Source organism: Bidens hawaiensis, unplaced genomic scaffold (assembly GCF_021521415.1).
Source record: "Bidens hawaiensis isolate Kalapana, Puna unplaced genomic scaffold, B.hawaiensis_p1.1 tig00002438_1, whole genome shotgun sequence".
Lineage (NCBI taxonomy): Eukaryota > Viridiplantae > Streptophyta > Magnoliopsida > Asterales > Asteraceae > Bidens > Bidens hawaiensis.
Genome location: NW_027491134.1, coordinates 1328661 through 1400749, shown reverse-complemented (window position 1 = coordinate 1400749; position 72089 = coordinate 1328661). Strand labels below are relative to the sequence as shown.

The window sequence follows — 72089 nt, the reverse complement described above, 5'->3', positions numbered from 1 at the left end:
AAAGACAACCGAGTTTTCTATCCTCAAACCAGAGACTAAGTCAAACACTTGTATAGATCACAAAATTTTCAAACCGAAATACAAGTGGTTGCCCAAGTCTCCGGTAGCAAAGTCTTCAACGTCTTCAGACTCGATTTTTAATAATGATAAGGATATGTCAAGGCAACCCGTAACACGGGTAACCAAGTCAAGATTACCCAGAACTATTATGGACTGGGTACCCAAAACTAACTAATCTCGCATACTGTGCAAAAACAGTTATGGAGGAATATTATCAGACCATGGTTTGTTGATAGTGGCTGTTCTAGGCACATGACGGGGGACATATCTCAGCTGAGTGACATTCAAATATTTAACGGCGGATATGTTTCCTTTGCGGGAGGAGAAAAAGGGAAGATTACTCAGAAGGGTACCATGAGTAATGGAGTTTTAAAGTTTGATAATGTTAACTATGTTCCTGAAATGAAGCAATGTCTACTTAGCGTGTCACAAATTTGTGATAAGGGTTTCTCTACACACTTTACCAACAAAGAATGCTTGATTCTGAAACCTGGTATTGTCATACCAGAGGAGTGGGTCCTGGTCAGATATCAGAGTAAAGATAATGCCTACCTGATTGACATGAACAAGAACGTTCCAGATGAAATTACATGCTTGTTCTCTAAAGTATCAGAAAATAATGCCTGCTGTGGCATCGTCGTCTTGGCCATGCAAATGTCAAAACCCTGAATCGTCTTGCAAAGAAAAGTATTGTACGCGGCTTGCCAGTTAAAGACTCCGTGACCATCGAGTAGTGTGTGGCTTGTGCGTTGGGGAAGCATCATCGGAAATCACACAAGCTAAAACTGATAAATACCATCTCTAGTATCTTTTAGTTGTTTCACATGGACTTGTTTGGTCCTGTTCATGTCTTGAGTCTATCTCAGAGTAATCACTATCTGGTCATCACCGACGACTACTCCCATTTCACTTGGGTGTTTTTCTTATCGAATAAAGGTGAAACAACTGACTTGATCAAGAAGTTCGTGGTGCTCATGGAAAATCAGTTGAACTTGAAGCTCAAGGGAATTCATTGTGACAATGGCACGGAGTTCAAGAACTCTACACTGAATCATTTTTGTGCCGAAAAAGGAATTTCTCGTCAGTACAGCTCAGCTCGTACCCCATAGCAGAATGGTGTTGCTAAAAGAAGAAACCACACTTTGATTGAAGCTGCAAGAATGATGTTATGTGATTCAAAGTTACCACTATTCTTCTGGGCTGAAGCGATCAACACCGCCTGTTATGTTCAAAATCGGGTGTTGATCAACAAATCTCAAATGAAAACTCCGTACGAGGTCGTTTATGGTCACAAGCCCACAGTCGCACAATTTCGAGCCTTCGGGTGTCCGTTCCCTTTGTTGAATCTTGATTCGACTCCCAAATTCGAAGCCAAGGCAGATGATTGTTACTTCGTTGGTTATGCTGGTCGAACTGCCTATAGAGTCTACAAGAAGGCATCGAAACAGATTGTAGAGTCATATGATGTTCGCTGGTTGGAAGAAAATGAGACAGATACTCGTGTGGGGCCTAACTGGCTGTTTGACTACGACACTCTATTCAAGCCATTTAATCTGGTTCCTGTGATTGATTCTAATAATTCAGGGGGAGGAACTACTGTTGTTGTCGACGATGAAGAAGATTTTTCTTCTAATACTCAAGAGTTTCCTATGTTGAGTGTGGACCCGTCCGAACCGTCAGACACCACTCAGCCGTCATCTGAAGATCTGGAAGAGACTATCACTGACACTGCATCGACACAAGAACTTTCTCAAGCAGAGTTGTCACCGGTTGAGAGGGAGAGGGTTGTTCATCAGATATTCGGTAGTACTCTATTCCCTAATGCCATTCCAAACGAATATGTTGCCAGTACCTCGTACTCGCACAGTACTGCAGCATCGGGATGGAGGAACCCTCTCACTGAAGCTCTCGAAGATTCTGTTAATTTACCAGCAAACTGTTCTATTCCTGATCACTCCATTCCATCAAGAATTCAACGGGATCATCCCATTGACAATATTATTGGTCCCTTTGAGGCTGGCGTCTCAACCAAAAGTCAGACTGGAACAATACACAACTGCTTGTATTCTTGCTTCATTTCACAAATTAAGCCTAAGACGATTGACATGGTTGTGCAAGAACCGAGCTGGGTTGACGCCATGCATGAGGAACTCAATCAGTTTGAGAAACTCAAGGTCTGGAGGTTAGTTGAACTACCGGCGGGAAAGAAGTCACTGGACACGAGATGGGTTTTTCGTAATAAGCAGGATGACTCGGGTGTTATTGTTAGAAACAAGGCAAGGCTTGTGGTTCATGGTTTTTGTTAGGTTGAAGGTTTGGAATATAGTGAGGTGTACGCTCCAGTGACTCGTCTTTAGGCCATTCAAATTTTCTTGGCATATGCATCGTACATGGGTTTCACAGTCTATCAGATGGATGTCAAGACAGCGTTTTTATATGGTGAGATAAAGGAAGAAATTTATGTGGATCAGCCATCGGGTTTTGTGGACTCCAAGCATCCGTCGTATGTCTATAAGTTGGATAAGGCTCTCTACAGACTTCATCAGGCTCCTCGAGCATGGTATGCGACGTTGACTGCTCATCTGTTGGAGCACGGGTATAAGCGTTGAACCATTGATCAGACACTGTTTATAAAGACTGTCGGAAAGGATCTGATCCTGGTTCAGATTTATGTGGATAACAACATCTTCGGTTCTACTACTACTTCACTCTGTTCTGAGTTTGAAGAAGTGATAAAGAAAAGGTTTGAGATGAGCTCGTTGGGGGAGATGACAATGTTTCTGGGTTTGCAAGTTCGTCAAAGCTCCACAGGCATACTGTTGCATCAAGGGAAATACGTCGAGGATATGTTGGCAAAGTTCGAATTTCAAGACTCTAAAATTGCGGCGACTCCTATGGCTGAAAGACCTCTTCTTTCTTCAGATCCTGATGGGAAACCCGTAGATCAAACGTACAATCGATCCATGATCAGGTCTCTGATGTATCTTACTGCCAGTCGTCCTGACATCATGTCCGCAGTCTGTCAGTGTGCTCGTTTCCAGGCTAATCCTAAACTCTCTCATTTAATTGCTGTTAAACGAATTTTTAGATATCTGAAAGGGCAACCGAAACTTGGTCTTTGGTACCCCAAGAATTCAGAATTTGATTTATATGCTTTTGCTGACAACAATTATGGAGGTGATGATATTAACAGGAAATCGACGTCTACCGGATGTCAATTTTTGGGTATTCGGCTCATTTCGTGGCAATGCAAGAAACAACAAATGGTGTCTACAAGCACTGCTGAGGCTGAATATGTTGCTGCTTCTGCTTGCTGTTCTCAGGTCATATGGACGCAACATCAATTGCTGGACTATGGTTTGGAATTTCTTGACACTCTTATTTTTTGTGATAATGATGCTGGGATTGCCATTGTGAAAAACCCGGTCCAACATTCTAAAACCAAGCACATCGATATCAAAATTCATTTTATCCGTGACTGTTACGACCGAAAGCTAATCCATCTTGAACAGGTCCACACTGATAATAATGTGGCGGACCTATTTACGAAACTGGTTGGAACAGCCAGATTCAATGTGATTGTAGGGTTTCTTAAGATGTTACGTTTTGAAGACTGAGTATTTTTGAGGTTTAAATTGTGTACATAAATTTTTTTTTGTCATAATATCTGTACAAATTTAGGGGGAGAAAAAGAAAAATACAAAAAGAGTGTGTGTGTGTGCTTAACCAAAAAAAAATCGTTTTGTTCTGTTGCTTAAAATCATGCCGGTTACTTAAGTTCAACGGACATATTTCATATGTTTGGTTCCGTCATCAATTTTTGACTCACGGGATAGCCATTAACAAGTGACTGGGCAACTGAACATATATATATATATATATATATATATATATATATATATATAAATTTGTTTAACTATCGGTTTAAATTCTCTCACTGAAAATTATGTCGGCCGCCTAAGTTTGAGGGACACATTTTATTATGTTTTTAGTCCTATCATCTACCTGTAGACACATAGGATAGCCATTCACCTGAAAACTGAAGATAACTGGGGTGATTGAATTTAAGATTGTCTTCAGGGTTATCTCTTGGGAAGTGATAATACTATTCAGCTAAAGCTTATTAGAAGCTTAAAATATTGTCAAACGAAAATTGACCCAACCTTTGAGAGATGATAGATAAATTGATTTTGTGTGCCTAACGTGTGAAGTTATTAAGCTAAAAAGGTTTTTGATAAGTCATTGATGTGTATGGTAGCTTTCTATGATAAGTAAAAGTTTAAAGTGATATAAACTAAATATTCTAAACTTTTGTGGAGAGTCATTTTGAATATGTGTGCATGTCTCTAGATACATCTCTCCGAATGATAGGCAGAAAAGTAATTACCCAGTCATACACGAACCCGTTTGTGTCTTGATCGCCAAAAAAAAATTAATTTATATATATATATATGGAGAGGATCAAGAGAAAACTCACCTTTAGAAAGAAAACTAAAAAACTCCTAAAGAATTATTTTTAATTAAAAATAAAAAAATATTTTCAAAATTCTGTTTTAGCCATTATTCTTATATATTCTTATATTTCACTCAAAAAATATAAAAAAAAACAAAAAAAAACCCGTTGTAATGTGCATACGTATTACTGTGCAATACCGTTGTATTACACATGTGTATTACTATGTATTTTTGAGTTTAATAGTGTTTTATTGCATATATTCAATATTTGTGTATTGTATATGTGTAGTAGTGTTGTATTAAATGGAAAAATAATAATAATAAAATAAAAGTCGATGTGGTGCACATGTGCGTTATGTTGTATTACACATACGTACTAATGTGTATTCGATGTGTATATTAGTCTTATATTGCATATATACAATAGTGTGTATCAAATATGTGCAATAGTGTTGTATTTTATGCAATACAAACACTTTTGCATATATGCAATGCACACTATTACACATGCGCACTATACCGAAGAGGTTACCGACAAGTTTTTATTTTTTATTTTATTTTATTTTTTTTATTTTTCTTTGAATCAATAACAACATATAAGGATAATGGAAAAAAAAAGAAACTTCAAAAAAATATTTTAAAAAAAATTAAAAATAGTTTTTTAGAAGTTTTTAAGTTTTCTCTTTAAAAAGAGTTTTCACTAGAACCCACCCCTATATATATATGTGTATCATTCATTTTTGTAGAAAGGCTTAAAAGGGCTCCAGGGAACTACAGGGGTGGGGCATACAAGTAAGTCCTAAACATCCTGAATGTATGGCTTGTAAGTCCAACGTTCAACCTTAAAGCCAAAAAGAAAAATTTATTTTGTATATAGAAAATTCTTTGATCAAGTAATAAGGGGTTGGAGTCAAATTGGGGTGATCTCGGGAAATCCAAATACGCTTTGAGAAGAGATAGGTGGCATCATAGGTCCATGAGTGATGTCCATATTAGCTTCATGCCTAATTGAATCTAATCATATCACTGGCGCAATGAAAATCATACTAAGTTTCTAAATACCTGCTATCAACCTTTTCACTATGCCAAAATAATGCTGAAAATGAATCATTGTGAAAGTAACTTAATCAATATGATTTCACGTTCGGGTCTTTTCAAAAAAGGGTGCTTGTTTTCAAACAGCTGAAATTTGATCCCAATATATGTTAATTTTTCTAGAGACCTGATAGGTAAATTATTTTTGTTTTAGTTTAGTTTTTTATTCTATTTTATTTTATTTTTAATTTTGTTTTATTACCTCATATTTACTCGTGTCGAAACTAATGTCTTTAAGAAATCAGTTTTTCAATCCGGATTATTTCTCAAGATGAGTGGACCAGTCTTTTAGCCCAACTGATGTCTTGGTTCTCGGCCTGGTTAGATTAGCCCAGAGTGTTCCCTCTTGGCCCATCTAGACACCCGGCCCAGACAATTATGTATCAGAAGATTAAGAGGCGGATTTTGGTTAGTATTAAGATATTTTTAAATCTGCAAATCTCTTAATTCTCTTGCTTTCAAATATCGGAATTCAACTTGCTTAATCATCTTTCATATATTGTTTCCGTCAAACATCAAAGGTAACTAACCCTAACTGAATCGATTTTCTTAATTAAGGTTGCGGAGACTTTGGGGTAATCTCGACTCGGTTGAAGTGGGTGATAATGCTCGTCTAGACGTTCGCATTGAACGATTAGGAATGATTAATGGTGTTTTGAGTTTTCTTTTAGGTTGCAAGTTGTTCTTCAACAGTGATTGACATGTCTGTGAAGATGAAGATGGTGAATTTAAGGGTTTTCGGTTATGGTTGACCGAATTCCCTTGGTCAAACTAGAAATCCTTTTGCTCATTTGTGTTCTCGGGCAAACCCTAACAGAGAACTTGTTTAGTCGCCCGAGAAGTTGTTGTTCTCGGTGGTTCTAAAATTGGTGGACCGAAAACATAACCCAACACCGAAAACTCATATCCTGGACCGAAAACACCTACTAATGTGTTCTACCCACAAGCTGCACTTATTTTACTCTATGAATCACTAATTTGACTCGTTTGGTGTAGTTATGGATGATCAAGCACCTTTGAAGTGGTCTAACTCTCATAATGTCGTTGGATGTTTGACTGATCCTCCATTGAATCACAAGGAATTCAAGTCCATGATTGTTGAATTGAACACATGCAGAATCTCTCATGCTTTGCAGGAAAATCCTGTCATTTGTAAAAAGATTGCGAGTGACTTTTGGAAGACTGCTTCCATCAATCCAAGGGATGCCGGAGGCTTAGCTGCAATTAAAGCTACCATTCAGAAACGGCCTGTTGTTATTTCTAAGTCCATTATCCATGAGGTACTGCTATTCGGAGATCAACCTCACCATCCCACAGAGTTTCCAGTTGATGATGTGGCAGTGATTGTCAGAAGAATGAACTATGAAGGAAATTATTCACCTGCCATCAAGAAGCTCTTTCATCCGTATTAGAGATTTCTGATTCACACCTTCTTTTCATGTGTCTCGGGACGTAAAGGAGGTGCCGATGAGATAAGCCTTACTCAGATGTCAGCCGTCACTGCTCTGATCATGGATTGGGATTACAATTATTCCAAGTTTGTTTTTGATGAAATGATGAGCAATCTGCAAGGAAAAAAGAAAGAGATGTTCCTGATGTACCCGAGGTTTCTGCAAATGATATTTGACTCCCACTACCCTGATCTGATTAAATCAGTTGAATCAATTGATATGAAGGCATTGGGACCAACAACCTTCGGGTTAATAAAATAGTCAAGGAAAGGAATAAAGGTAGTTTATCAAGGAATTCATCCGTTGGTAAAATTTGGAAAATTTGCTGAGATTGAGGAGAATCCGGGAAACGTGGGTGTTGCTGTTGCTGAGGAACATTTGGTTCCTGCTCGAAGGCATGTCACGGCCTTTGAGGTGTTATCCGAAGATGACGATCTTGATATCTCTCTGTCACAACAATCTATGCCTACTGCTGAACAACTCGAAGAGTTTGAAGCATTCAAGAAACAACTTTAGTCGACTGCATTGAAACCTCCTCAGTTAGTCACTGTAACACAAGAAGAAGATGAGGATGAAGAAGAACCGGCTGCCGATCTCATTCCACGAAAAAGGAGAAAGAAAGATCCGAGACCCGGTGTGTTGGTTGCTGAAGTAACTTCAACTGTACCTCCAACTATCACTGAGCCTGAAAGAGTTAAAGCTCAAGTTGCTCAAGATCTAACTGCTTAAGAACCAATCATGGAAGACATTACTGGTGTTTTTGATTTTGAAACTGCTGTCTATCCCCACACTGAACCATCGAGATCATCTAATCTGATTGGTGAAGGAAGCTCAAGTGCAGCTGATAAAGTGACACATATTTTGGCCTTGCAAGACAAATTTCTTCAAGACATGGGCAAGGGTATTGCTCTATAAGCTGATCCAGTTGACATGCATTCCCTATAGCACAGAGTATTCGAACTTGAATAAGACTCGGCTGTAAAAGATGTTCGCATTAAAGAACTAGAAGAGAGTCACATTGATAAAGATTCAAAGATTCTAGAACTTCAAGCTAACATAGGTGGTCTTACTGCGATGTATCTGGATCTCCAACAGAAGCTGATTCAGAAATTTGGAGATGAATTTAGAAGCTCGGCAGATATTGAACATGATAAGCACCCAGCTTCAAACATTAACTCTTCTGCTGGTATGGAGAAATACTTGTCTGATCCAGCAAAGACAGATGAACAAAAGGAAAGACTGATGAAGAAGATGCTTATTAGGAAGAATTCAAATCAGCATGTGGTGTCATCTGATCATCCTGAAAAAATTTGTTGTGAATCTGCAGAAGGGCTTCTCAGATAAATACGGTGACCGGTCTGGAGTTCTTTCATGGGGTTATGATGTGGATAAAAGAATGTGGTGGGTTAAACGGAAGTCCAGCAACACCAAGTACTATGATAAAATGAAAAGGTTTGGATGTAGACGAAGGTAGATTTGATTGATTTATCTCATGCTGCGTTTCATAATCCAAACAATGATTCAAAGGTAAAAAACTTTCATACCTTCTTGATTCTCAAGTGGAACTTGGTTTTCCGGATATGACTATAGCCGAATCTTTCCTTAAGAAGGCTAAGGGTGTTCATGACCCTCATACTAATAAGACCATGGTAAATGTTATGTGGCCACCGACGAACAAAGTAAAATCGATTCCGATTACCAAGAGGTTTCCTGAGAGAGCTCTTGATGACATGAAGTTTTGGACATATGATGGTGTGACGGCTACGATCATTATCAAATTGAACAAGAGTCAATATCGTCTTGTTGATCCTAAAGATTTATTGAAGTTTGGAGAGAAGGATCTCAAGACTCTTAGCAAATTTCAGATAACTGCTGAGCCACTATACGAACCAGCAGCTAAGGAATACACTGGCATGATAGGAGCAATTATTCGTGAAGGTCTATGGGCAAGTGCTCTTGACGCGGCAGATGCAGATATCCTTGAGCATGAATAAAGCAATAAACCAAGGGGGAGATTGTTGGGTGATAGTTTATGGTTTATGCTTTGTTGGTTTGGGCTTTTGTATGTAAGCCGAGATCTGTTGATCTCGGTGGGCTTTAGTTATGTTTGGGCCTAGTTGGTAGGATATATATAGAACATATGTTAACAATATTAGGTTGTTCGTTCATTGTCATTCAACCGTGTAAGTTGAGGGCTTAAGCACCCGACATATAATATACGTGTGTTTTGAAGCTTCTTTGTTTGTTTTTGCTTGTGTTCTTGATTGTTTACGGAATCGACTTGGTGATTAGTTTCCGTCTAGTCATCGAGTATATTGGTATCACATTGAAAGATCCGTCACGGGACTTACACAATGTAATTTATACACTAACTTATACCGTGTAATACACGGGTTTCTAAAGCTAGTTATTATAATAATGTCCGATCATCAACTTCTGTAGTCACTATAACAAGTACCAAACCAATTGACGATTACATAAAAATTGGTTTTGTTCTTGAAGGTGCATAGTTTTACTTTCATGACACACAACAATGAGGCTAGGATTTTTTTTCCCAATGAATTCACTCTATTTGGTACTCAGTTATCTAACTACCAGACATTAATATTTCCGGGTCTGGTTGAATTTTTACTAAGTTTTTTACAAGTCTTTAACCATTTGGGTTTGAACTGGATTCTAGACAAGTAGGCCTGTAAGTTTTGGTAATTAGGGCTATAAGCGAACCGAACGAACACGAACAAGGCCTTGTTCATGTTCGTTCGTTAAGAAAATAATGTGTTCATGAACAGTTCACGAACACTTACCAAACGAGATTTTATGTTCGTGTTGGTTCATCAAGGAAATGAATGTGTTCACGAACGGTTCACAAACACAAGCGAAAACAAATAAAATCAACAGAGCCTAGAGATTGAGACCGGCGTATTTATCAATGTGAATAGTGAAAGTCTGTAAAACGAATCGAACAAACACAAACAAGGGCATATTCGTGTTCGCTCATTTAACTTTAAACGAATACGGATACTTAATCGAACAAAAATTTAAGTTCATTTTCTTTTATTTAAAAAAATGAACATTTGGGTTCGTTTATGCTCGCTTGTTCATAATCTAAATGAACATAATTGTTCAAAGATAAGCGAACATAAATGAAGATAGATGAACAAATGTAAATGAACACAAACAAACATAAACGAAAACACTTAAATCACCACAAATTAGAAAAATGTAAAACCTTTAGTTACATGACTCATCCAAATAATAATTAATTTTTTCTGTTAATACATAAACGAACATAAATAACATAAATGAACGGCGGAACATATGTTCATGTTAGTTCGTTTAATTCAACGAACACAAATTTTTTGTTCGTGTTTGTTCGTTTATTACATAAACAAACATAAATGAACTTCCCGCCGAACGGTTCACGAACAATTCACCGAACGTTCGGTTCGTTTACATGCCTATTGGTAATTGGTCGTTTAATCTTTGACTCATAGCAATAAAAAGAATTTTAGGATTTAGGATCACTTACGTTCGCTTTCTCAAGATAAAGTTTTGTTTGTATCCGAAATGACATGCTACCAAACTTTGGGCTCTTTTGAAAAACATGAAGAGCATCCCTTTCATTTTTAACAAGTTGATTAGTGATGGCGTGGGTATTCCTACCTACTCACAAGCTAAAAAAGTCCGACATCTACGAAGCCACAAGCTCTAGCTTCTAAGCTAGGAAGCTTGAGGTTTCATCACCGTAGCTTATGGGCTAACAAGGGAAGCTACTCGCTACAATAAATCTCAGGAAGTCAAATCTAATGTGACATAAACTTAAGTCTGAGAAAAAGCAACCATGTCGGCTTGCAGGCTAAAAGTACATTACATGTTACATAGAGAATGGATGCCTTGTCTGAGTAAGCCAAGATGAGGAGTTGACCTTTAATTTCCTCTTATAGAAGCTTAAGCTTCCTCATAGAAGCTATCAAGTTGCCTGTAAAAGGAGTCTCTTACAATTGGTATTGTTGAACGTAGCAAAGAGTTGATGGCCAGAAAACCATACAACTGATGGTTCAAATATTTGTTGTTCTCCATTAAGGTTTTTGTTAAACTACCGCTCCCAAAATTCTGACCAAGTAAACTACTAATATAAAAGAACTAAAGACAAGACAACTGCTCTGCAAACTATTGAAGATTCAAAAAACTGAAAATAAACAACGAATGGTTCAGACATTAGTTGTTTCAACAAATATCAATAGTTTTCATAGGATTTTTAATAGACAGTTGTTTGTATTAGTTCATCAGTGCGTGTAACAGAATTGGGTAGATGTCGCTTTTATCTCTCCTCTCCCTATCTCTCCTTGACCAGCCCTAGCACAAACACTTATCACTTGGTTAGTAAAAATCGGATTAAGTGCTAGAAGGTCTTTGTGATAATTTGAGACAGTGGTGACGGCAACATCCGTTAGGTGGCGACATCCTTCTTAGTTGGTGGCGTGATGGTGTGGGTTGGTGGTTGGTCGTGGCGATGGAGGTAGAAGAAGGTGGTGGCGATTGAGGGTTAAGACGGTGTTGGTGATGAAAAGGGTGAAGACGGTAGGTTGAAGATGATGACATTGGGATTGGATTTTAATTTGAAGATAATAATTGTAATGTATTTATAAATATTTTAATGAAATTTGTTTTTAAAAATTAAAGGTATTTTGTTTTTCATCTTTTAGATATATTTAGTTTAGTTATTAAAATATATTTTTAAATAAATGAGTAAAATGACTAATTTTTCATCATATGCAAGGCATATGAGCAAACTTAATGAAAAAAACTAACAGAATTAGGGATAAAGGACAAACATTGTTGAATTTATAAACGTAAAAGATAAAACATATCAAATTTAAAGAAAAAGGACAATAAGTGAAGTATGGTATAAACATAAAGGACGTTCTCTATAATTTTGTCTTAAATTTATAAAACCATATCTGAATTAGTTTTTTTTATCTTAATGATCTCTGATACAAACCCAGGTTAAATGTTCGTTCATTTAAAATTTAAATGAAAATAAACGAATGCAAGCGAACATAATTAAACAAAGGTAAACGAACATAAATGAACACGCGTAAACAAACATAAATGAATATAAATAAACACACTTAAATAAACAAAGATAAACATTACGTAGATCACTAATTCATTGTTTTATATAGAAATTGCATAAACAAATGTAATCAAACATAAATAAATCAAAATATGTCCAAGTATATTTCAAGCTTTTTTAAAATAAAATAAATTAAAATCTAAAAAAATATATATTCACGATATTATAAACGACAAATGTGAAAAACATGGCAATTATAAGAAGTTAAAACTAGTTACTTTATAATTAGTTTTCAAGTAAATCTTTTTTTTTCTTTTTGAATTTTGCTATGAATTTAATTAATAGATTTTAAATTAATTTATTAAACTTTTACTTTTTCAGATTAGCTATGAATTTTGCTTTCTATGATGTTGGAAAGAATTAAACTACAAATAGAGAAAAATGAGAAGTGAGATGGATTTGTGATCTAAAAAAGCTCTTAAAAATTTCAAAAAAAATAATAAACAAAAACTTATAACTCAAAATATATATATAAAAAACTAAAAAAAGTAAAAAAAAAAAAAGAAAAAACCTAAAATGTTTTCCATATCATTCTCGTAAAAAAATGAAAAACATATAATGACGAGAAAAAAGACACAACGGCAAAAATAAACAAAAAACACAATGATTAATACAAAATGACATAATATATCGTAAAATATAACACAATGCCGAGGAAAATATAACACAATGTTCAGTAATATAACACAATTCAAAAAAAAAAAGAGCAAATGTCAATTAAAAAAAGACACAATCAGTGATGGAAATAAAATAAAAACACAATCAATAACTAAAATAAAATAAAGAAGCACAATATCAATATTGCTTTTTTTTAGAATGAGAAAGACGGGGGGAACATTTTTGTTTTTTCTACTTTTATCGTTTTTATTTAAATTTGAGTTATGATTTTTTAATAAATTTTTATTATTTTTTGTGAGACTTTTTTTATGATCATAAATTCTTGTTATAACTTTTATTTTTGTCACAATTTATAAAATAACTTGATTCTTATGATATATCTGTAGCGAATCCATAACTAATTAGTACCAAACGCATGACGTATATTTTTCTGTAGCAGAACTTAACGGTTAATGTGTGTATTTGTGTCCACATAATAATGACTTAATTTAATTATAAAGAAAATCCAAAAACATGCAACCTGACCATATTTGTGACTCATAATTTTGGGCCAGACTCAAGATTTGCGTCAAAGAACAAGTTGGAAAACAAGCTCGAAAAATGTGATGTCGCCAACAGACACTACCAAAAAACAGAATCATTAACCTACAACGGATTCCACAAGAAATTTGTTAGAAAAAGATTTTCTAACGATTTTCCTAAGAATTATTTCCGACTACTTCCGACGATGATGATGATAGTATGTCAAATTGCTACAAAATAGTATGTCAAAGCTTTTGCTTTTGACAATTTTACAACACCCCAATGCATTATTGGTGGTGGTGGTATCGGGTATTCGGGCATCAAGATTCAATCCAGACCCACAATTTATTGATGGTGTCTAGACTACCACGAAATATGGTTTATTAGACTATATGTTATGGGGCTTGGTTGGAGGGCTTTAGTGAGAAAAAAGTGCTGCTACTTAGACGACATGTAAGCACACTTTTTTGACACCAATATTACACAAAAGAGATGTAATAGAAGGAGCTTGATTGGGGCTTCGTTGTTGATTATATAATCATTATTTAATTATTGTTTTCTATTATTTATATATTAACAAATGTAATTAAAATCATTAAATACTTTTTTTTTTGTTAAAACAATCATATTCATTGGATTACATCGAAACAGAAGGCAAGCGGGCAACAAGCTACGACGCTACCCCTTTTTAAATCGCAAAACCCAAAACCTAAATGAATACTTTTAAAATTAAAAATGTTAAAGTTTCATTAAATTTTAATTAAAAGATAAAACAAAGATAGAAAACAATCAAATGAAAAAAAAAATCACAAATATAAATAAGATAAACATAACTAAGTCGAATCCTCCTCTAAATCCGAGCTCACTTCATGAGAATACTTGTCCATAGTAAAGTTATAAACATCAAAGTCACTTTCTCCGCTCTTCTGGTTCGGCCAATTTTTATTATAAAGATTACCAAACAAACCGACTTTTCGCCGGATTTTGTCCCAATGACTCGAAATCATGTCGGCGGTACGATCTTCATTCCCCACACTTTTTCAAAACAACTCCCGAATCCGACTCCAAATTATTGTTTTAGTTTGGTTGTTTCCTACATGCACACAAAAAAAAATGAATTATTTTATTTAAAAAAAAATAAATGACTAGTCTAAATACGAAAAACTTACCGACACGTTGATCTTCCGATACGTCCACCCAAGCTCGCTCTAACGCACATTCTTCATGGACCGTCCAACGCTTAGCCCTTCGTTGTTGGGATCCAGATGACTCACCGACTTGTTTTTTCTTGTGCGAGCGTTTTTTTGGTTGTGGTTCGGGTTCACTTAGGGGTTCGTGTTCGGGTTCGAACATAGGTCGGTAATCACCATACTGATCCATAATTTTTATAAAGAAGATGCGGAATAGAAAAAAAAATATCTTGAAATTATGAGGTTTAATTTATAAAATATGAAGGTTTAAATAGTGTTTAAAATATATTGTTCTTATTTTTATTTTCCTATTTTATTATATCTTGAACGGTAAGACTGAGGGGTGTGGGGCTTCAACGGGGGCGCTAGAGCCCCTCCGCTCGCACCCCCGGGCGCTAACACCATACCACCAGGGCGCTAGCGGGGGCGCTAACGGGGTGCTAACGCGAAAAACAATTCAGGCGTGAGCCGGTTAGCGGGAGAAGAGAGAGGGCTGCACAACTTTTGATGGTTTTTTGACCGTTGGGAGCAGAACAAACCAAAAAAAAATATTTTTCCTATATAATTATACCCCATTTCACCCATTTTTATACCAAAACTTCAAACCTTCACCCAAAATCAATTCATCTTCTTAACTTTTTTTTAAAAAAAATGGCTGGAAATTGGTTCCCAAACCTTGATTCAGATTATCTTGACGATGATTTACGGTCGTCACCGCACCAACCGATGTTTTATTCGGAGCCGCAAGAATCATCCGGCTTTCAACTATCCAACACACAACCGTCTCCTAACTTTGTTGTTCCGGAGACACAAGAATCACACGGTGAAGCTACGGGACCAAAATGACGCGTCCACCGGAAAAAACAAGTTGCAACGGACGGGTCGGGACCGGCTTCGACTCCGAGGACAAAACGGAAAGCCACTCCGTGGTCATCGGATGAGAAGGAAGCCTTGTGTCGGGCTTGGATAGTCATTTCTGAGGATCGGCGTTGCGGTAATTGTTTTAACGTTTTTAAAAATGATTTTTAATAAAAAAGTTAAATGGAAATCTAATTTATTTAGTCATTTTGCAGCCGATTACCAAAAGAGCAAGATTTTTTGGACAAAGGGTAGGGAGACGTTCTACATACTCGTTGGGAGTACAGAGCGGAACGCCGATATGATTTCAGGTCGGTGGTCCGAAATCAGAAAATTTGTCGGCTTGTTTACTAATCTTTTCAACAGGAACAGCGGTCGTATGAGACCAAGTGGCAGTGATGATTTGGCGATTTACAATTTCACGGTCGAAGAGTGGAAGCAGGAGTGTTTGCGGAGGTATGGGATGGTGAAGACGTGGGACGATTTAAAGTTGTGGGAGAGGTTGAAAAGGTGTTCCAAGTGGGTTGAGCTGGTGGCGCCGGACTTTGATGCGGAAGTAAGGCCGAAACGGACTAAAACTAGTTCGTCTGGAGCGTATAGCACTTCAACCGGGTCGGATTGCCGCGTTGGATTCGACCTAAACATTGCGGAGGAGGAAACGTCTTCACCGCCGAGGAGGTGGCCATTGGGAAGGGACGCCAAGGGGAAAAAACCGGCTGAGGGGGAAGCCGTAAACATCGTCAATCTTGTTGAATCCCTCAATAAATTCAACAAAACCATGGAGGTGGTCTCTTATGACAAAAAGGAAAAAAGTCGAATGAGAGATTTGGACTTTCTTACTAGAGACTTCAGTAACCTAAATCCGGTCGATCAAATGCTAATGGAAAAGCAAAAGGAACGTATCCGAAAGAGGTTGATCGAAGAAGACCAAGCCGAAGAATAAGAAGAATGTTTTTTTTAGTACTTTAATTTTTATTTTATTTTTAGATATTAATGTGTTTTTTTTATTAATGTGTGTTTTTTTTAATAATTTATGAGTTTTTTTAATAATACGTTGTTTGAATATATTTATAAAAATAAAAAAAAATCGCTGGAGCCCCTGCTGGAGCCCCTCCACACTAGGGCCAGAGACTCCAACGGGGGCTCCAACACCCCCTTATCCAGTTTCTATCTCTGCCACACGTCATAATATTATTGGTTGGAGCCCTCCATTAAAGCCCCCCACACCCCTCAGCCTAAGTTTTTGTGTGGTTCCATAAAAAATGGATGGATTAATTAATTTGTTTCTCTTTTCCAATATCATCGTACGGTTACAATTTAAAGAGATACATCCAAGGGATAAGATTAGGTCAAACATTCCCCAACCACCTTCCCATTAATTCTTTCTTCTTTCTCATTAATTCTTTCTTCTTCCATCAAATTCTTAATTTCTTCTTCCATGTTCCTTCCCTCGCGCCGTAGCCAAACATTCGGGCACCGCCCCGCCGTCGACCGCGCCCGCCTGTTATGGTTGTTCATGGCGCCCATTGCTGATTTGGCAACCAATTCACGCCACAGGCTTGATGATAACACATAGCCTTAAAGCTTATCCCAAACATCCGGATACCATGATTGTCGGACTGCAAATCAGGGTAAAAACAAGCCAAGCCATTCGTGAGTTTCTTGAGAACGGCTCGTAAAAAAACTCGATCAAGCCAAGCCTAAACGAGCCTCAGCTTCACTTGTGGAGCTTGACCCGACTCGCTAGACTAAAAGAGCCTATAATTTTTATATTTTTTATTATATATATATATATATATATATATATATATAAACTAGTTAATGTATATAATATTATAAAAAAAGAACTAAATATTATATATATTATATTATATATAAAACATAAATGAAAAAAAATACAAAAATAACTATAGATGTATATAAATTAATTAAATAGTAAACGAGCCAAGCCCGATCTTGAAAAATTACTCATGAGTCGAGCTTGAGCTTTATAAACAAATGTCGAAACGTGCCGAGCTCGAGCTCTGTGTAAGTCAAATGAGTCGAGCTCGAACCTAGTCGAGCTTATGCTCGGCTCATTTCACCTGTAGCTGTGTTGGACATTAAAATGACTGATGAGCCAAAGTCCAAACAACTGATCATTAAAATAAGTTGTTCACCACTTTAAACAATAATGAATAAAGAATTACTAAGCTGCGGACATGGAAACAAAGGCTTAACAAACAACTAAAGTGAACAATGAAGCTGCTGAAGACCAAAGTACAAAAGATCAAATTGGTAGTTTAGCTGTATTTTGTTTTTTGTAGCTTTCCTTTTTTATGTGGGTGCAAAATTAATGAAAACTTAACCATCCTTTAGTTTTTGTGATGTGGCGGCTGAGTTGTATCGTAACCGGCTGACTAGGATGCTGACGGGTGCTGAGCAGTCTATTAAGAAGCCGACTACCGCTGAGTTTTCTCTTAGTGAGTCCCACCTCTATATCTTCATCTCCTTCTCCCCACCTCCACCATCCATTGCACATCCGTCGCCGGAAAACAACCGTCACTCAACGCCACCTCCTTCTCAACCACCATTGGCCGCCACCACTCTTACAACTGACGTCCACCACTTTTGCCGCTAAATCCGGCCACTTGCCGAAATATAAAGCCCTATTTACCATCAAATCCAAAATCTCCGACAAACTCCTATTATGATTCACTGGCGACCCTGCTCGCCATCGATTTAACCACGTCGGAAGACTCACCCTTCGACTTAGACGACAACTCGCCGGCGCACCGAGCGTCGGAGAGAGGAGTTGGAGGAGAAGCTGGTGACGGAGGTTGTGTAAGTCGGGAGGCAGGCAAGGAGGACCGAAGGTGTTGATTAGTGTGCATCCGGCGTACGCGAGGATGGAAGTCATTTTGTATATTGTAGTTAGGCTTTGTGATGGAAGTGGAGGTGATACTGATACAGAGTCGGTTATGGTGGGTTTGGGGAGATTGGAGGGGTGGGAGAAGTTGAAGTCGGCGTCCACGTCGTCGTCAGGAAACCGGAAGAAGTTTTCGATTGAGCTCAGTGGTGGTGGGACCTGCGATTGGGGGTGTCGGGTAGGTGCTCGATGTCCATGCGAGTGCTGCCGTGGTATGTGGCGGAGACGATGGGTTTTCACGCGAAATTTGGGTCCATCGGCAGGGAAGGAGATAAAGATATAGAGGTGGGTCCCGCTAAGAGACAACTCGGCAGCCACGTCAGCTGGTTAATGAAAACTCATCGTCCCGTCAGCTGGTTAATGACAAATCAGCGGCCACGTCACCAAAAACTAACAGATGGTTAGGTTTCCGTTAATTTTGCACCCACATGCGTGGTTGGGTTATATTTTGCCATTTCGACAGTTGGGACTTATATTTGCCAATCAGACATAATTTGGATTATATGAGGTCAATTTACCTTCTTGTAAATATGTTGTATGTCGCTTTTACCCTTTGACTCATCAGAACATTCACATTGTACAAAATGAACAAATTTATTAACACTTTTCACGCATAATTCGCTCTGATAAAAATACAAGGTACAAATATAAGGAGAATGATAAGCTAAGGGTGAAGAGGAGCGATGTATAATGTAATCTTTTGATTCAATCAAAGAATATTTTCTCTTATAAATTCTTAGCTTGCTTTAGTTCAATTCCGTTACATAACAACTATTTGATTAATTCAAAGCGGAATGAATTCAATTAACATGTATCTAATCATTAAAGGTCAGAACAGTTTGTTAATCACAAGTTGTTAAGTGTTCAAATATGATCCAAGAAGCTGCAAACTCCTAGAAACCTAGATCATCCTGCGGATAATGACCGTGTCCGACCCATACAACCTCTCCAGTTCGTTCTTGTACACTACCTACATTTTATCAAAACTAAACTTACGTTGCTATTTTAAAAGTTTACGTGACAGTTATGTATAAATGCTAAAGATAAATATGATTGTCTTAATCAAAACTTCAACTCCTTCACATCATTAATAGCTATCACTTGGGTGGACAATCTTTCTTAATTTGCATTCCTTGGTGACGTGATGCAATGACTAAACGAGATCGAGTCAACTAATTTTCCATGGTATCCTTTTTCGTACAAAAAAGAGTAATGCAATAACTAGGGATGAGCAAAACCAAACCATAATCGAAAACCGAACCCTTATCCAAAAAACTTAATCGAAATTAACTACCAAAAATATGACAGCTATGGTTAAGTGTATATGATTAACCTACCATTCACTTATGGTTACAGTTAACGTGTCTTTACTAACGTGCTTCAACCGAATCAAACCTTGTATGTTTATATTTTTTCAAATTTTATGGCTGCATTCAATCTTTATCTAACTTCAAACATTTAAAAATATATTGCAACTATCTATAACCAAGCTATCTTTTGATGGATATTATATGTCTGGTCATTGATTATTGAACGTTCATGTCAAGGTACGATCCAAAGAGTTACACTTTGGACAATTTAACGTTCGTGATTAATATTTTGGAGAAATAATCAGAGGATAATTATTTGGAGAAATAATTAATGGGATTAAGGGTTTAAACTTTAGTGTTTTAATGTTTATGAAATAATAGTGTTCGTTGGTAATTAATTGTTAATTAGTATGTCTAATCATGATTAGTCAAAGGACGTGGTTTTAAAAAATAGGTCGGGTAAATTGAAAATTGAATATTGAAAAATTGACCAAAGAATTAGTTGATCAAACAATTTAATAAACAGAAATCACAAGCATAAATTAGGTCGGGTAAATTGAAAAATGGGTAAATGACCTGCTAGGATAACTCATCTTTCTTAGATCACATGCATGTCAAGTTGTATGTTGTGCCATCTTCTTTGAATAGATAACAACGTTTGTAGTCTTTGTCAGGCCGACATTGCAATCCATCACCAAGTCATATGTTGTGCCTGTTGGTTTTCGTAGGCCTTTTGATGAAGGCCCGATTTATTATTTGAAGTCCAAAGGGCAGACGGGTGTAGGGTGGCAGACCGAAGTCCGGCCCGGTTTAGATTTCTTGCTTAATAATTTTCTAACCCTAGTTTAATCTCTATATATACCGCTATGTACTTGTAATTATTTGTCACTCAATAAAGAATATTTAGTTGCCACCCGTGGACGTAGGTCAGTTTAGACCGAATCACATTAAATCCTCGTGTTCGTTATTGATTTCGTGTGCGTGTTCGGTTTCGTGTGTGTGTTTAATCCTAACAAGTGGTATTAAGAGCTTAGGTTCGGATCGCACGAAGAACACGAGAACCAGCCGAGTCACCATTAAACCATCCAGCCGCCGCCACTCTACTGCGCTAGGGTTCCTCCGTTGCTACGGGTTTCCGATCGTCGTTAGGGTTTACGCCGCTACTAAACCCAGCGGGACGATCACGACTTATGTTCTGTTTTATTTTCGAAAGCAACTTCACCGCCGTGTGCCGTTTGACCGCCACCAGAACAGTCGTTGATCTGCACGTCAACGTTCAGTCTCAGCCGTGCATTGTTTTGGGCATATTTTAGTCGACAAAACTAAAGAGGAAGACCAGCCGCTAGATCTCATCGCCGTTAATAGAAGGTTGTCGTGATTTTTTAGCCAGCAGTAGGGTTGTGTGATTTGCAAGAACCAACGTCATTTTTAACAAAAAGGTTCTGGACTTAAAAGTATAGTCTTGGTTTTTTTACCTAATCCACCTCTTTGACCAGATTCTTTTTTACCTTGGGGTATTAATTTTGAATTTGGGTTTTGGACTTTGGCCATACCCCATATTGCGAAGATCATTTTTTTTGTGGACCGAGGACAGTAGTGTTGAGGATTTGGTTTGTAGTGTTGAGAGTAACGTTGATGCTTGGGTGATGGATTCTGGTGCATCGTTTCATGCGTGATGGATTCTGGTGCATCGTTTCATGCGTGATGGATTCTGGTGCATCGTTTCATGCCACTCACTGTAGTGAAATGATGAAGAATCTTAAATTTGGGGATTTTGGAAAGGTTCGACTAGCTAACTGTTAGAGCATAATGTCTATTGGTAGGGTATTAGATGAATTAGATATGATTGTATAGGGTTAAAAGTGTCAAATGTATAAAGTGTATGTTGATAGCGCATAAGTCACTAACACCACATAAGTTATGTGGCGTATATCTTATACGTCGTATAACATATGCGGGGTTTGTGGTCTTTCATGTTGAGTCCTATAAATAGTAGACTTATGCGTTATTGTGTAGACTTTTGGCATATGTTAGTGTGAAAGAGTAGAGAGAGAAATTAGTCAAAGTGTCATATCTTGTATCTTTGAAGTTATCAATGAAATAAATGCTTAACGTTTACTTGTTTTGTTCATTCTCGATGGTTTCTGCACATTAAGTTTCAAGCTGTAACATCTAGAGATCCTGTGTGTTATATGCATCGTCATTCCAGGTCATTTCAAGTGGTATCAAAGCAATATGGTTCGTTACTAGCTTGAACATTACAAGTTTTCTAAGGTTTTATCTCTATATACCAATTCAACTGTCAAAAGTTCACCAAACTTTCACAAGTTATTCATTACCTATCCGTGACAAACCCTACCAAAATTCTTTCAATTTCATCATCATTTGAAACTTCAAATTCCCAAAATACCAAAATGATGATTTCCCCCGTATACGTCATGGCACCGTATAAGTTGATCACGTATAACATATACGCCGTATACGCCGTATATGTTATAAGGTGAACACATATACCTTGACCAGTAGATTTATACATTGACTTTCCTTGACCACATGTATATACGTTGACCTTGTTTTTCATACATATCCGTTGACTAGAAGAGATATACGTTGACTGTGTTTGACTAAAATGGAAAACCTAAGTGCGTTGTGTCACAGCCGTCTATCCTACTTCAAAACATTAACTTGGAAAATGAAATGGGGATAGCCAACAAGCCTCCTAAGCTACTCAGAATGGAAGATTATCCATTGTGGGCTGACAAGTTTGTGACGTATGTTCAAGCCTCGAATTACGAAACATGGACCGTTGTGGAGGAAGAGTACATTATCCCTAAGAATGAAAATGAGGAAAATTACCGATTGTCTCAAATTGCTGATGCGGAGAAATCTTTGTTCTTAAAAGAGAAGAAAATGTTAAATCTCTTTCAACAAGCCATCAAAACCGAGATCTTTCAACTATTGCAGCATAATGGTTCTTGTTATTCAATATGGCATGCATTGTTGAACAAAGATCGTGGAAACCCTGATATGAGGAAGAGTAAAATAGCACTGCTCAAGAAATAATTCGATATATTTACTCAAGTTAAGGGTGAATCTTTCGCACAGTTGTTTGAGAGATACTGCTACCTAGTGAATGAAATGAAGAGGCTGAAGATTGACAAGCCTAAGTATGAATACATTGATAAGCTTGCTGACGCATTACCAGAAGAATGGGGTACTTTTATCATGATTCAGCAACCAAACCCCATTGCTTATGCCCTTCTAAATGTTGCAAGTTTTATCTAGAAACTTGAAGCTCATGACCTGGAGCTCAGATAGAAGCAAAAGATGAATCAACCGCAATATCACAAGATGTGGGATTATACTACAAGGATTCACAATCAAGTTCTTCAAATCCCAAGATTCCCACTTCATTTTGTGCTTAACAAACTGGTCAAGCCTTTGCAATTAGTGTACTTGTTACTTCTGCTACTCCACAATATAGTAGTAGTTACTCAGGGAACATTCCGGTATCTCAAACTTGTAACACACAAGATCCTGATGTGTTACAGTGCAACATAGCTGTAAATTTGAAAAAAACTGGGTGCCTAACCACTGAAACTGTCAAGAAACATATGGCATTTCTAGGTTCAGTTCTGGAATCTTATGAATGTTTGGTTGCTGGACAAATTGGAAACTTCAATATGACAAAAGAAGATTATGATCAGATCAACCCAGAAGAGATGGAGATGATTGATATGCGTTGGTGCATGGCGAGTGTGATAAGAAGAGCACAAAGATTCAAAGAAATCACTGGAAGGAATATGCTTGATGGTACAACATCAAAGTTAGGCTTTGATAAGTCTAAAGTGAGATATTTTCGTTGCAAAGAGAAAGGACATTTCAAGAGGGAATGCACTAGAAAAAGTGTGGACGATAATGCTGCAAATCCTTTTGGACGGGATTACTACAAGCAAGCGATATATCACTGTCCAGAGGGAGAATCATCAAAGGGAAAGAAGCCTTCTGAAGCGTCAACTTCACAGAAAAAGGCAGCTACTGCTTAAGTCGATGAAGGTTTCAATTGGAACTCGGTGTTCCAAGCTAATGTGGCTCAAGTGGTTGATGAAGATAAACAAAAGGATATAGATGAGAATGTGGTAGAGGATAAGGTTGAGAATATGATTGAGACCGTGAAGAAGGTAGATGGTCTGGTTGAAGATGAAGTGGTTAATGATGAGGGCTTGGACAAGGTGTTAAGGATGTGAATGTAGAAAGTAATAAGGTGGTGCAAGAAGATGATAATGATACTTCTGATGATGAACTTCCTCGAACATATGATAAGATTCATGAGGTTTCTTCTGACTATCTTATTTCATTATTTCCACCTGATATTATAGAGAGTTTTGCAGTATGGTTTTATGAAGAAGATGTACCTCAACGTAAGATTGACTTTGGAGTGGAAGAGAATGAGGAAATTCCAGAAGTCAACAAAGCAGATGATATGGAGGAATCAGCTACTGTTGAGGAAAAGTTCGTTGAAAGTGTGGTGGAAGACATCACTGATAAAGATTCAAAAATTTCAAGTAATGAACCAAAGATCAAGCATTCATGACAAATGAGGTAACTCTAAATTCAAATTTATGTGAAAAATATGAATTGGCTTGTGATGAATGTGACTTTAAGACTCTTGAAATTAAAGAGTTAAAAAGACACCATGACAAGTCATTGTTTGATCTGAATGTTGTTAATGAGGCATATTTGGAACTTCAGTCGTGTGAAAAGAATTTATGGGAAAGGATATTACAAGATCAGAAAACCATTTCAATGTTAAAACACACGGTTGAAGACAAACAAATTGCCATCAACAGACACAAAGACGAAAATGCAGCACTCAAACTTGAGCTTCAAACACTCAAGATTGAGACTGAAAGGGTTAATTTGAAATTAGTAAGCTATGCTGTATCGTCATATGTTCTTGATCACATTATTCCAAAACAATCAACTAAACATAAGGATAATGAGACTGAGAACATAAAAGAGGATTATCGTATTGTGCCTCCACCTATGTGAAATGCTTATATTCCCAAGAAACCAAAAGGTTTCAAAAAGGCACAGAATGTAGAACTCAACACTCCACATCATGATAACTCAAAGTTTGCTGATGAGGTATGTGTTAAGTCTGAAAAGGATGAAAACAAAAGTTCTGGATGTGATATGTCAACTGGAGTGAAAATGGCTGAATCAGTGTTGACTGAGGAAACGGTTAAGAATCATGTGTTGGGTAAGGAAAAAGAAGTTGTGGAATCAAAAAGATTTACAAAAACATGTTTTTGTAACAAGCAATCTTATCGATTCAAACCACTTCAAGAGAAAAGGATTGTGTTTGTGCATGGTAAGACATCTGAATCTGAGAAAGAAGCTGCCTTTAGAAATTAATCTAATAAAGAATTTTATCGGTTGAAGGCAGAACGTGATCAGGTTGAAATGACATCTCAAATCAATAAGTTCATTGATAGGAGACGTTTTTTTAATTGCAATGAAGTTGGGCATGTGTTTTACGCTTGTCCCAATCGATATAAACATGATCACATTCCGCCTCAAAGGACTGTTAATAAGAAACCTGTCCTAGGTTATGTAAGTGAGAAGAAACCAATGAGTGTTCCTGAAAATGTAAAAATTTTAAGACGAGATGAGCCAGTTAGAATTGATGTTGAAAAGGTTGATAAAAATGATGTTTCAAAATTATAAGTTTTAAAATCAATTCAAACATCGTTTTATAACAAAAGACAAGCTGCAGGTCAAAACTGGGTGGTAAAAATTTTTGTTAAATCACCAAAGGATGTTGAAAAAGTAATAACTGAATTTGAGTCACATGTAACAAGTGAAGATTCATTCTTGTGTGATTCAGATATTGATGATATTAGGTTGTTATACAAGAACTTCAAACAACCCTAGACCAAGAAGGCTTGGGTTTCCTTGTTTCACTAAACTGTTAACTGTATGTGCAGGGGCTTCCAAGATCCCACGATTCTCGTTGGATAATGGATAGTGGAGCCTCTAGGCACATGACAGGTACTCTCTACTTGCTGAATGATGTCAAATCTATAAGAGGAGGGTATGTTGGTTTTGCTGGGAACCAAGGAGACAGATAGTTGGTGAGGGCACATTAACAAATGGGAAAGTAACGTTCGAGAACGTCAACTACATTTCAGAATTGGAGAATAATGTGCTCAGCATATCAAAGATTTGTGATAAACACTTCTCTACACACTTCACAGACCGAGAGTGTTTGATTTTGAAACCGGGTTTCAAAATTCCAGAAGAGTGGATTCTTATGCGTGCTCCACGAGAGAATGATCTTTACGTCATGAATATGAGCACTGCATCAACATCTTCAGCGTCTGCTCAATGTTTCATTTCAAGAGCATCTGGACGGGAATCCGTTTTATGGCATCGGAGGATGGGACATATAAGTTTGAGGAAGATGAACCATCTGGTTCACAAGAACTTGGTAGAGGGAGTGAATTTAAGAAATTTTCAATTAAGCAAAGAGTGTCTGGACTGTAAAAAGGGAAAGCAGACAAAGAAACCTCATCCAAAGAAAATTGTTAACGCCATTAACTTACCGTTCGAACGTCTTCATATGGATCTATTCGGTCCAGTGAATGTCAAAAGTATCACAGGAGAACTTTATTGTCTTGTGGTTACTGATGATTATTCAAGATTTTCGTGGGTAATGTTCTTGGAACCAAAGGATGAGACATATGATTTCCTAATGATCTTATTCAAGAAGCTGGAAAATTTGTATAATCTACCGATCCGTCGAATTAGAAGTGATAATGGGAAGGAATTCAAGAACAACAAAATGCTTGAGTACTGTAATGACCGGGGGATTCTTCATGAATTCAGTGCACTGTACACACCACAACAAAATGGGGTTGCTGAACGAAAGAATCGAACCTTGATTGAAACGGCTCGAACTATGCTAACTGATTCAAAGGTACCAGTGAATTTTTGGTCAGAAGCAGTAGCGGCAGCATGTTATACACTGAACCGGGTACTTACAGTCAAGAAATTCGGCAAGACGTGTTTCGAGCTATTTAATCGACGAAAACCTAATCTAAAGTGGCTAGAACCGTTTGGATCAACGTGTACTGTTCTTGATCCAAATGGACAATTTGGTCCCAAATCTATTGAAGGTTTCTTCGTGGGGTATGCTAGTCCACTCAGACGAGTCTACATTCCTAGCCTCCACAAGATTGTCCAAGTCCAAAATGTTGATTGTCAAAGATATACTTCTACTATTCAACGACTGAGGGATTCAAGGCTATTTTATTATGAGAGTCTTTGGGAGAGTTTCAGGCTTCCCGAGGAAGATTTTTCCGAAGAAACTTTGACGATGATTTACAATCAACAATTGTCGAAGAATCAAGTGACTATGCCTGAAGAACCTGTGTCTGTTCCTCAAGATGTACCTGACCATGCTCAATCTGATGATGTTCCAGAATCTAATCACGTTTTTTATGACAATAGTGAATCAGATGAGGAGATTATCGAAGCCATTTCTCCATCCACTAGTAATGCTGAAGAGAATGTGACTAATCTCCAAACTGAAGTGTCAGTTTCTACCGAGGTGGTTCCGAGAACATTATCCTACCATCCCGAGGATAATATAATAGGAGATCTCAATGATGGGGTGCAAACGAGACGTCAACTCGATCAGAACCTCCAATGTTTCTACTATTGTGTTTCTCCTTTGCAAAATCAATTCTCATTTAAATGTTTTATTTCTCAGGTTGAGCCGAACACGTATAAGGAGGCCCTAATAGAAGAAAGCTGAGTGAATGCCATGCAAGAGGAGCTTATGCAGTTTGAAAAGCTCGGGGTTTGGAAATTTGTTAACTTACCTGAAGATAAAAAGCAGATGAACACCAAGTGGGTGTTCAAGTACAAAAGGGATGAAAATGGGATTATTGTAAGAAACAAGGCAAGACTTGTTGTGTTGGGATTTAACCAGAGAGAATGTATCGACGACAACGAGGTTTATAGACCAGTTGCAAGGCTATAGGCTATTCGGATATTTCTAGCATTTGCTTCTTGGGAGGGTTTCAAAGTTTATCAGTTGGATGTGAAGTCAACATTCCTTAATAGGAATATTAGTGAAGAAGTCTACGTGGGACAACCACTAGGGTTTGTCGATCTGATCCACAAAGACAAAGTGTATCTCCTTGATAAAGCCCTTTACGGTCTCCATCAAGCCCCGAGAGCTTGGTATGAGACGTTGTCCCAACATCTTTTGGACAACAGGTTTAGCAGAGAAACCATCGATTGTACACTTTTTACCAAATTTGTTGATGGACATCTACTGATCGTGCAGATATATGTCGATGATATCATTTTTGGGTCGACAAACGATGTTCTGTGCAAGCAGTTTGAAGAAGTGATGAAGAAAAAGTTTGAAATGAGTGCAATGGGGGAGATGAAATTTTTTCTTGGACTTCAAGTAGAACAGATGTCAGATGGTATCTTTATCCATCAGACAAAATATGTCAATGATGTATTGGCGAAGTTCAACATGTCTAATGCATCGGTAATCAGCACTCCTCTACCATTGAATCATGGTATCGGTCCTGATCCCAACGGGGAGAAGGTTGATCAAATGCTATACCGATCCATGATAGGCTCATTGATGTATCTTACTGCTTCTCGGCCAGACATCATGTATGCCACATGTTTGTGCGCCCGATATCAATCGAATCCGAAGGTTTCACATATCATGATCGCCAAGAGAATTCTATGCTATCTTAAGGGATGTCCGGGGGCCAGTCTCTGGTATCCAAAGGACGATGAATTTGTGCTGAGGGCATACTCAGATTCGGATTATGGAAGCTTTAAGCTGAATACCAAATCTCCAACAGCAGGGTGTCAGTTCTTCGGCAAGCGACTTGTTACCTGGCAATGCAAGAAACAGACCACGGTTTCGTTGTCTACCTGTGAAGCTGAGTACGTAGCTGCTTCCAGTTGCTGCTCTCAGGTTCTTTGGATACAACAACAGATGCGGGACTACGGTTTGAATTTTCTTACTACCCCTATCTTCGTAGATAATAATGCAACTATTTCTATAACTAAAAATCCGGTAAATCACTCTAAAACTAAGCATATAGAAATACGGTATCACTTCATTCGTGATTGCCATGAAAAGAAGTTGATTACTGTAGACAAAATTCACACCGATGAACAAAAAGCAGATCTTTTCACCAAAGCTTTTGATAAGTCACGATTTCAATACTTATTAAAACTTAATGGATTAAAAGTTTTGGGCGGTGTTGAAAATAGGGTTACCGAGATAGTCAATGGGTCGGATACTTTGTGATCTTGAACATCAGTGTCAAATTAAGATGATAGTACATAGATCATCTGGTCCCAAATCTAGTAAAAAGTAGGTATAAAAAGGCTGTGTGCTTAATTGTATTAGTGCTTTGGTAGGCCTTTAAAACAAACAAGTAAGGAAAAATTAAGTGATATAAACTTAAAATTGCCAATTTGATGGGGTGTTAGTTTCTGATAAAAGTCTTGATAATCATGGCAGAAATGTAATAGCTGGTCATACTCAAGCCTTTTAATCAGAATGATTGTTTAAAATTTGATAAAACATAGCTATCAGTAAGTGGTTAACACTTCAATGATGTATGGTTTTATGGCCTTAAATCCTGTATTGATGGGATGCTTTAAGTTTCCTGGATCCATCGGGTCTTTATGCGGTTTATCATCTGGTATTCATTTTGATGAATATTTAAACAAGCTTAAAAAAAAAAAGCAAACCCGCAAATTAAGCTGCTTTATAGGTCATTAAACTTGATCGCACAAGTACTTATGTACTACACTCATAACTGACTTGATCAAAATCCGTTGTTAGACACACGTTGTCCCCTTGCTCCCGTCTTATTACCATTAAGAAACGAACCACAAGGGACATAACGTTTGCAAGCCGACAGATGAAATCGTGCATACTCATCCATGATAAAGGACCTTAGGGTATTGCTTGATAACGCAGGTATGTCTTGTAATGGGGATTATTTGCTGATTTGCTTAAACTAAAAGTTTTTATCTTCAGATTTCAAGGTTTAAGTCAAGTTGGGGCGACTAAGTAAAAATCAAATTACGCCTGAATCAAGATTAGAACTGATAATTCCTGATATCTTGTGCCTAATTGAACCATTTAAATGTATCATTGAAATTCCTGAATTATTTGTTTGAAGGTTTAGGTGGATACAATACCAATGACTGACTTAACACCATTCATAATAAACGCTGAAAATAAAACTGTGACGGAAGGGCAATTTGGTCAATATGATTCTCTGCTCAAACTCACAAAAATATGTGATTTCTGTATTGATATGTTAAGTGTCATTTGATATTTGTTTCTATTGATAAACCAAAAAGATTTTCTTTCTGATTTAGTTTTTCAACTCTAGATGTGCGGGTGAACTATCTCTCTGGGGTTTTTCATTGAACAATAACTTTTGACGTGTTTTATCAAATCAAAAGATCAAAAAGTTTATCTGCTTTACTCAAGGTCATTAATTTGGACTTGGTAAAAGAGTGATTTTTTTTTCAACTGAGCTTATTTAAATTATTCTTATAATGTACAAGGACATTGATTTGTACTTGGGACATTACATTGGTGTGAACAGGACATGAAATCAGAGTTTTATTGGACATACTTATGCAACGTATAAGTATTGAGACTTATACGCCGCATAAGTTATGCACCGTATAAGTCTCACAATTATACGCCGCATATGTTCTTAAGTATATATAAGAGAGTTATATGCCGCATATGTTCTCACTTATACGCTTGACTGTTTGAATGCTCTCTATCTTGATTCACTATTACGCATAGTATTTTGCTGATATTGTGGATATTTTTGTGTTGGTGATTTACACACCAATCCAGTTCATTAAGGTGAGATGTTTATTTATAGATTTGAGAATGAACAGTATCTGGCAGCACATATATGTCAAAATTAATAAGAATTTTCAAGTATTTGATGCATATCATGATCATTTAATCCTTAACTTGATATTACGAGTACTATGATAGTACTTAATTGGATTATAATGGGTTTTTAGGGTCAGATCTGAAATGTAAAAATTATACGTTTGACTAAAACTGATATTAGACCAGCTGATCATTCAATTGAACTCAAATGTATTATTAACGGATTTAGACGATACCTGCATAATAGGTGTTGAATCACAACACGGTGTAGATTTGAAGATTTTGATTTTGGGTCAAAACAGGACATATACGCCGTATATGTTCATACATATACGGAGTATATGTTGTGCAATGACCAAAGTCAAAATAGGCAATCATATGCGTTGATGAACTTATACGCCGTATATGTTCCTTACATATACGAAGTATAAGTTATACGTCAATATTGGGCTTATACGTTGATATATACATATACGCTGTATTGGACTTATACATAGATATAAACATATGCGTTCAATCTTGGAGTTCGGAGATGAATCAACAGATCCAGTTGATTTGGATGAAAGAATGGTGAAAGGATGTATGATTAGAATGGGTTACAGAGATACATTGAACAGATTAGCGTTGAGGAAGACTGCACTGTTAAGGCCATTTAAGTATCTCGTTCATATTATGGTACATTGCCTTGGACATCAGAAAGGTGGTTACGAGGAGATCTTGGATTACCAGATGAGTATGATGGCTGCTTTGCGTTTGAACCTAAAGTAAAATTTCTCCCATATGATTTTGGACAATATGAAGATGAATTTCGGAGATGAACAGTGGTTGCAGTATCCAAGATTTGTTTAGATGTTTGTTGAAGAAGTATTTCCAAAAGTCAAAAAGGAGGGGCCAAAGATATTTTTGGATCATGTCACAGGCAATAATCTGTCAAAGCTTGCTACTTATAAGAAGATCAAAGAAGCTGATATTCCAAAGTTCAGAGGGTTATTTGGACATCTTAAGAATTCTGATTATGTTGGACCGTCTGATAATAAATGGAGGAATGATGGTAGTGACTCTGACAAGGATGAAGAGGAAAGATTAATTTTGGAGTTTAAACCGGTGGGCAAACGGTTTATTAAGATTGAGACTGATTCTGAAGGAGTGTCTGTTACTCCTAAAAAGAAAAAGTGAAAGATTGTGAAGAAGGAAGTTGTAACACTAGTAACTGAGGATGAAGCATACTCAGCTACGTCTGAAAAGGATCCAGAGGAAACTGAATCTGATTCAGAAGGTCGGAGGATAAGATTCGTCAATCCTAGGGCTAAGTTTGAGAAACGTGCTGAGAGTTCGAAGAAACGCAAGTCTACAGATGAACAAGATGAGACATATGTTCCAAAAGTTGCTGTTGAAAAGCCTGTGAAGCCAAAGACAGTTCGTATTAAGAAGAAATCTAAGCGGGCTGCATCTCCAAAGTTGAAACTTATAGATGAACCTGATGTTGAAGAACCAGAGGTTATAGTGACTCCTACCAATCCAAAATTTGTGGTGGAAGAACCAGTTGTCGATTTGGGAAGAGACGATAGTATCTTGAAGACACCGGTGGTGGAACCATCTCCTCAAGTTCAAGTTCCACATGTTTCACCAAAACCAACTGAAAAAGTTACTGAGTTTAGCTTACCGTCTCTTGATGCTAGTTGTTTTTGAGATTTTCCCACATTCAGAGACCACGATTCTTTAAAGGATATTGTTACTGAACAAGGAATTAAAATTGATATTCCGGTGATAGAAAATTAAAGGCTGAGAAAAGAAAATGCTGAACAGAGGAAAATGATTGAGGATGGTGAATTAAGGCGGAAACAACAAGATAATCTGTTAAATCTTCATATGAAATATTTTGCTGTGTTGGAAGCAAAATTGGGTATTGATTTAAGAGGAGAGGTTGAAAAGTCGGATGACACAGTTTTTACAAAGGGTATAGTGGTGAAGCTTTGATGGATGAGATTGAACTCAAAATGCAATACGATCTAGATCGAGTTGAGGCCAAGGGAAAAGAAAAGGTTGATGAGCCAACAATACATGTTGATATAGCTGAAGTTAGAGGATCATCTTCTGCATTTGCACATGAACCGGAATAAATACTTGAGCCTGTAGTGGAGCAAATCATTGTTGAGCCAGTTGTTGAGCAGAGGGTTGAGCAAGTGACTGAACAGGTTATACCAGCTGTTGCAGAGCCTGTAGAGCCAGGGGATGAGGAAGAAGATGAAGAATTATTAGATTATGGAGATTCTCCATCTCATGATCATGATGATGATGATCAAGATGATCCATGCTGGTGGTGGGATGGGTGTGTTGATTGGTTCTGGTACTAGTGCTGATGCTGAATCTATTGTTGAACCAGTAGTTGAAGAAGACCTACTCAAGAACAACATCAAGCTGGTGGTCATGTTGAAGAGCTTGAGATACTTGATATTGATCCGATTGCTTACAAGTCTCAAGTGAGATTTTCATCTACTGGAGAAAAATTAGAAGAAAGAGAGATCGAAGTGACATGAGCAGATCTAGCAAGAATGTTAAACATTACTGAGGATGAGTTTGATTTTGATTTTGAAAGGATCTAGGGTCAATTGATGACAATGTTCTTGTAAATGAGCATATTGAAGAGGAGGAATTAGAAAATGAGCCTGTGTCGTATGTGAACGTAGTGGATCAGGTATTTCCAAAATTTGATGAAGAGTTTGAAGAAGAGATGATAAGTCAAGAATTTGATTATCAAGGGAATCATGTACCTTCTGATAAAGGTAAATCTACTAAAGAAGCTGAGGTAAATAGGAAAGAACAGGAGGACTGGTTTAAGAAGAAAAAGATTGAACTGAAATGTAAATACTTGAATCCTGTCAAGTATTACAAGAAAGGAAAAGAAGCTAAGCTTGGAAGGTTGTAAGTATTGCATATTTGCCAAATATCAGAAAGATCGTTGTGAGAAGAACGTATGACGTGCAATATTTTGAGAGCTTATGTGAATTGAAGTCTTTACCGTGGATGGACGTGGTGGACATAGTTGAAAAGGAGTTATTAAATTGTCCTAAACGTGGACCGGTGAAGGAGATCTAGGATTTTATTAAACGTCAAGCTAAATGCAGATTTCGTAGCTGGACTCCTGAAACTCCATATCTTCACGTATCAAAAGTAAAGAAAGATCCTGAAATGGATGACTTTGTAAAGACGTGGAGGTATAAACAACCAGAAACTCTGAAGGTGATTCATATGTACCCAATGGAGCAAGACTTTCATGAGTATTTTCGTTGGTGGTACTATGATGAAAACCGAGGAGAAGCTCAAATTGTGTTAAACCGTGACGGAGTACGGGATGTTATAGATGTGATGGATCCTATGTGGTTGGTTAACTGCTCGGAGAAGGACATAGAGACGCCACATAAGTGCAAGATTCAAGTTTCACGTGATAAATATCATGCATCTGCTATGCAATACCAGAAGGTGATTAAGATCTGTCATAAGTATAAGATTCACTCTGGAGAGGTTTGGTAAAGCAAGGGGTTTGAGTTTGGTGAAGAGGAAGCGCAGAAAGAGAAAGCAAGAGAAGAGGAGATAAAAGAGAAGATGAGGATTGCTGCGTTGAAGAGATTTCAATACAAAGGTGTTGGATATCGATTCCCACAAATCAGAAGCCCTCAACTAAACGGTCATGGGAGGATATGAGGAGGGAGTATAGAGAAAAGATTTTTGGGATGAAAGACTGAAACGTGAAGATCGAAGACCTAGCAACATCCAAGGGGGAGTTTGTTAGAGCATAATGTCTATTGCTAGGTCTTAGATGAATTAGATATAATTGTATAGGGTTAAAAGTGTCAAATGTATAAAGTGTATGTTGATGGCGCATAAGTCACAAACACCGCATTGGTTATGCGGCGTATATCTTATACGCCGTATAACATATACGGGATTTGTGGTCTTTCATGTTGAGTCCTATAAATAGTGGACTTATGCGTTATTGTGTAGACTTTTGGCAAATGTTAGTGTGAGAGAGTAGAAAGAGAAAGTAGTCAAAGTTTCATATCTTGTATCTTTGAAGTTATCAATGAAATACATGCTTAACGTTTACTTGTTTTGTTCATTCTTGATGGTTTCCGCACATTGAGTTTCAAGCTGTAACATCTAGAGATCCCGTGTGTTATATGCATCATCATTCCAGGTCATTTCACTAACGATGATATTTTAGAGGTTACGGGTATGGGAGATGTTGATTTGATAACTTCAACCAGTACTTCTTGGAGTTTGAAAGACGTGAGGGTTATTCCAAGTTTGAAGAAACGCTTGATTTCAGTTGGGCCGTTGGATGACTAGGGGCACGATGTTAAGTTCGGGAATGGGCAGTGGAAAGTAGTCAAAGGGAATCTCGTGGTTACTCGTGGCAAGAAAACGGGTTTGTTGTATATGGTCGATATATCATCGAAAGGAGTGGATCCAGTTTTGGTGAAAGACAAAATCCGGTTCACAGAATCTCGTAGACAGAAGAAGGTTCGTTTTGCTAGTAACAAACCCAGAGCCAAAGTGAAGATCTGACACCTGGCTATTTTAAGCCTAATGCGGTACTAATGTAATCTGTGGTTATTGAATAAAATAGTATATTCAATAAATAAAGTATTGTAGTCCAAAAACTCCAAAAATATATGACTTATATTTTATTGTATTCGAAAAGCTAAATTTTTTCTTGTAGCAAACACTATGCGAAACGAACACTGGTAACGACCCAGGTAAGATTAAAAGTCCAAATAAATTCTCTAACGTCAGGAATGACCAATTAATAATAAATATTCAGTAAGAATATTAATAATAAGTCATAAGCATAATTTTTAAAGGTTCAGTCCACGAAAATTAGAAATATAGCAAGTAGAAACCGGTACAGGACACCGTAAGGATCCGAACCCAACTAGCTCCTAAAATTTATATTTTTATATGGAATTGTAAGGAATATTATGATGGATTTATTGGTCAAGTTAGTTTTACACAAAACACCACCTAATTAGTTGTACTTTATAAAAATAAGACTTGATAGGTATATAATATTACAAGACTTGTTAACAAAATTCAATATATATATATATATATATATATATATACACGCGTACGTATGTATAACCTAACCCCATCCCTATAACTCTCCAAACACCCTCCCTAGAAAACTAGCTCATCATTGTTAATGCCATGTGGGAAGTAAGAGACTTCCATTTGTCCACACTCCACACCAGTACATGCATAAAGCCATATGTCCTAATGTCTTACTTTATCATCATCATTCACCACAAACTCACTCAACCTCTCATTCTTGTTTCTCTTTATGCCGTGAACCACCACCACTACCTCATTTCATTTTCCTTTTCAACATTTTAAAAAGAATTTTGAAGAATCATTCATAGTTTTGGTGTTAGAGCGCATTTGAAGAAAATTTTAAAGTGTTTTCAAAGTATTCAAGTAGGCTGCACTAAGTATTCATCAAATATTCATGGTAAAACCCACTTCATAAGATTTTAGTTTCCTTTAAGTTTGATGCGTAAAGATAGTTCATCCACATTTAAATCCTTCACACAAACAAGAAACCACACCAAATCAAGTGTAAAAATGGAATTTCGATGTTGTGTGTTGAGAGAGAGAGAGAGAGAGAGCCGTGAGAGTGTGTGTATGGTTTTGTGAGCCGTGTGGGTGTGTACGTATGCATGTATGTTTCTTCTCTTGAATGCTTAAGTATGCTAGTTGTTAGGATTTTGAATGTATACATGGAAAACCCATTCACATTCATGGGAAATATATAGCATGCATGTATTAAATTGTTCACCTACTTGAAATGGTTGATTTTCATCTAACTTTGAAGGATTATAAATGAACTAATTGATATTGATCGTTAATTTTAATTATTCAAAAAGTAGGATTTTGAAATATTCATTTAACATGAATAAAAATATGTATATGTAATGAACATTATGATTGTAAAGTAAAATAAATATTATACAATAGTAAATGATTAGCTAAACTATAGTAAATGGGTGTGTGGCAGTTATAATTATGTGATATTGAAAACATGCAAACCTTAACTAGTGAAAATGCATTTGAGATCGCCACACTAAATCTGGAAAATCTAAGTTTTAATGGTTTAAATTAGTTAGTTTTTATGTGTTACATGTACTCCATGCTTTATTTGACTTAGTTAGATAGGCGTTTGATTAAATAATCGAAAAATTCGGCTTTCTAACGGAAACCGACAAGATTTTAGGTGTTGTTTTGAAACAGCCCCTAAAACTTAAAAACTCATATACATTACATAATATAATGTATGTAATGAGGTCAAGAAGATAAAACTTGACATAGACAAGTCACGTCGCGAGAGACGACGCAAAAACATTAAAAATGATCATTTCTATAGAAAATCTAGCTAAACCGAGAATGAGAATAATCATTAAACTTATATATTTTAATTATATAAAGTATTTTCATACTTAAAACCATAAAATATTTATACAAAACGTTAACCGGTTCACCGTTAGACGGGAAACCGGCAAAAACCAGAAAAATAGTTTAAAAACATAAAGTTTATAAAACTAACTTTATAAAACTTGGAATAAAAGTGTATATTGTCGGTAATAAAAGTTATACTAAAACTTAAGTCTAATAAAAATAAATAATCTTTTGTTAATATAATTATTAATTTAATTTTTATGTGCATAACTTGTTTGATTGAATGTTTTATGTGCATAAGCATAAATAGTCAGATTTAAAAATATTAATTTTTTATAATGTGTTAAAAATTGTGTGCTTGTGTGACCATTAGCAATTTGAACTTAATCGAACCAAAGGTTACAAGTGGGTCGTTTGAACACAAAAATAATAAAATAATGAAAATAAACATTTTCAAGGAATAAAACGTTTGTGTGAACGCTTCAAGTTGGATGAACAACGTATATAATAAATGTGAATGTATTATTAAAAACGTATAATATATTAATAGGACACAAGTGTTTGGATGTTTACCGACATTATACCACTAAAGGTGAGTTCTCACAATCTCCACTTTTTAAATTTTTAATTAATTACAAATGTTTTGGGGGAAGAACACGTTTCATGGATTGCATTTTATTTTTACAAACGTTTTAAATGGGATGAGTTAAATTAGACTGGCGTGAAATACTTAGGTAAGGAAACAACTGCCTAAATACAGTATGAACGCGAAGGTGAGTAAACAACCGCCCGGTCGTTATAACCGTTAACCTTGGTCTAGGGCACAGAAATATTGATAGATCTATCGGGGTGACGCCCTGCCTGCCGACCAGTCACTCTGGTTAAACGTTGGGGGCAAATATTTTGAGTACGGTATGCTTCGGGTTATTGATTTAATAGTCATACATGTGTCATATTCTTGGCTAGCTTATGACTAATACGGTTTGTTTAAAAAAATAAAATGTTAATACTATAAACTTTGAAAAAAAAATTTGATTAAAGGTTACCTTCGTAAGAATTCGAAGAGGATCTTGTGTGAATATAATTTGTCACACTTTGGATTAAAATGTTATATTCGTACTCTTTCGCAATTAAACGAAAGTTGACATCGGGCCATATGGACGAAGTGGTAATTACGGAAATAATTAAACAAAGAAAAGCTTTGTTTCAATGAAATAAATACGAATTAAAATGTAAAATTTTAAGTTAAAAATGATATTCTCATTGATTAAAATGAAGAAATAATCGATGTAAAGTCGAAAGCTATTACATCATGGTTTTTAAATTGAGAACTCACCAACCTTTGTGTTGACAAAATTTTTAAACGTGTTTTTCAGGTAAATGAAACGCGGATGCTTCGTGGAGATGATGTGGGAAAAACGAGTGTAATAATTGAATGTTGGACTTCTATTTTAAATAAAAATGTGTACTCTGACACGTGTATTTCATGACATTTCATAATATAATAAAAAAAAAGTCCAACTTGTTTGTAAGTACGCCGTGCTTAAATACTGATGGCTAAACGACATCTGTCACCGTCCAAATTAGTTGACTAAGTCTTCCGCTGTTAAATTAAGGTTTTTTGGTTGTGACAGAAGATTCATGATGAACGAGCTAGGAAGGTTAAATCAGTCAGAGAACATCGTGACAGTGGGAGCACAGGTCGTTTTTCAGTTACAGTTTCAGGTCGACAGTGGATTAAGAAAACTAGTATTCCAGCTGTAAAAGTCTCTCAAGTAAATTACTTGCTAAATATGGAGAGTGTTTCTTCTCAGGATATCTCAGGATCCAGTAATTCTTTACAGTGGGAGCCGATAGGGACAGAGAACGGGACAGGGGCAGCTTTAGCCGTGACTGACGTGTTGGAGCTCCGGGGAGCTTCAACGGGCCTTCATGTTAATTGATGAGAAGACGGTGGCAATTAGAAGAAGTTTAATGTTTAGATTACAGAAGTATGATCTGGAGTGCTGATGAGAGTGCTCAAGGCCTCCGAGTGGGAGATTGTTGGGTTTCATAGGCCTTTTGGTGTAGGTCCGATTTATTATTTGAAGTCCAAAGGGCAGACGGGTATAGGGTGGTTAGACCGAAGCCCGGCCCGGTTTAGATTTCTTGCTTAATAGTTTTCTAACCCTAGTTCAATCTCTATATATACCGCTATGTACTTGTAGTTATATGTCACTCAATAAAGAATATCTAGTTGTTACCCATGGACGTAGGTCAGTTTAGACCAAACCACGTTAAATCCTCGTGTTCGTTATTGCTTTCTTATACATGTTCAGTTTCGTGTGTGTTTAATCCTACCATTGCCATCTTCTTCCCATTTTCCTTTGTATCGATCTTGACTTAATGAGGTTGGTACAAGCAATATAATATTTTAACTCCATTTGATTATTAAAGAACATTAAATTGCAATTATTATGACAAGGTCCAATTATCAACTTGCACGGTACTCTTATTCTATAAGTAGGCACCCAATTGGTCTTTGTGAATCATCTACTCCCTCTTTCTCTCTTAACATTTCTTTTTGGTCACAAGATGGATGCAAAATTGGTGGTTGAGAAGTACGATCAAACGTTATTTGAGGGTGATAGCGGTGGATATTATGTATGGTCAAATGCAAAAGTGCCATTGTTAAGTGACTTAAAACTCGGTACTGGAAGACTTGTGCTTCACCCTCTTGGCTTTACTCTTCCTCACTATGCCGATTGCAGTAAAATTGGCTTCGTTCTTGAAGGTACGTTGTTTTACTTCTTGGCACACATGAATAACATTATTGTGACCGTATATGTTGCATCTACTCGTCACAAGTACACCCTTTTAGGCAATATTTTTCTCACAAACTGTAGGTTTATTGATTTATGTGTCGGACCTAACTCTTACTTTGACATTCTCAACACTTACAATAAGATTTTTTTAGCATATCTCCATACACACACATACACACACTAATATATTGTAAACAATACATAAATTATAATTAGAGGTAGTAGCTGATACATATATGAGTAGTCGCATGACTATTTGTGTACGCTTAAAACAATAGATATAAATATATTATAAAGTTCTCATAGTTTTCACCATAACCAATGTTGTTGAGGATCGGGCTGGTCCGACCAGGATTCGGTCCACTGGTCGGTCCAGTTCTATGTAGTTCGCTCGTCTACCAGAGAACCGGCCTGCTCGAAATTGTTCGACTAGAAAACCGGACCGGTTGAAATGGCTTACTATGAAAAAAAATATTTTTTTGAAAATCTTTTTTTAACCCTTACCATTGTTTTTTTTTATCAAATTTTTTCGGCCTGCGCGTCCGGTTGAACCGATGAACTGGTTGCGCGTCCGGTTCGCTGCCCGATCCGGTTATGAAAACATTGACCATAACACATTTATAAACTTTCATACGCATAAGTTTTTAGCCAACACAGTTTTAGTAAAAGTTTTTTTTATCTTCCTACGGTACACAATATTTAACCTACACAATCTTGTTAAGAGAACAATTTTTAACAAAACAGTTCATAGTAATTTTTAGCCTAAATAATTTTGTATAGTACACTACTTTTTAACCTAGAAAGTTTGAACTTATTTCTTCTACTAAGAAAAGGATCAGATTAATATGAAGAATGGAGAAAATCTCTATAGATTGATTCTATATATACTGTGTAAATGTAAATTTATTCAAGTTTTCAACACACCAAAGAGTCTGAAATATACCTCATACATATTAAAACTTAAAAAACTAATTAAAAATATTTATAAAATTTCAACTATTGATTTATACCATTAAATCATACAGGTCTCAGATTTTTACCTCTTCATGCATATATAGTAGAAGCCTCCCTTAGGGGGGTGGGGGTGGTTTAAAAACCATCACTTGCTCCCACCAATACAAGTGTGTCACCTCACCCCACCACTTTCCATCACTAGTGATGGAATTTTGGTGGGGGTGGTGGTGTGGTGTGATGGAATTTTTTTTTTTTGATATTTTTTTATAACTTAAAAATTAAAAACAATAGTAAATTAAAAAAAAAAATAAAAGTTACATTAAACAATCTACTCATCGTCCGAATTCGGAAATTCCAAACCTAAAGAACCTACAAGTTCAACTAGATCATGTCTCAACCGATGGTGAATATCTTCGTTCCGCAAGTCTAATTGCACGTTCTCAGGAACGAGACTTGAGTAGGAGGATCCGGCACCCAATCTGGAGAAATTGCACGTCCGTCTTCTTTTATTAGCATATTGTGCAATATGATGCATGCATATTGTGCAATATGATGCATGCATATAACATGCTAGAGATCATGGGTTTTTTCATTGCACGAACCGGTCGACTAAGTATGCACTATCTACCCTTTAAGACACCGAAAGCTCTCTCGACATCTTTTCTTGCCGATTCTTGCAACTTCTTGAACGTCTTTTCCTTTACCTCGACAGGAAACGAAAAGGCTTTCACAAAAACAGACCATGCCGGGTAGATACCATCGACAAGAAAGTAACCACGTCTGTAATATCTCCCGTTGACAAAATACGGACAGAAGGGTGCGGTACCATCTGTCACGCTTTGAAACAACGGTGATGTGTATAGAACACTGATGTCGTTGTTTGAGCCAGGAACACCAAAATAAGAATGCCAAATCCATAAATCATTTGACGCAGCCGCTTCAAGTACGATAGTCGGTCGTTTGATATCACCCCTAACATACGCCCCTCGAAACTCCCGTGGACAATTCCTCCATTCGATATGTGTACAGTCGATGCTACCGAGCATCCCTGGAAAATGCCATCTAGCCTCATGCGCGGCGTAAAGACGTGTAATGTCGTGTCTTGTTGGTTTTCGTAGAAACTCTTTGCCATACAATTTAATAATCGCGTTACAAAAGAATTGCAAGCATTCACGTGAAGTTCTCTGAGACATTTGTAAGTATTCATCGAATTGATCGGGTGGGTTACCTGTCGCTAATTGACGAATAGCGGATGTGCATTTTTGAAGTGCCGTAAAACTTCGTTTGCCCCTCACGTCGTAAGATTCTTGAAACCATTCTTCGCTTGCTTCGACGTCCGCTACAATCTTTAAAAATAAAGATATCGGCAAACGAAACCGATCCCTGAACGTCTCGTCATTGTATTTCGGCTCCTCCACAAAATAGTCGTTCATTAGCACTTTGTGGGCATGTATACGATCACGATCCACCATTTTTTTCTTTGGACGGCTCGGGCCTTCAAGTTCGTTATATAACAACGGGAACCATTCAACAATGTCATCGTCCGAAGACAAAGAGCTATCGGTGTCTAGCGGAAACGAGTTGCTCGGAAAATCCATATTTTTTTGTTTTGAATTGAAGTGGTGAAGAAATAGGTTTTTTGTAGTAGAAGATTGAGAGTGTTTGAGTTGGATTTGATTTTGAGTTGGATTGAAATGGTTGTTAATTTATATTGTTAAAATTTGTTTTTTTAATTCCCCAACCCCAACGGTCATCCCCCTCCCCAACGTTCAAATTTCTTGGTATTCACCACGTGATGGCCATCACGACCGGACCACCATCACGCGTGATGGGGGACCGGCGGCGGTGTTCGTGAGGCCATCACGCGTGATGGCCGGTGTATAACGGACCACCCCCACTTCCCTTAGTCCCTTACCGTTGAAAATGTTGGGTTTCTATGGATATTTTAAACTTAGTTAACCATTTAACTAGTCACAATTAAGGCGGAAGCGTGATATAAACAAACTAAACATATGTATCCATGTGTATATATATGTATATATATTACAAGTTTATTGGAAATGTGTACATGAACAACCTAATTTATTCATGTTATAAGATTACCAATAATCTATATATTAGAAACCTGAAGCAAGGATCAAATGATACGGGAAAACTAAACTATCAAAAGCTATAAACACTTACATTCTTAACCTTTTAAGAGTGTAGTTGATGTTGAAGAAGATGATGATGTTGATGCTAGACTTTCAAAGGGAAAATCCTCAAACGGAAGATACCCCGAGCCTCCAACACACACCGAACTTTGTTAGGGAGCTTGAACACGAATAATCGAGACCCGAGCCTATTCCTTATGATCTTGGCCGAAAATCAAAACCAAGAAAGAAAGAAAGAGTTGTTCTTGCTTACTTGAAAGACTTAATTGTTACTTGTTTGAATATATATAATCTCATTCAAAAACAATCAAATCTTTTCATGTCATGTGTTAGGTTTTATTTTGGTCAAGTGAAGATTACTCAACCTCCACTACATCCATGACAAAATATTGACCAAAATTTTGGGGTGTGGGGCCCACCCAAAACCGGCCCCAAAAATATATATATTTATTTATTTTTTTTTATTTATTTTATACTTTATAAATTATATAAACACCCCATCTTTTATAAACCATTTTATAAAAGAACACATAGTTAAATAATCATTCCAATAATAATTATTTGAATAAATAAATTAACTAATTAATTTATTTAACACTTCAAGTAAGTATTCAGAAACCCGATTTTCTGAATGTATCGTGTTCTGTATTTGTCTCATAGATCTTATCTTAACAAATACATAATTGGTGTGTGTCTAACTCGTTATTGGGTATGACCCGACTTGGATCAAACACAACTAGCCACATTAACCTAATTATGTGTCTCGGGCATACGGTATTCCAACAATCTCCCACTTGCACGTGACTCATAAGAAGTTAATGCTAATGGTGAATACCGCCTAACAACAGGTCACCACCCTTAGTGTGCTTGACTAAGTGCCATTCAATAACATCATCCCCTTCAAGCCCATACTTGATATGATATAGGTAAGTCTTATCATTACATCCCTTTATTACTAGATGTCCTGTCAAATCGAAGAGACACAGAGTGATCATTCTCTCAATGATTTAACTTAACAGGCCTTAGACATCTAAACTCTCAACACATAAGAGGAACAAATCCCATCTTGACTGCATACATCCTCGTTGACATCTCATATGATATCTGAGCTCTTTCTTACACGTCATCGTGTTACCGAAATAACAAAGAAGAGAGTCAAGTTATCAGACTTGATGAAAAACCAGATCCAATATGCATCTCAGGTCAAAGGACACAATGATACTCGCCTTTACTCAAGGATTACTTATGATCAGTTGCACTAACTCCATGCAGTGATCCTTGAGAGCGGATCATGTCCAATATTTGTATCCCACAAATATCTATGAACCTTGGTGGCAAACCTATGCCCTATATTCATCACATGAATATCAACCAATCCGGGTTCATAATAGTCTTACCTTCATACTTGTTCCCACAAGCATGATCGACTACGGACGTTTAGAACAACATAAGTCATTCATGGATTAAACATGCAAATATAGAACATAACTCATTGAAAAATTAAAACATAATTAATTATCATGAGATACCCATTACATTTGTTCTTATACAAACACTAAACACAGATTAAATCCACTCACTAGAATACCGAAGTCCTAATGCACAAACATGACCCTCATGCTTTGGCCTATCGAGGAGCTTCGTGAGTGGGTCCGCAATATTTTGATCGGTATGAACTTTATGAATACATATCTTTCCTTTTTCAACTTCATCCCTTATGTAGTTGAATCTGCGCTCAATGTGCCTCGTTTTCTGATGAGCACGAGGCTCCTTGATCTGTGCAATTGCACCCTCATTGTCACATAATATCTCTAGGGGCTCCTGAATGGTATAGATAATCCCTAGATCCATGATGAACTTTTTCATCCATGCAGCCTCTTGGGCTGCCATTGAAGCGGCGATGTACTCAGATTCTGTAGTGGATAACGCGACAACATCCTGCTTCGAACTCTTCCAAGAAACAGCGCCTCCATTCAAAATGAAGACATATCCCGACTGTGACCGAGAATCATCTCGGTCAGTTTGGAAACTCGCATCCACGTAACCCTTTACGACGAGTTCCTCCTCACCAGACCCATATATTAAAAACATATCCTTAGTCCTTCTAAGGTATTTTAATATATTCTTGACAGCCATCCAATGACTGTCACCTGGGTTGTGCTGGTATCTACTCGTTATGCTTAAAGCATACGAGACGTCCGGTCTAGTGCACATCATTGCATACATGATAGATCCTATTGCCGAAGCATAAGGAACATGCTTCATCCTATCCTGCTCTTCCTTAGAGCTAGGACTTTGGGATGAGCTTAACACGGTTCCTCTAAGAATAGGTACCAAACCTTTCTTAGAGTTTTCCATCCTGAACCTTTTCAGGATTTTATCAATGTATGCACTTTGATTGAGTCCGATCAATTTCCTTTTTCTATCCCTATAGACCTTTATTCCCAAGATATATGTCGCTTCTCCAAGATCCTTAATTGAGAAACGACTACTTAACCACGCTTTAACGTTTTCCATACTTGGTATATCATTTCCAAATAAAAGTATATCATCGACATACAAAATAAGGAACATGATTATACTCCCACTAGCCCATTTATACACACACGCCTCATCACCGTTTTGGACGAAACCAAACGCTTTGATTTCTTCATTAAAACGATGATTCCACATCCGTGATGCTTGTTTCAACCCATAGATTGATTTCCTTAACTTACATACTTTATCAGGATTAGATGGATCGACAAAACCTTCAGGCTGAACCATATGGACATCTTCCTCAAGATATCCATTAAGAAAAGCGGTCTTGACATCCATTTGCCATATCTCATAATCAAAATGAGCTGCAATGGCAAATAATATCCTGATCGACTTAAGCATCGCGACCGGCGAGAAGGTTTCATCATAATCAATCCCTTGAGTTTGCGTGAAACCTTTTGCTACAAGTCGTGCTTTGTAAGTATCTAAATTTCCATGCATATCGGTCTTCTTCTTGAAGACCCACTTACATCCAACCATTTTGGAGTTAAGTGGACGATTAACCAATTCCCAAACTTGGTTATCGTGCATGGATTGCATCTCGGCGCTCATGGCTTCAAGCCACTTGTCACAATCAGGTTGTGACATAGCATCTTTGTAGGAGATCGGTTCATCCGAATCGACCAAGTAGCAATCATCCACGAGAAATCCATATTTCTTGGGAGGTCGACTAATCCTACTAGATCTGCGAGCAACGTGTGTATGATCAACCATTTGATCACCTTCAACATCCTCGTGTTGAAAACTAGTATCGACCAACTGTGTATCATCCAGTGATTCTTGAACCTCTTCAAGTTCCACTCTCTTTTCACTAGGTCCTTCCATAAGGAACTTAGTTTCTAAGAAGTATCCTTTGCGTGAAATAAACACTTTTTGTTCACTAGGATCATAGAATATATATCCTATATTATCCTTTGGGTATCCTATGAAGATACACCTGATGGATCGAGCCTCAAGCTTATTTGGGGTGTCACGTTTAACATAAACTATGCATCCCCATACCCTTAAATATGAAAAGGATGGAACCTTTTCATGCCACACTTCATAGGGTATTCGATCCACCTTTTTGGTCGGGGCCATATTCAAAATACGAGCCGCTGTAAGTAGCGCATATCCCCAAAATGATGGTGGTAGTGAGCTTCGTGCCATCATTGATCGAACCATGTCCAACAGTGTTCGATTCCTCCTCTCGGATACTCCGTTATGTTGAGGAGTACCAGGAGGAGTGAGCTGTGAAACAATTCCACAATCTCTAAGATGACTTTGAAAAGCATCACTTAGGTATTCGCCTCCTTTATCGGAGCGGAGTACCTTGATTGTTCGGTCGAGCTGATTTTGTACTTCATTTTGAAATTCCTTGAACATTTCAAAGGCTTCATATTTGTGTTTCATTAGATACACATACCCATATCGACTAAAATCGTCGGTAAAGGTAATGAAGTACCTTTCACTATTCCTACTAGTGGGCTTGAGAGGTCCGCATACATCCGTATGTATGATACCTAACAAGTCCTTAGCCCTTTCATTTGTACCTTTAAAAGGTTCTTTGGTCATCTTGCCTTGAATACAAGATTCACACTCATCAAACGAACCTAACTCATTTTTTTTCAAAAGACCATTCTTTTGGAGAGTATTTACACGATTCTTGTTTATGTGTCCAAGACGACAATGCCAAATGTAGGAATCACTCAAATCCTTTTTGAGTCTTTTAGTGGAAGTTTGATATAAGGAGCTATTTGAGGTATTGTCATGAACCAATTCATAAATACCGTTGTTTGGTACAGCTTTAAAATAAAAGATACCATTAGATGATACATGCATTTCTGATTTTACAAATTTAAAGTCAAAGTTACATTGTCTAAGAAGGTGCACGGAAATAATGTTCCTAGTCAAACTAGGAGCATACAAAACATTTCTCAAAACAACTTCCAAACCACTTGGAAGCGATAAAGTGAAGTCTCCTCTAGCGACCACGTGCACCCTTGCACCGTTGCCCATGAAAAGACTCACTTCGCCCTTCTTTAAGTCTTCATTCCTTTTGAACCCCTGCAACCAATTGCAAATATGAGTTCCACATCCGGTATCCAATACCCATGTGTTAGAAGAAATAAGATTTAGCTCAATATTAATCATAAAGACATTACCCGAGGCATGCCCCGCATTCCTCTTGTCTCTTAGCTCTTTTAGGTAGACCGGGCAATCGCGTTTCCAATGTCCGGTCTCCCCACAACCAAAACAAGGATCATCCTTATGACCCCTCGGTTCCACAACCTTTTGTTTCTTTGCCATAACCGGTGATTTGCCCTTACCCTTAAGATGCACAGGAGGACCCTTTCTTTTTGCTACCTTAGCCTTAGAATTGGGTTGAGATCGATTCTTGGATTTACCTTCATTGATCGCAAACACGGGTAAAACCTTTTTACCCATGCTCGCCTCGGCTGTTTTAAGCATTGAGTGAAGTTCTCCAATGTTTTTGTCCCACCCATTCATGTTATAATTTAATACGAAAGTGTCGAACCTTTTCGACAGGGAGTTAAGGATCAAATCCGTTGCTAACTCTTTTGAGATGGGACAATTGAGCTTGGCGAGGCGATCAATGTAACTTTTCATCTTAAGTACATAAGTTGAAACTGGTTGATTATCATCCATTCTACATGCATGCAAGGCTCGAACCGTTTCGAACCTCTCAACCCTCGATTGCTTAAGGAACATTTCCTTAAGTTGAGTAATCATGTCGTACGCATTATGGTTTTCGAAATCCTTTTGGATTTCGGGAACCATAGTCGCCAACATGAGGCATGACACTTGAATGGAATCTTCCGTGTGTTTGACCCAATTCATGTATTCGACCTCACTTCCCTCTTCCGGTTCATTGGGGATATGTGTTTCCAAAACATGATATAATTTTTCTTGTTTTAGAACAATCCTTAAATTTCGGAACCAATCCGAAAAGTTATTGTGGTTAAGACGGTCTTTAGCGAGAATAGATCGGAGAGATACATTTTGGACGTTAGGGATTATGTTGTCGTCGACGTGTGCGGCCATCTGCAGAATTTTAATTAAGTTCATTTTAGTGTTTTACATATTTTAATTATTAATACCCTTTTATATATACCAAATATAATTAATAATTAAAATCTAGAATCCAACGATAAACACGACTCTGGTTAGGTGACCTTTTTCCCATTGTCGGTTTATCAAGGTAGTTATTCATAACAATTGCAAACCCTTTTGCAACTTCTAGAGTTTATGGGACCGGTTCGAAATCATATTTCGTGTCGGCATGTTTATCCCATCAACACCTATTAGACCCCATGCTTGGGTGACCCTCTTCACATGGTTCTAATTTATGTCGTCCTACTTGTATCAACTTGTAATATCAACATACAAACGGTTAGGTGACCTTTTTCCCATTTATATGCCAATATTACCTCAACATATTAATTTACTCTACGCGGTTAGGTGACCTTTTTCCCACTAAGAGCTTACTAATATGTTAAGCGTTATACAAAAGGATGGTGTTTAACTTGTTATCTTTAATTTTAAAAGGGATTTTTAGTTTTAATAATTCTAGTTGTAAAACTTTAAATCATGTTCTAACATGCATTAAGTAACATGATAATTTTGAAACCATTTTCAAAATTCTAATTTATAATAAAACCATTTTATTATGGGCGTGAGACGGGTAGTTAATAAATCCATTTTATTAAACTACGTGTCACGTAATTACCGGTAATTATTAGAACCCGTTTTATGCTTTGTTAATTAATTCTATGTGACGAAGTTGATATCCTAATATATAGCAACCACATAATCAAACAATCAACTAACAAGCATACACAATTATACTAGACACGAGCCACTAAGTTAGACCACACTTGTTAGCCGAAACAAGTGTGTGTCTTAGGTCCGATCCTAAGGGACACATGACACATGGATGTTGTAGCTCCCACTCGATCCCACATCCAAAAACGTTGAGCATCTTCTTCAACCCCTTTTGTGATCCAATGGGCTTGTAATTTGGACCTTAGCTTCCAATTTTGCAACCTTCTTTAATTTTACAAAACAAATGTCCTAATACATTTTTCTATAAAATAAAGATATTGCAAATAATCTATTTATTACATACCCATATGAATAAATAATTACAAAATTGCCCCTAATTAATTATTACAAACCGAAACTTTGAATAATTAATCACAATCACAACAAACATCCATTTGGTCTACGGCTCGGTCTAGTTTTAACAAACATAACCCGTTATGTCTTAGGAACCCGTTCCAAAACCCCTTGACTTTATCGAGCCTAGCCCAACCCATTTTGGGCTTGACCCAATAACTTGATTATGAGCTTCGGCCCACATGTCCAAAACACATGGACTTCGGCCCAATGAAAGGTCTCATGGGCTTTGTTGGGTTTCTATGGATATTTTAAACTTAGTTAACCATTTAACTAGTCACAATTAAGGCGGAAGCGTGATATAAACAAACTAAACATATGTATCCATGTGTATATATATGTATATATATTACAAGTTTATTGGAAATGTGTACATGAACAACCTAATTTATTCATGTTATAAGATTACCAATAATCTATATATTAGAAACCCGAAGCAAGGATCAAATGATACGGGAAAACTAAACTATCAAAAGCTATAAACACTTACATTCTTAACCTTTTAAGAGTGTAGTTGATGTTGAAGAAGATGATGATGTTGATGCTAGACTTTCAAAGGGAAAATCCTCAAACGGAAGATACCCCGAGCCTCCAACACACACCGAACTTTGTTAGGGAGCTTGAACACGAATAATCGAGACCCGAGCCTCTTCCTTATGATCTTGGCCGAAAATCAAAACCAAGAAAGAAAGAAAGAGTTGTTCTTGCTTACTTGAAAGACTTAATTGTTACTTGTTTGAATATATATAATCTCATTAAAAAACAATCAAATCTTTTCATGTCATGTGTTAGGTTTTATTTTGGTCAAGTGAAGATTACTCAACCTCCACTACATCCATGACAAAATATTGACCAAAATTTTGGGGTGTGGGGCCCACCCAAAACCGGCCCCAAAAATATATATATTTATTTATTTTTTTTTATTTATTTTATACTTTATAAAATATATAAACACCCCATCTTTTATAAACCATTTTATAAAAGAACACATAGTTAAATAATCATTCCAATAATAATTATTTGAATAAATAAATTAACTAATTAATTTATTTAACACTTTCAAGTAAGTATTCAGAAACCCGATTTTCTGAATGTATCGTGTTCTGTATTTGTCTCATAGATCTTATCTTAACAAATACATAATTGGTGTGTGTCTAACTCGTTATTGGGTATGACCCGACTTGGATCAAACACAACTAGCCACATTAACCTAATTATGTGTCTCGGGCATACGGTATTCCAACAGAAAATACATGTGTTACAATCAATTTCTATAATAAGTGGTATAATGAAGGTCTTCTATATATAGCCAATTTACAAAATAGGGAAAATCGCATATAATAGTAACCAACTTTCAAAAGTGTTCCAATTAGGTCACTAATGCATATTTTTCCCAAATCAAGTCAGTAAATCTTCAAATTATGTCTCACCGATTTTTTTGTGCGTTAAAAAAGAAATGGAGATAAGATGTGGAGGTCGGAATTTGCAATATATGTAGCCAAATTTAAAAAATTTTAAAAAACATTAATTATATTAAAATTTAAAAAAATAAAATAAAATTCACATCGCCACTCACCGTCAAGTTCAAAAAAAAGATAAAAAGATTTTCTATATGAAACAAAAATGAAAAAGGCTAAAAATCATGTTAAAACCTTTAATTTAATCAAACATGAAAGTTGAGTGACTTAATTGGAACACTTTTTAAAGTTGAGTGACCTAATTAGAACACTTTTAAAAGTTGGTTACTATTCTATGAAATTGCCTATATGAAATTTTCATTTAACAAAACATGGTGTCTAAAGTAGTGAATCAGTAAGCATATAAATGAGATTTAAAAGAAAAAAATGGTCAAAGATCCAAAAAGCCCTCTAATACGCAGTTCAAATAGTTTACTTATGTCACTATATGCGCCATTATTCTTTGATTAATATGAGTCGTTCAACATGAACGTATAGGTACTGTCACAATTGGTTTGATCTCAGCTAATAGTTCAGAGGAAAAGGTATTGATAGCCAAGAAAGGGGATGCAGTTCCAACTTTAGCAGGGCTGGCTTCCTGGTGGTTTAACGCGGGTGATATAGATGCAGTCATTATCTACTTGGGTGAGAGCAGCAAAGCCATAGTCCCTGGCCAATTCACATACTTTCTTCCCTCAGGACCCCTTGGATATCTAGCTGGATTTCAGTCTGATTTTGTTAGTAAAATCTTTGGTCTGGACGAAACCGAGTCAGAAAATCTTATATATAGCCAGCAAGGTCTAATGGTCACTCTACTTGATCAAGGAATCAAATTCCCAGAACCAAGTAATGATACCAAAGGTGTATCATACGCCACCATTGATGATCAATCGGACGCGGTTGTTGTGAATTGTGGTGGATTTGTCAATGACTTGACAGAAAAGAACTTGCCTGTGCTTAGCGAGCTTGGTCTAAGTGCAAGATTTGTGAAGTTGGAGGGTAATGCTATGCTGACACCGAGTTATGTAGCCGATGGTTCGGTCCATATTTGTTATGTCTGCAAGGGAAGTGGTCAGATTAAGATTGTGGGTGGCTTTCAAGGAACGCCAGCATTGGACAGTAAAGTTGAAGAAGGTGACTTGTTCATTGTTCCTCAATACTATGAGCTTGCTTATATTGCAGATGACTCTGGACTGGAAGTTTTCTCTGTCATAACTAGTTCAAAGTAAGTCAAAATGAATTTTTAATTTGTCTAAAAAATTGAAATTTGTATGATTGAAAAATAAGTTTGCTTATTTTGCAGGGCTTTGTTTGGACAACTGGCTGGAAACACGTCGATATGGAAGGCAATGTCTTCGGGGGTTGTACAAGCAACTTTGAATGTTACTCAAGAATTTGCACAACAATTCAAGTCCATAAATGAAACAAACCTCATTATTGTCCCTCCAAGTACTTAACTATCAAGGGTGTTTGTCTTTGATTTGTGAGCATTCAATAAGGCGACGTCCAAGAAAAGAAATAAAATTCTTTAAAATGTATTTTAATATCTGGTTTTTTAAGTAACTGTTCTTGTTAAATTTATTAAGATAATTGACTACTTTATTTGAATGAACAGCCAAAGTTTTATTTTTTTCTCCACGTTTTTTTTTTTTTTGCCTTTTGTGAGGCTTTAACACTAATCTTTACTAGTAACATCAACACCTTTACCATCACACAACAACGGGTGAGGCTTAAAATAATTGATTACTAGTTTAAGGATGTACTGATTATAATTATGAAAATAATCCTCAATCTTTTGTATCCCAAGAAAATCAGCCAAGAAAATTTATGTTTATACAGAGTGTCGTGGGCGACAAATTCTCAAATTTGGGGCGATATGTGGCGACGGGGGGGGGGGGGGGGGTGGCATGCATTTGTCGCCTTGGTTTGTTTCTGGTTTAATATTGTTATATTAAATGTGTGTAATATATATATATATATATATATCTACCTATATTCTAATAAAGTAAAATAATTGTGGACACTTGTCATCTTTTGGTTAACTCTCATAATTCTTTTCCTTCCAAAACTAAAATTTTAATTGGCACTAGATCAATAATTATTTACTTTCATTTTACATCTATATTATATTTATACATTTTTATAAAAATAAATATTAACATATTATTTTACTATATAATTCAAAATACTTGATAAAATCCAAAAATCAACAAACCATGTTTGTCAAATATTTAAAAGAATATAATTTAAATTGTTATCATTAACATATTGTACTATGTATATTGTAGAAAATTGTAAAGAAAACAAAACTCGAATATGCTTTCATTTTACAACGTAAATTTTTAATCATTAAATTATAAATATATGTTTAAAAGTCGATCCATTTTTTAAAATCAATCTATCTATCTATCTATTGTTGTTGTAAATTGTCATATAAATTTATAAATTATAAATATATGCTTTAATCTATCCATTTATTTTTCAGTAAATTTAGTAAACTATGTATATGCTAAACTGTAAGGGTAACATATACCAATCACTTTCAGACATAACAAAGTTTATCATATTTAATTTCTTAGTTTTTTTTATCAAAGGTTGTTTCGGGTTTTTTGTGGAACCTAAATTTAATTATGGGTCAAAAGTTGGTAAATTATAGATTGTTTGGTACAAGTTAATTATATTTAGATCAAAATTTGTTACGGAAAATCTAAGTATTTTTAAAAGTTTGAGAATGCAAATAGATTTATTGTCAAATTTGTTACGGATTTAAAGTATTGACTTGAAAATGTCAAACGGATGAACGTTAGAATTTTAAATATAATTCGAGTTTCAAATTTATTTTCAATGGCATTTTTAGAAATAATCAAAAGGTTCCGGATTTCGCAAATTGACTATTTTCCCTCGACTATTAAAATTTAAGAAAATATTGCGAACAAGTTCGACATACCACCCCTAGACCTATCAATGTTTCTAACTTTTATCAAATTTGAAATATTTGTATAAGCATTAACTTTTCGTTCAATGGTGATCAGCATATTGTATGAGAAGCATATCATGAAAACTATGCTCAAATGAAGCAAAATGTTCACAAAATTGAATGGGTTAACATATTATTTTTTATGTTGTCGTTATAACAAAGTCGAAAAGCCCCTGAAACTTATCAAAATACTTTTCATGGTGTAGCTCAGAAAAATATAGTTCTTGAAGAACATTCGTCGTTACAATTTAATGTTCTACTTTCCTTCGATAGATGGTAAATTAATAAGTATATCAATAAAGGTAACGCTCATTCTGCATTTAGGCTGAGTGGTTAAAATTACTATTGCATGACAAGTCTTATTCCCGAAATTGATTGATGATCAAGATTCTTTCAGTTATACATATATGACACTCAGAATTCAATTTTCAATAGAAAGAGTGTTCTCGGGTACGTTTTTGCACGTGCATTTAAAAAAATCATTTTGTGATATAAATAAAATCAATTTATGTACACATGCTATAGATACAAACATAGATGTAATACATTTTTCATATACGTTATGTAATTATTTGCTTTACTTGTAATGTTATAATTTGAATCACCCCGTGTGTGACACGGGCTCTAAAACTAATATATATATATACACACACACACATATAGGAGAGATTCAAATGAGAACCCCTTTGAGTTTTAAAACTCGAAAGAACTCAGTGTAATGATTTTTTTTTTTAATTTTTTTTACACATGCGTAATATATGTATGTTACATACACGTAAAAGATTACAAAATTTTTTACGCACCGAGTCGACTTTTTACACACGTGTAACGGACGTAAAAGTTAGTGTAACCAATTACATCTTTATTCTCTCTCCTACTTTGACTTTTTTGCCATATTTAATCTCAACAACATATTCCAATCCATTTAATTAAATGTGTGGCCTAGAATGGAGTTCTTAAGTTCTTATAACTCAACCATGTTGAGTTATAAGAACTTAAGAACTCCATTCTTGGAGGGATCTTTTGAGAACCATGTTGAGTTAAGAACTTAAAAACTCCATTATAGGCCACACATTTTATTAAATAGATTGGAATATGTGGTTGAGATTAAATCTGGCAAAAAGTCAAAGTAGGAGAGAGAATAAAGATGTAATTGGTTACACTAACTTTCACGTCCACACGTGTGTAAAAAGTAGACTCTGTGAGTAAAAAATTTTGTAATTTTTTTACGTGTATGTAACCTACATATATTACCCATGTGTAAAAAAATTCAAAAAAAAAATTGTTACATTGAGTTCTTTCGAGTTCTTAAAACTCATGGTGGTTCTCATTTGAAATCTCCCACACACACACACACATATATATATAGGGTAAGGATCCTAAGAGAATCATTGGCAAATTGAGAACTTTGAGAACAATTTTGGACCACAAAAAAAGCCTCTAAAAAAATATTTAAAAAAATTATAAAACAAAAAAAAACGAAAATTTTAAAAATGTAAAAAAAAAAACAAAATTCTTATATTTCATTGCGGTTTCATTAAAAAAAATCGAAAATTTTTTTTTCTTTTTAATTTGTGTTATACCTATACACATATGTATACTTTCATTTAATCTCTAGTTACGTAATGTACACATATGTACATTATCATTACCTTAAATTATACATATGTGTATAGGAAAAAACATGTGTGTACGTATTATACATATATGTATAATAAAAAAAACTAATTTTTTTCTCTTTTTAATTCGTATTATACCTATACATATATGTACTTTCATTTAATCTCTAGTTACGTAATGTACACATATGTACATTATAATTTACCTTAAATTATACATATGTGTATAGGAAAAAAAACATGTGTGTACATATATGTATAATTTAGCTAAATCGAGAATTTTTTTTTTTGCGTTTTTTTTAGAAAACGGGATGATAAATAAGAACTTTGGTTTTTTTACTTTTTTTATTTTTGTGTTTTTTTTTGTTTTATGATTTTTTTTTATTTTTGGGTTTTTTTTGTGGTCCAAAATGGTTCTCAAAGTTCTCAATTCCCAAAAAGTTCTCACATGATCCTGATCCTATATATATAGTCAAGTTATTCTATAAAGGGAGACAAAAATGAGAATGATTGAAGGAGTTACAAAAAAAACCCTTAAAAAAAATAGAAAATCATAACTCAAAATATAATAAAAAAAAAAACCAAAAAAGTAAACACAAAAATTTTTCCACCATCTACCTCGTTCTAAAAAAACACAATATTAAGTGAAAAGATAATTGTGTCTTCTTGTTTATCATTGTGTTTTATGTTTATTTCCGTCATTGATTGTGTCTTTTTTCCTTGACATTATGTCTTTTTTTTTGATATTGTGTTCTATTACTCAAAAGTGTGTTATATTTTGTTCGGAATTGTGTTATATTTTGCGATTTATTGTGTCTTTTTTAGTTAGAATTGTGTCTTTTGTCTCTGCATTATGTCTTTTCGGCGGGGGTTTTTTTAAACGAGAATGACGAGGGAATCATTTGTTTTTTTTTTGTTTTTTTGCTTTTTATTTATATTTTGAGTTATGATTTTTTTATTAATTTTTGAAAAAAAAATTTGAGTTGTTTTTTGTGTGGTCACAGATCTTTCTCACGTTTCTCATTTTTGTCTTTCTTTGTATTTTAATATTTCCCTATGTATATAGATGATGTGATTGGGCTACAAAACCACTGCATCATTAAAATGAAAATCGCCTCTCTACTGGCATAACGTCACGTGCCGAAAATCACCTCCATTTTATAGCACTCGACTAGATATAGCAACTGTATGCCTAGGAATGGCAACGGGGCGGGTTTGGGGCGGGTTTTGCTTAACCCGAACCCGAACCCGAAACCAAAAACCATCCCCGTACCCGCCCCATTACCCGTCGGGTTTAAATCGGGGATTCCCCGTTTGGTTTTTTGTACCCCCCCGACCCGCCCCGTCCCCGAACCCGAAAACCCGAAACCGATCCGACCCGACCCGAAATTGGTTCATCACATAACTGAACATTTATCGAAATAAACTTCTGCATCACACACATGAAAGCTGAAACAATGTGTTACAAAGGAAATAAAACCAAGTCTACATGGCCGAAAAATCATTTGGCTTAACTGCTTTCTTCTATTGTTGAATTTATTCAAGAGTAAACAATGAGATCATACTTAATATGAGCAGGTTATTCACTGGTGTTTACATCTATTAATTTATTTAAAACAAAAAGAATTAACTTTAAACCTATTCTTCTTCGATTCGCCTCCGCTTATTACAGCTTGAAAATTCCCAAAATCACCATTCATAATCAATTTGAGACGTTGATTGTATATGGTTAGCATGTGTTTATCTAAACGGTTTGCATATTTGACTATTGAAATAGATTTGGATTGGAAACTGGAAATGTTTCTCAGTGTATGATTGATGGCTTCTTGGTGAATGAGATGGCGATTTAGGTTAACTTGATGAACTCTGACATGACATGACATGACATGACTTCCGCTCGTTGTATTAAAAGGAGCGGTGGAGAATCGAATTAGCTCCTTCTAACACGACGACGACACAAAAACAATAATTAACAACCTAACGAAACACGAAAATCATCAGAGCTAAAAAAATTATTCAATGCAGCAGCTAATTAGCTAACCGAAATCAATAACTTCAATACGACTTACGTGTTACATATAATTCAATCGGAACTCATGTCAGAGTTAATCAAGTTAACCTAAATCGCCATCTCATTCATCAACAAGCCATCGATCACATACTTACAAACACTATCCAGCTCCAATCCAAACTCATCTCAATAGCCACAACACGCAAACTGCCAAACTGTCTAATTTGACTACACGTACTCACCGAATACAATCAACAGTCAACTACAGTCTAATTATTCAATGCAGGAGCAGTTAAATAGCTAGCTAGCAGAAATCAATAAGTTCAATACGATTTACATTAAAACATGCAATTCGATCGGAATAAGTTCGTTAATATTTACGTTAACATAAGTTGGAGTGAAAACAGGTGAAATAATAATAATAATAATAATAATAATAATAAGAGAATTAGGGATCTTACAGGTGGTAGGATGAGAAAGCGGTGGAATGAAACAGAGACCGAGAGGCCATAGAGTAAGAATATGAATATAATTGAGGATAATATTAATATTAATATAGTCTATTATCATGGAAAGAGGAAACCCCTAAAACAAATTAGATTCCCCAAATCAATTATCATGTCAATCATCAATCGCAAAGAGAACGGTGTATCATACGATATGCAACAACAATAAAATTAGGTCAATTTCAAATGAAAAACCCTAAAAAAGGAGAAAACATACTTCGGTGTGTGTGTGATAGTGGGGAAGAAAAGAATGGTGTGTGTGTGTGATTAAAGAGTGAGATTACATACTTCGGCTGGGATCAAAACGAGGAGGAGGAGGGTGGTCCGGTGGTGCAGACGGCGATTGAGTGGATGGTGATGGTGGTGCAGACGGCGATTGAGTGAATCGGGGGCGGACTGGCGGTGGCGGAGTCTGGATGAGTGGATGTCTGGATGTAGGTTTAGGTTTTTTATATATATATATATATATATATATATATATATATATATATATATATATATATATATATATATATATATATATATTATTTATATTTATATTTATATATTATATCGGGGCGGGGCGGGGCGGGGGTACCTGAACCCAAACCCGAACCCGAACCCGAAACAATCCCCGAAACAATCTCCGAAACCTGACCCGAAACCGAAAAAACAAAACCCGACCCGACCCGAAATAAGCCGGTTTTCGGGTTTCCCCGTCGGATTCGGGGATTTTTGCCATCCCTATGTATGCCCCATCCTACAGCAAATAATTATCTGGAATCCTTGTTACACAAATAACATTAATTATGTAGTAAAGTAAACACATCGTTTGACTTCATCATAGGCAATTAAATAGCAATAGAATATTTTAACTCCAATTGTTAAAAGAGAACAATAAAATCAACTTAGATTCCACTCTAATTAGTTGTTCGTAAAATTAAACAATGTCGTGATTATTAAACAACGCCATGCTATCCCAAAACCATGATGAATGAAAAGTCAACATGTATATATTTTTATAAATAGCGAGCCCTATTTATTGTGATATATTATTTTAATCCAATTTTATTATAATCAATTTTGTAATATTGCAATTATTATAATAATGTCCAATTATCAACTTCTGTAGTTAACAAGTACCAAATCAGTTGACGATTACAGCTAAATTGGTTTTGTTCTTGAAGGTGCATAGTTTTACTTCATGACATACACAACGATGAGGCTAGGATTTTTTTTCCCCAATGAATTCATTCTTTTTGTACTCGAATATCTATCAGCATTAATATTTCCGGGTCCGATTGAATATTTACTACGTTTTCTACAAGTCTTTAACCATTTGGTTTTGAACTGGATTCTAGGCAAGCAGGCCTGTAAGTTTTGGTAATTAGTCGCTTAATCCTTGATTCATAGCAATAAAAAGAATTTTAGGATTTAGGATCACATAAGTCCGCTTTTTCAAGATAAAGTTCTGTTTTTATCCGAAATGGCATATTACCAAACTTTGGGCTCTTTTGAAAAACATGAAGAACAACTCCTTCATTTGGAACGAGTTGGTTAGTGATGGCGTGGGTATCCCTACCTACTCACAAGCCAAAAAAAAGTCCGGCATCTAAGAAGCCGCAAGCTCTAGCTTCTAACCTGGGAAGCTTGAGGTTTCATCACCGTAGCTTATGCGCTAACAAGGGAAGCTACTCGCTACAGTAAATCTCAGGAAGTTAAATCTAATGAGACATAAACTTAAATCTAAGGAAAAGCAATCATGTCGGCTTGCAGGTTAAAAGTACATTACATGTTACATAGAAAAGGGATGCCTTTTCTGAGTATGCCAAGATGAGGAGTTAGCCCTCCTTTTATAGAAGCTTAAGCTTCCTTGCAGAAGCTCTCAGGCTGCCTATAAAAGGAGTCTTTTACAATTGCTATTGTTGAACGTAGCAAAGAGCTGATGGCCAGAAAACCAAACAACCGATGGTTCAAACATTTGTTGTTCTTCATTAAGGTTTTTGTCAAAATACTGCTCCCAAACTTCTGACCAAGTAAACTGCTGATATAAAAGAACTGAAGACAAGACAACTGTTCTGTAAACCATTGAAGATCCAAAGAATCAAGATAAACAAAGGATGGTTCAAACATTAGTTGTTTCAACAAAGATAATAGTTTTCATAGGATTCTTTAATAGACAGTTATTTGTATTAGTTAATCAACAGTGTGTAACAGAATTGGTTAGATGCCGCTTTAATATCTCCTCTCCCTCTCTCTCCTTGTTCAGCCCTAGCACACACATACATACATATTCTTTGCTTTACTTTTCTCTCAAATAACATACACAAAAACATATCACCTAGTTAGTAAAAATCGGATTAAGTGATAAAAGGTCTTTTGTGATTTTTTGATGATCGTCTAGGTAAGTAATGTTAAATTATGAATGATGTTCTTACGTTTCATAATTCGGGATATGGGTTCTGGTAATCCAAACGAGGTCTAATCTATGGAATCATAACTTAAAAATTGAAAGATTGGGATTTTTATCATGATAGTTATTATTGCTGTCTTGATTTTTGGTTGGATCAGAAAACCCTAAATGGTTCAATGATTTTCTGTATTGATATAATAAAATATGTATTTTGATGGTGAATGATGATTAATTGGTAAACTAGGTTCATACACATGTCAGGAACAAAGTTTATATGATAAAAGATTTAAATTAGATTTTGACAGATTTGTCTGTGTTTATTGCTGGTACTGTAAATTGATGTTAGAGTGTTGATTTTTTTTTATTTGAGTCTAGTTTCTAGAAAACTAAAAATCATAACTTTTGGTTAGAGGTGGGCATACAAACCGGTTAACCGAACCGAACCAAAAACTGAACCGTAACCGAACCGGTTTGAACCCGATTTTATGAAAACCGCTTTTGAGGACCTGTAAACCGCCGGGTTAGGACCGGTTTGGAGTTTTTTCGGTGTAACCAGGTTGAACCCGATGGCTTGGAACCGGTTAAAAAAAACCGGTTTGTAGATGTAAATTAGTGGTAGATATTTATGTGCATTCAATGTCTTTTAATATGATCATTTTCAAATGCAATTACTTAAAGATGCCTTAAATATAATAAATATTTTAATGATTCAACCAAACAAATTCCATGTTTATCATAATAGCATCATATAATATAATATAGAGACTATATTAGAATATTTTAAGTCAAAGTTCCAAATTTTGGAGTAAATCAATTAAGAATAACCAATGTATCCGTTCAACACCAATATGAAAAACCGGTTCGAATTATAAATGCATTTAATTTAAAAATATAAACCAGTTTTTTTTTCTGCATTTAATACATTAATTGGTGCAAGTCTCAAACAAATAAAGTCTGCAAGTGCCATTTCGAATTCCGACACAAGCAACATGCAAAACCGGTTTTAAACCGATTCATTAAAAACCGATGGGGAACCAACCCGAACCGGCTAGACCAGTTTGTGACTTCCATTGCAGAGACCTGGTTAAAGTTCAAACCGGTTTGGACCAAAATCGGTTTTGACTTTTTTGACTAAAAACCGGTTCGGTTTAACCTAAAACCGGTTTAGGCCAAAAAAACAGGTTTGTGCATCTCTACTTTTGGACATGGATTTTGTTCTTTTTATTTACAAATTTATATGTCAGGGCTGTTTTAAAAGATTGTGTTCTAGTCTTGAATGTTAGTTGCATATCTAGAGTTTGGCAAAGGCTATTGGGTTGATTTCACTTCTAGAATATCACGGACTAAATTAGGAATCTAATTCGATTGGCATTGCATGATTTGGGTTAATATAGACGTTTAGCGGAATTTGTACCTTTTGTTGCGCACTGAAATAGCTACCTGTCCGTTGCTGTCTTTGATTAATTTTTGTGATTTTTGTGAACGTTTGAAAACTATAACAAAAATATCTTGGTAAACCTAAGACTTTTAATTTGTTGTGGTAAAATTTTCATAATCTAACTTGGCTATTTGATGTGGTAGAAAAATAGGTTTTGTGGAGTGAAAATCTGTGATATAATGCTAAATCCCTTGTACATTTTATATAATATTTTAATAGTTTATGTTCGATTTATATTAGGATTTGTATACTACTAACAGATTTGAATAATGTAGGTTCCGGAGGTTTATCGTGGTTAAGAGCAAAAAATGAGCTAAAACAGAGAACCGGAGCATCAGAAGTGAACCGGACCGATCAGGAAACGAACCAAACCAGACCGGTCCCCCCCTCCGATTTACCGGAGCGCCGCGCGACGAGGAGGGACCAAGCCTGCCGGGCGCGGTGGCCATTTTTTTCAGAATTTTTTATTTTTATTTATTTTGGGCCCTAGAAACCTATTTAAACACTTCTAAACTCAACCTTAAACATAACCTGAATACCCTAGCCGGCTTGGACGAATTTGGGAGCTCAAGACGTGATATTTTGGAGGTTTTGGAGGCTTGGAATCATATGGTGACGTGCCAATCAATCAAGAACGAAGACCACGTGTTTTATCACATTTAATCTTTCGTTTCTCTTGTTTTTCACTACGATTTCCTTTATTATTGTTTTGCTTGATTTTATGATGCTAGGTTAAATATTATAGACTGTCTAGGCTTATGATGAACCTATTTTGACGTTGTGATATGATTTGGGATTTATTTATCATTATGGTTTTATGATTTAGTTAAAGGCTTAATTATATTAAATTGATGCATATGGATATTTTAGGATTGCTTGATTTATTATTAGTATTCCATAGTTGCCTTGATTATTGTTTGTCATTATGATAGGTTGTAATTAGGTCAATTACTTTGTGTTCTTGATAATTTTATAATTGATTTTCAATAAGATCATATGGATAATAATTATTAATTAAATAAACCTAAGTGTGCTGCTAACCTAAAATCTGTAAAATGCTAGGTTATTGATAGATCTTTATTATTTAATCTTGCTAGATTTAATTCTTCATAAGGAATTTGTCTATGTTTGATTATTTATTATTGTCTATTGAATCAATTAAATATATTAAACTACCTTTGATTTCCGCGCTGTAAGGTAAGATTTCGTATAAAGGAACTAAGTCATAATTAATTAGGTGACCGTAAGAAAACTTGATCTTTAATATTGGTGTGCATTAAAACTTATTAGAAACCCATAGGTGTCACTTGAGAAGGGTCAGGGGTCCTGTTCAAGTTTTCTTTTAAGTGTCTATTTTACGATCTCAGTCCATAACTAAATATTCTCCCAGTTAATTAACAACTGAAATTTAGGGGACTCTAGCGTAGGTAGTTTTCTCATCATCATCTGATTTAATCTAACTTGTGTTTTCGTTTATTTTACTTGTTTTTCTTAATTAGTTCTAATTTAGTATGTTAAAACACCCCCTCCCCCCCCCCCCCCTTTAAACAAACAAATAGTCATGTCAGTATCAGTTGACGTAATTTAAAGCAGGCATGTCTCTGAGAATGATAAAAAAAATTTAGGCCTCGTGAGAGACAATTTTTTGGCCTCCTCCTTAGGCTGAGGGGTGCGGAGCGCGAGAAAGGGCGCAAGTGGCGAGGCGGTCGCGCCCCGGGGCGCGAGGACCACACCACCGAGGCGCTATAGGGGCGCGAGAGGGGCGCGAGCGCGGAAAAAGAGGCAGGCGCGGGTGGGCTAGCGGCTGGGGGGAGCGTGAATGAGGCTTGGGATGCGTGAAAAGAGCCGTTGGGTGGGTTTTTTATTAAAAAAAAAATTTTCCTACTCTATATAATAACATACCAATATCAACACAAAATCAAACACGATTTTTCTCTCTATTCAACCTATATCAAACCCAAACCAACACCAATATCACATACCAATATCACATACCACACCCAAAACCCAAAATCACCCCATCTTCCAAACCTTTTTTTAAAAACATGGCTGGAAATTGGTACCCAAACCTAGAATCAGATTACAGTTACGACGATTTATGGTCGGCACCGGACCAACCGATGTTTTATTCGGGGTCGCAACAACCATCCGGCTTTCAACCATCCAACATACAACCGTCTCCTAACTTTGTAGTTCCGGAGACACAAGAACCAGAAGGTGAAGCTGCGGGACAAAGAAGACGCGTCCACCGGAAAAAACAAGTTGCAACGGACGGGTCGGGTTCGGCTTCGACTGGAAGGGCGAAACGGAAAATCACTCCGTGGTCATCGGATGAGAAGGAAGCCCTGTGTCGGGCTTGGATAGCCATTTCTGAGGATCGGCGTTGCGGTAATTGTTTTAACGTTTTTAAAAATGATTTTAAAAAAAAGTTAAATAAAAAAGTTAAATGACTTACAAATTTATTTATGCATTTTGCAGCCGACTACCAAAAGAGCAAGGTCTTTTGGACAAATGTTAGGGAGACGTTCTATTCGCTCGTTGGGAGTACAGAGCGGAACCCCGATATGATTTCGGGTCGGTGGACCGAAATCAGAAAATTTGTCGGCTTGTTTACTAATCTGTTCAACAGGAACGCCGGTCGTATGAGACCAAGTGGCAGTGACGATTTGGCGGTCTATAATTTCACTGTCGAAGAGTGGAGGCAGGAGTGCCTGCGGAGGTATGGGACGGTGAAGACGTGGGACGGTGTAAAGGTGTGGGAGAGGTTGAGAAGGTGTTCCAAGTGGGTTGAGCTGGTGGCGCCGGACCTTGATGCGGAAGTAGGGCCGAAACGGACTAAAACTAGTTCGTCTGGAGCGTACAACACTTCCGCCGGGTCGGATTGCCGGGTTGGATTCGACCTAAACGTTGCGGGGGAGGAAACGTCTTCACCGCCGAGGAGGCGGCCATTGGGAAGGGACGCCAGGGGGAAAAAACCGGCTGAGGGGGAAGCCGTAAACATCAACGATCTTGTTGAATCCCTCAATAAATTCAACAAAACCATGGAGGTGGTCTCTATTGACAAAAAGGAAAAAAAAAGAATGAGAGATTTGGACTTCCTTGCAAGAGACTTCAGCCACCTAAATCCGGTCGACCAAATGCTGATGGAAAAACAAAAGGAACGTATCCGGAAGAGGTTGATCAAAGAAGACGAAGCCGAATAATAAGAATAATGTTTTTCTTTAGTACTTTAATTTTTTTTATATATTAATGTGTTTTTTTAATTAATGTGTGTTTTTTTAAATAATTTCTTGTTTTTTTAATAATACGTTTTTTTAATACATTTATAAAAAAATAAAAAAATAAACCGCTCGCGGCCCCTCTCGCGCCCCTCCACACCATGGCCCGGGGCGCTATCACCACTACCAACACCCATCTTATCAAGTTTCTCTCTCTGCCACACGTCACAATATTATTGGCTGGCGCCCCCACTCACGCCCCCTCTCGCGCCCCCCACACCCCTCAGCCTTATAATATAAACTCATCAATTATTATATATTAAAAAACCACCATACAAGTACAAATGTTACAAAATAAACAAAAAAAAAGTAGTGTATCAAAATGATGGAACTTAAGTGAATTTTGAGGCTCTCCTAGCGTTTTGGGAAGCAAAGCTCTCGATCAAGTTTTTGTAGTCCATACTTTCTAATATTTCACTTTCAAAAGATATCATTGCCAATCCATTAAGTCTTTCTTGCGACATTGTCGATCGCAAATAAAACTTCAACGACTTCAATTTTGAAAAGCTTCTTTTGTTGATGCCACCGTTACCGGAATTGTCAAAAGCACTTTATATGCATTTATAGCATTAGAGAAATGACCAAGCCGCTTGATATTATTACTATAAAAAAAACTAAAATCAAATCTGCTAATGAAATTTAAAAAAAGTCTCCTATTAACAAACACAAAATACTTTTTGGATCATGAAACTAAAAGTTCATATTCAAACGTATGAATCCAACTACTAATTCTATACAAATTTTATATATAACTTCATTTTATTTATGGCTGGCTCTAATGTTCTCTAAAAAAAATTAACAGTTAAAAAAAAAGAAGAAGCATCCCTCCGTCTCCAAAGAGGAACGATGTGTCAGACCATCATCAAAAAGTCAAAACCCCACTTTTTTTATCAACCATAACAAAAAAATGGTTTTGCAAGCATATCGATCAAAAAAACGATTTTGCAAGCATATCGATAGAAATTATACTTCCGGTTCGACTATACCCAAAATTCAAATTCAATTTTGCAAGCATAAAATTAGGTCAACTCATCGACTAACAGAAAGTAATAAAAATTAAAAATCATAGTATCATACCTTAGATTCCAGAATTCTCGTTCGGCGGTTACTATAATTCTCCAGTCGATGGTTGAATCGTTCAGTGACTCAGTTGCTTGGGTAGTTTTAGTCAGGGTATTTTTTTATTGGGCTTTGCATATCAAATAGTATATAATAAAATTTAAGGCTTTTGGGCCCTTTGAAAATTTAGGCCTCGTGCCACTGCACGGGCTGCACGGCCCAAAAACCGACCCTAATTTAAAGAGTCATGTGGGTTCGATATCCAGACTTACTTAGTTGTACTAGAGTCGACCGGTACGTTCACTTGCCGGTTAGTAGTTTTAGCTAAGTTAAGAGTCTAGAATTTATTACTTAGTGTCTAGATTAGCGTGTTTTTATTAGACTACTTTTAGCACATCAATCTGCCTTACAAAATTTAGAATGATTAATCATGATTGATGGTGAGTGTTATGATCCGTGGTGCACTATTTGACTCATTGATGTGCTAGAAGTAGTTATAAAATTATGAACTAAATTTATGCTAATCTAGACACTAAGTAACAAATTCTAGACTCTTAACTTAACTAAAACTACTAACCGGCAAGTGAACCGGTCGACTCTAGTACAGCTAAGTAAGTCCAGATATCGAACCCACGAGACTCTTTAAATTACGTAAACTAGCTAATTAGACTCAACTAATACTGACACGACTATTTGTTTGTTAAAGGGGGGGGGAAGGTTTGTTTAAAATACTAAATTAAAACTAATTAAGAAAAACAAGTAAAATGAACAAAAACAGAAGTTTGATTAAATCAGATGATGATGAGAAAACTACCTATGCTCTAAATTTCAGTTTTTAATTAACCGGGATAATATTTAGTTAGGAACTGGGATCGTAACATATACACTTAAGAGAAAACCCGAACAGGACCCCTGACCTTTCTCAAGAGACACCTATGGGTTTCTAATAAGTTTTAACGCACACCGGTTTTAAGAATCAAGTTTCCTTACGGTCACCTAATTAATTATGACCTAGTTCCTTTATACGAAATCCTACCTTACAGCGCGGAAATCAAAGGCAATTTAATATATTTAATTGCTTCAATAGACAATAATAAATAATAATACCTAGACGGACTCCTTACGAAGAACTAAATCTAGCAAGATTAAATAATAAAGATCTATAAATAACCTAGCACCTTACGGCTATTTAGATTAGCAGCACACTTAAGTTTAATTAATTAATAATTATTATTCCTATGATCTTAATGCATATCAATCATAAAATAGTTAAAAATACAAAGTAAATGACCTAATAGCAACCTATCATAATGACAAACAATAATCAAGGCAACTATGGAATAATAACAATTAATTAAACAATCCTAAGCATCAATATGCATCAATTTAATATGATTAAACCTTTTACTAAATCATAAAACCATAATGATAATAAACCCCAAATCAAATCACAACGTCAAAATAGGTTCATCATTAGCCTAGGCAGTCTATAATGTTTAGCCTAGCATCATAAAATCAAACAAAACAAACTTAAAGGAAACCATGGTGAAAATTAATGTAAACGCAAGAAAACATGTGATAAAACCCGTAGTCTTCATTCTTGATCGATTGGCACTTAACTGGCTGATTCCTTGCCTTCAAACCCGCCAAATATTGCAATCCTAAGCTTCAGGAAACTCCAAATTCGGCTCTGGTTCGCAGGGTATGATTAAGGGTGAGATTAGGGGTCTTTATATAGAGATTAAAGCCCAAACCCCAGAATATTCAAGAAATTAGTTGATCACGCCACGCTACCAAAATACCCCAACTTGGCCGCTATGTGGGCAATTTGGCCGCGCTACTTGGGCAATTTATCTTGGTCCCGGTCCAGTTCGCTCCTAATCTGGTGCGGTTCGTTTCCTGATGGTCCGGTTCTCCGGTTTAGCTCGTTTTCGCTCATATTTCGCCCTCTGTTCACCACAATTGAAACCCGGAACCTAAAATACAAAACCATGTTAGTAGTATACAAATATTAAACAAAACCAAACAAAACTAATAAATTATTAAATAAAATGGACACGGGATTTATATATATTAAACGTTATATCACTCATCAGATGTTTTGGAATTCAGATACAAGTTGTCTGCATGATTGGTTAGATTTGGGATGGTTAGTAGCGGTGAACACTCGTTTGCTCTATTACTAGTTGTTAGGGCTCGGATTTTCAGCGTCTTCAGCAAGCAATATGTTCAGGATAATTCCAGAATATGGAATTCTCCAAGGTAACGGGTATCCTAAATATGTTGTATAACTAACAATATCGTTCAACGCCTTTCCTTGTTCACCAGGTCAAAGATGTCGCCATAATTCCCTGAAGACTCGCACTTGCCGTTAATAGGACGTGACGAAAAAGGAAACGTGATTTATGGAGTAATTAATGGCTAATAGGAAAGAATCAAAAGTTTCCTAATTTATAGGAAAGTTTGTTAGTCTCTTCTTGTTATAAATAGAGCCTAACTCGGATCACAACAGACACACTAGACACACGAGACTTACTAGTACTCGCATTCTCTGTAAATCACGATCGAGTTTTAGCTCCACACTTATAACCACTTTTTGTTATTAATAAACCGGTGGTGATAGTTTTCACCACCCGGGGTTTTTTCTTGTTATCCTAAGGATAACGAGTTTTTTCTCGCAACAAATCTCGGTGTTCTAGCCAAGTTTTACACTCACTTTGTGCAAGCACCAAGTCCCATTCATTAATTTGGTTGTAAAATCATGTTTGCCAATTTTTGACCAAAACAATTTGGCGCCCAACGTGTGGCAAACGGTGCTTCAATCCATCAAAAACTGTTTGCTTCACACTCAATCATTTTTCATCCCTTCATTATGGCCTCACAACCAAAAACCAGCTCTGTATTTGCTCCGGTGGTCACCGTTACTTCGAAAGTCAACCCAGGACCTCCACCAGTGCCAAAGAAGAACGCTCAACCCATATGAGAACTTCCACCATACGCGGGATCCTCTACACGGGTAGACCCGGTTATTTCTAACAATGACATCTTTGCTTTGATGAAACAGGTCAAAACACACATGGAGCAGCAAGAGATGACCAACTCAAGGGTGTTTAAGGAAATTGAAGGGATCAAAAAGAAGGCAGGGCAGGATGCTACTCCAATCATGCCTAGGATTCTTGATTTTGGTTCTCCAGGATCATCCATCTTTCAGAATCCTAGATCCTTGGGGACACAATCGACAAGGACTCCGTCTCAGCAGCAATCAGGATATGGAGGAACTTATCTTCCGGTATCCTCAGAATTACCCAGACCAATGAGGCCAGACTCCGTCAACATGCAGCCTCGTTCGACCATGCCAGCTGGCATATTCTCATCAGGATCCCCCATGGTGTCCTCTGAAGTGTATGTTGGAGATGACATCCCAATGCAGGCATCACCTTATCCTGAGGATACCCTCAATATATTAAACTAGCCGTCAAGGCTCAGGATACCAGAGACCTAACCATGACCTGGGTAACAGTTTATTAAATGCTAATTTATACACTAACCGTGGACATGTGCAGGATAAGGGGATAACCCCCGAGATAGCCAGGGAACTGCAGAAAATGAAGGATATGATTTCTAGTATCCCAGGGATAATACGTCCTATAGTTGAAGTCCCCGCAGGCAGCCACAAGTTGTCCAGGTTCACCCGGCCAATATGCGACGTGGAAATCCCCAAGAAGTTCCAAACTCCCAACATGAAGCTGTACGATGGGACTACCGATCCTGAGGAACACGTAGCTCAGTATAGAGAAAGGATGGAGATCAACCCCATCCCCATTGACATCAAAGAAGCTTGCCTATGCAAGGGGTTCGGTTCAACATTGACAGGGCCAACCCTCAAATGGTTATTGAGTATTCCTTCTAACACTATTACTTCATTTTCTCATTTAATTACCTTGTTCAATAATCAATTCTCTTGTAGTAGATCTTTTGAGAAAATGACAGGTGACTTATATAGAATTGTTCAGCATAACCATGAATCCTTAAGGAATTACATAACCAGATTTAGCAGGGAAGCTTTGGAGATCCCCAACCTTGACATAGCAGCTGCTGTCGAAGCCTTCAAGATGGGACTAAGGAAGGATTCTCCTTTCTATGACGACCTTGTCATGACTCCATGCAGGAATCTTGATGAAGTCAGAAATAGAGCGTTAAGATACATTCAGCTAGAGGATGACAAGAAAGCTCATGGAAGCTCGGTTATCCCGAAGTATGAATCCACTAACAGAAAGTCAGACACTCCACAGAAGTACACTAGGCCCAAGCCTTATTCCAAGCAGGATAATCCTAGGATAAATGTTGTGGAAGAAGATGAAGACGATGAAGAGTATCCTAAAATCTCTGAATATTGTTTTAATATTGATATTAGTGGTGTGATTTGTGCCATGCAGGATCTAGGTGACAAGGCCAAATGGCCTAAGAAAAATGAAAAGCCCGGATCCATCAAAGACAAGTCCAAATGGTGTGCATTCCATGAAGACTTGGCCATCGCACTGAAGACTACTGTGACACTCCGCTAAACAGGTCTTTTTCCGTACAATGCTTAATTATGATTTCCCAACGTTAATTCTTACATGATTAATTTTTTTTTAAGTTTAATCACGACAAGTCTAGCATAGGCCGCATAGGAACGCTACATTGCATATAAGTAATTTGTTTTTACTCAAATTACTCAAAATTTCGGAATTTGTCTGATGAACACGGACGTTGGTGATAACTTTAAACAACTCGAGCGTATATATATAACGAACTAGGAGGTTTGAATCCTATGTGATACGACTATATATTATAATCATTTTTATAAAGCATCCGAACATCAAATAAGAAATGGTTCTTTTAGCGTTTAGGTTTATTACAAGCCAATATATACGCGCATATGCGTGTACGTAATGTTATTTATTAAGAATGCGTGGAGTCATTTTCTTCAACACTTAACTAAACAACCAAACCCATCTAAATTTAAGTTATCAATAATTAGTTTATACAATTAACATTTAATATTATTGATTTGTAACTTAGAGTATTTAAATCCTAAACCCAAATATATAACTCATCTCGAACTCTTGCAAACACCTATATACCCATTCATTTGTGTGGAATTAAATTACAAGCAAATAGATATCATCCAAGCAACATAAGTCCACTTGCCCCTCCCACCTTTGTTAAATTTGTGTGTGTTACGGGCTCAACAAAGCAAACACACAACTTTGTTATATTTTGAAATATAATACAACATCAATTATATGAAGATGAATGTAAGAGTCTTGGTCAAATATTTCTATCAAAAACATACCCTCAATCAAAACAAAATCTTACCCCATTCTTACTTTGACTTTTGCACCTACTCACCTCACCATCGTAAGACCCATCATCCATACTTACTTTACTTGATTTTATTGAGATATAGAAATCATACATACATAGTGAATTATTTAGACCATGCTCCTAGTTTACTATATAAAAATAGGGTTTGAAATATTATCCACAAACAACATCCATGCTCCTAGTTTATTATATAAAAAGAAGGCTTGGAATATTATCCACAAACACAAAACACAAACAACATTCAAGGAACTCTTTCTTTCTGCTCTTGTGTTTCGACCAACCCCAAGCCACCCTTACCACATTCCATCATATT

At 36.4% G+C, this 72089-nt stretch overlaps 1 protein-coding gene across 1 annotated transcript; it reads left to right on the top strand.

Moving 5' to 3' along the window:
* Window positions 1-39598: 39598 nt before the first annotated feature.
* Window positions 39599-52583, top strand: LOC143619408 (12S seed storage protein CRD-like). The gene is made up of 3 exons (XM_077091348.1): window positions 39599-39814; window positions 51625-52351; window positions 52430-52583. Exons 1-3 carry the CDS (start codon window positions 39616-39618, stop codon window positions 52581-52583), a joined length of 1080 nt encoding a protein of 359 aa, XP_076947463.1. The 5' UTR covers window positions 39599-39615.
* The last annotated feature ends 19506 nt before the right edge of the window (window positions 52584-72089 follow it).

Bases quoted from the DNA above. Each gene is read 5' to 3' on its own strand.
- LOC143619408 (XM_077091348.1), top strand. From the start codon at position 39,616: ATGGATGCAAAATTGGTGGTTGAGAAGTACGATCAAACGTTATTTGAG. The intron at 39,815-51,624 runs GTACGTTGTTTT...ATGAACGTATAG, and splicing joins AATTGGCTTCGTTCTTGAAG to GTACTGTCACAATTGGTTTG. The intron at 52,352-52,429 runs GTAAGTCAAAAT...CTTATTTTGCAG, and splicing joins TCTGTCATAACTAGTTCAAA to GGCTTTGTTTGGACAACTGG.